This window comes from Anguilla rostrata, chromosome 9 (assembly GCF_018555375.3).
Source record: "Anguilla rostrata isolate EN2019 chromosome 9, ASM1855537v3, whole genome shotgun sequence".
Lineage (NCBI taxonomy): Eukaryota > Metazoa > Chordata > Actinopteri > Anguilliformes > Anguillidae > Anguilla > Anguilla rostrata.
In genome coordinates this window covers 25726489-25784467 of record NC_057941.1, presented here as the reverse complement: position 1 = coordinate 25784467, position 57979 = coordinate 25726489, and the positions used below count along the sequence as shown (strand labels likewise).

The following is a 57979-nucleotide window of genomic DNA, read 5'->3' as shown; positions in this document are numbered from 1 at the left end:
GCAAAATGTTTTTTTCCCCCCAACCCTTTAGGGGTTGTATTTTCATTTGAAATTATATTTTCAAGATGGTTTTGAGGACCGATACCAGGACAGGCAAATGTAAAAGTTTGAAAAGGTAGTTTATGTAAGCAGTCAAAGAACAGTCATTTTATAATATGGATTACCTTTCTATCTCGAACACATTGGGTTTCATTCAGTTTTTAAAAAGACTGGGCTTTCTTACATTCTCACATGTGAGGGTGGATAAGTACTTTAATATTTATCATATTGTATAAAGTGAGCTTGTGAAGTTGGCTCCAGTTGTAATTATGAAGCAAATTTCATGCTGTCACATTAAATGTTCTAATTCTGTTTCACAAGCGGTGAATGTGGTTTCAGTTTGTCCAGTGTCATGAGCCACGCAGTTCATCCCTAATTTACTTAACATAGTGTATAAATTCTGTTCCAGATTTTAAAAATAGGTAAAATTATAATGGGACCATATAATCAGTGCAATTACAATTATGGAGAAATATTAAAATTACAACTGTACATTGCCAACAATGTTGATATTCTCTTTAGTTACGTGGCAAGGTTCAGGCAATCAAAGAAACTTCAGTGTAGACCACAGCTCAGGCTGTTGTCTTTTAATCATTTGGTTGTTAGGCACCCTTTTTCAGGCTGTCTCACAGAGCAATGGACTATATAAGGGAGATATGAAGGACATTGTGGATGCTGGGTGAATTATTTCAGACTGTCATATGATCACCAGCAATCATCACAACAGTGGAGTTGCTTTCATTTGCTGGCTGCCTTGGACCTCCCGTTTCCTTGGATGAAGGTCAGTGACGTTATCACATTGGCTAGAACGTTCTGTGCTTCATTCTCCTAACTAAAAAAGTCACATGAAAGAATTTCTAAATAACTTTTTCCCTCATTTGATATGTATAGGTAGAGCTTTATCAATGTGGTTTCAACCACTACTCATTCAAAATTTCCAGAAAAAAAGACTGCTGGTTAAAACAAATAGGTGATAAATGTGACATATACATCAAAAAGAAGTTCTTCCTTTTGAAATACTTGAACTATTGTATATTAATTTGTATTTGTTTCCATAATATAACAATATATTTGTACTTTATTTTTAATCTTTGTAACTTAACTGCATACAGATGCCTCACAATATTTGCATTTAAATAATCTTACGCAGAATGACTTGTACAGCGTTAATTCTTTTACATAAAGTCCATTTAAGCAGCTGGGTATTTACTGAAACAATTCAGGTTAGGTATCTTGCTGATGGGTACAATGTCAGCATCTGGGAATCAGACCTAAAATCTTGGAGTTACAAGCCCAGTTCCCTAACCATTATGTTCTTCTGCTACCCATTATAATTTAAAACTTTTTCTTGAAACTTCAAACCAAGTTAATCTGGAAGAGGACACCATGTATAAACATTTGCAACCTTTTTCTGATTTGCATCACATAGCATTACTCCTGAGAAACAGTCACATGTGCATACTGATTAACCATTACTCAGGGAAACGCCAAATTACTGACAGAACACACATTCAAAACACATGTTCACAAACACTTTATCACACACACTGTTGGGACTCTGCCAGTATTTAGCGTCGACCCACCTGCAACATTTACACAATACTGACCACTGTCTGCTGACCGAGAGCAGTGCACCCACAGTGTCTGCTCTCTACGCCCCTGGAGCTCCCGAGTTGCCTGCCACACACCCCTTATTTAGCGACTCCGTTTATCAAACCGCCACATCGCCCCCAGAATTTGACCACACTTCTTTTATGCTGACTCGAAAGAAACAGAGTAGCCACGTGTGTATGAATGTGTGATATAGGAATTTATGCCATAATGACCGTGGTAGTTATGTATTTACAGGATTTGACAGGATAGACTGATTTTTTTATTTTTAACACTAGTGAGTGTGTGCGAAAAACCCTGTACACTACTTCACATTGTATTGTATAGTATTTAGTAAATTATCATGGGCACAGAAGGTATCCGAAGTCCAGCTGTTCCTTAACCAAAACACATGACCTCAGACCAGCTATATCTCAATTAAACCTTTATTCATTGCTATAATATTTCTCGAACATTGTATATTGCATTCCTCGTGGTGGGCATGGAAAGCGAAATAGTTAAATAATTACTTACTTAATAAGCTTGTAATGGCAAACGAGCAGACTTAACACAAACACACAGGTCACCGTATGGAGCTTGAAACGGAGATCGTGCGTAAGAGGAAGGACACCTCAAGTCACACTCCTGACCCAGGATGTGGATTTGTGTTTCCATAGCAAAGCCCACTTTCAGTAAAAAAATGGCCGCCGGTGCAGCGTTTTCTCCGGCTGGAAGCCGTGAGGTGCCGCCCGTCCACGGCCCCGAGTTTCTGTCCGTGAACAGTCCTGACGACGCCTTAAATGCAACGCAAATGGCACCGGGCAATGCTGGCGTACAGTTCAGCCGCTGTTATTCTAAGCTTTGTTCGCTCAGACCCTCCGACAATGCCAGTTTTAAAACTGAACTAAACCTTCTGTTCGATCAGTTAATCTCAGAAAACTATAACACCACCTACTCAAACTGCAACATTGGACCGGAGGTAAGTGAAATCTCATGTACGTGGCAAACCCACAGTTTAATTATGATGATGGTTAGTTAGCTGGTTATACTAATTTCTGAAGAGGTCTAAGTGAACCTGGAGGATAATGGGTTGTTGTGATATTGTCATGTAGATAACTTGTTGCCGTTGTATTACTTTAACAACCCATTATTACGTTTACTGTCCTCCTGAAGTGGATAGTTAGCCACAGGAATTCTGTATTCGAGTTATCCAAGTAGCTATCTAGCTAATTTACCAGTCCAACCACCGCATGGCAGTGTATAATTTAGGTGCACGCTACACTGTGACTGATGGAGTACGTGATGTCAACTTGTCAGGATGTGTGCGCACTGCTCGTCCAAGCCAGCAGACTGGTGCACGTCAGTCAAGAGCACCTTGTCATCAAACTTTGCCAACTTGTCCATCACCTCCTTATCCGGCTTCAGGTAACGTTGAATGTGTTGTGCGGGCATTCTTAACAGAATTATTGTGATTAAGTAAAACATACTGCTAGTTTCTGTTCCAGTTGTTAAAATACAAATGACAAATAACTTTAAAAATGTGTAATGTAAATGTGTCATGTAAATTCTATATTTGTACTGCTGAAGGTGCTGATGGTAGATTTTCAGTACAGCGGTCTAGTTTGGCTGGTCTCTGCACTGATTTAGCATATGGGATGGTAGTTTTGGTGGGTTTTAGAGACCTGTGTGTGGGGTGTCTGCAGGTAATCGTAGATGAGCAGAGTCTGGACTTGCTGGTGTCCTACTCCATTCGGGCTCTGCAGGCCTGCAGCTCCTGGACCCACGCTGAGATCTTACAGGCGCTGGCCGCTCTTGTGTATGCCAACGGCCCCAAATGCCAGAGGGTAATAATGCACAGATATCAGCCGTTCACGCCTTTTTCTTGGTTTCCCTATCTTGTTTTGTGCTAAACCTTCCAATGTGACATACATTTAGCCATAGGTGCAGAGTGGACAGTAATAGGACTTTATATGTTTTTAATCAACTTGTTTAATTCCTAAAGTTAAATTGTGTGTCAGCAAATATTGCTGGCATAAATGCACTTTTGGAATCAGAGCTTTTGAAGAATCCCAAGTTGCAGTCGGCGGGTTGTCACATATTCATGTTTTTCTGTGTGCTCGTGTGTGGTATGTTTGCTTACCGCTAATGCACTGTTCCTCTCCTTCAAACTCCTCAGCACCTCCCAGACTTGCTGGGCCATGGAGGACTCCTGCTGCGGAACAGTGGCCCCAGCCAGCTCGACGTGGAGCTCAGACGTGCAGCTGTGCACTGCATGGCTAACCTGTGCCTTGGGTGAGCTTCCCCACACTCTTTGTGTGTGTGAGGTGCCCAGGGGTTATTTCAGAATTTAATACAGGACAGTATGCTTTGAAACTAGACAGTATGCATTGGAATACATGTATTGGTTGTAAACAGCCTGGTATAAATTAACAGCCTGGTACTGTATACCTTATTCAGGGTGGATATAGCTTTGCTGTATAAATAACAAAAGTCTAAATTCAAGGCTTACTTTTAAATTTGTTTTAAATTTAATTTAAATTTACTAATAAATTTGTTTTATGAACTCAAAAGATAATGTGCTCGCTGTAGTCTAAAAACAACATTGTGAGATGAAATATTTTGTCATTTTGAACCTCAATGAGCACTTTATTCACCTTAAACATTTTTTTAAATCAAGTTGTTTATAAAATTGTTTATGAAATTTACTTTGAACTTTTTGGAAGATAGTGTGTTTTGAGAGTATACTTTCCTCCATCCCAATAGTATCTCCATCCACACTGCATGCTGCTCTTTGTATGTTCTTGAAGCAAAGGCATTTCTTTCTTTATTTAATTCATGCACACACATTGTTGGTCTGCAGAGGTCAAGTCCCAGTGAAATGTAGCCCATAATTGTACACAATGAAGGTCAAATGAATGATGCAGGCTCTCAAATTAAAATTTTAGATGTTGACAGGACATTCATTCTTATAATGTTAGGAAAATCTAGTATTCCACACTGTGTCTTTGTATAATATGGTCTTCTGATCTCTTGTCAGGACTCCTGGCCAACCGTGCCTGGACGAGCCCTACAGAACTATCTGCTTCAGAACGTTCCTTGAGATGATACAATCTCCCAAGCCGTCCAACGTAGATGACATCATCTTTTGCACAGTCAGTGACGTGGCCACACATTCTCATCCCTGGCATTGTTATTCCTTTGCGCTGTGTGTCGTGGAGACTTGCTTGCTTAGAGGCTTGCTTGCTTTCATTCTGCAAATCTGCAGTATATGTGAGGATTCTGACTGTCATGTTTCTTTCTCAGCTATTGCAGAATGCCCTAAAGGGGATGCAGTACTTTCTGAATGGAGGGAAGGGGAAACTTGAGGCAGATGAACAGCTTGGTTCCCTACTGGCTGTGCTCAAGGTACCCATAATGCAACTCACAACCTTTGTGGCAGTAGATTTTCATGTAGTTGATTACTTTAACTCATTAATTTATTTTGAAAGGTCATAATACCAGTTTAATAATTGAAATCTACTTTGAAAACCTCAGGTAATGAAGCCTTTGGTCTGTAGTTGGAACTTCTGGTTGTATATATTTGCTTGTAGTTGGTCAAAGGATAGACTCTTTACACTTCTGTTCTCAAACTACAGAAAGTAAAAGTGGTATTACTATATACAGCCCATATCTGATGCTGCAGCCATTCCTGTTTATTTGTGGAAGTTTCTTGTTAATATGTTTCTTGGAAAATGTATGTCTGAAAGTGGCACTCATTAACACCATCATGCCTTCTTGTAGAAGTACATGTTCTTTGGGTTACCGGGGATGAATTTGGAGATGCCTGCAGTTCTGTACCCCGCACCACTCCCCCAGTATGAGGGTGTCGCTACCACCAAGCCGGAGCCATCACGGGACACACAAACCCAGAACAAGCCGTCAGGGGTACGTGTCCACTTCTTAGAGACGGGTGGCTTCTGAGGGTGGGATGTGGGTGTTGAAGCATCTCCTGGCGGAATTGGTTGTCAATCAGAGGGCCTGGGGGCTGTGTCAATGTCTAATGTCAGCTCCTTTCCCCAGAATAAGAAGCGTAAGCCAGGCGGGCGAAGCAAGAAGACCAAGCCAAAGGGGAGGAGGGAGGAGGAAGGAGAGGGGGAGGGGAGAGAGATGGAGACGGGGCCTGGGTTGGGTCTGGCAAAGGCAGGCGGAGGAGACTCTCAAAGCCATTGGTCACAGACCACCACCCCCACCTCCCCTGGACGCTCCCTTCACCCAGGATCCCCTTTCCCCTCCCTGTACCCCTCCTGGAAGAGGAGCAGCTCAGACTCTGAGTTCTCTGATCCTGAAGGGGGGCTGCAGAGCAAGCTTAGGTACTGAGACGACCAAAACGTTGATCATCAAGCCATTTGCTTCCTGTAAACCACCTTTGTTTCGAGACCGCACCAGTTTAATTTGGTGTTACCCAAAGCTTTGCATAGACTTAACCCATTAACCCTAACCTCAGCAGTATGGTGATGTAGTTAAGTCTGATTGCTTGAGATTTCATTGATTGATTGTTCTCCAAGTTTAGCATGTGGTACTCTTGGTCATTGTTGTGGAATAATTGTTGGATTTTTCTGCCGTTTGTAAACAAAAATCAAGAAACCGCATGCTGACTTACTTTATTTAGCTTCAAATAGTCTATGTGAAATAGTTAACATTAAATTCAGAAACTCAACTTGGTAGTGAGCTAATAGATTGAGAACTATTGTCTAGATGTTCTGTGGACATTGATGGCTGTGGGTTAGCATAAGTGTTGTGCGCACATTGATAGCTGTGGGTTAGTGTAAGGGTTAAGCTAGCTGTCCCTGTTTGGCTCCTGTAGGCTGTACCAGGCCCGTGTGAGGCAGGGGGCGCTGCACTGTTTCCTGTCGGTGGTGAAGTGTGTAGAGAAGAGGGTTCTGTACGGATACTGGTCCTCGTTCGTCCCCGACGCCCCTGGGATTGGTGGGCCGCCTCCCCTCACCCTGCTCACCATCGTCCTTAAGGACCCCTCTCCTAAGGTCAGTACTGTAGTCGCATCTTACCATACGGACAGTACTGCTGTAGAATCGTATCATTCGGTCAGTACTGCTGTATCATTCCCTCCTAAGGTCAGTACTGGAGCAGCATTCTCTCCTTGGGTCTGTACTGCTGGGGCTGCTGTAAAACTCATCTCTGCTGTACATATTTATGCTGAATGTTGAGCTAATTAATTAGGGCCCAGCCATGATTTTGTGGGTCCCCATTCACATGACAAGGGCTCCAGAATCAAATAGGATATGGCACTCATTCATTTAAAATGAGCCTGTTGCTGTCTGTGTATAATTTCTTAAGGTCATATCTTAAGGTTAGCCCTGGGCCTGCTGTGTGCCTCATTATTTGCATAAGTGTGTAGCAGTATTGATGTACATGCTAACTTTTTTGGACCTTTGGCCCCGATCTTCTGGCCCCTCAGGTGCGTGCGGGGGCCCTGCAGTCGCTGTCGGCCCTGCTGGAGGGCTCCCGGCAGTTCTTGTCGGCGGCGGAGGACACCGGGGCCCCACGCCAGGCCTTCACGCCCTTCTCTGCCACGCTGGCGGCCAGTCTGAGGGAGCTGCACCGCGGCCTGCTGCTGGCGCTGATGGCCGAGTCCTCCTCTCAGACCCTCACTCAGGTCATCAAGGTATTACTGCATCTCGCATGCGCCCACACATAGTCGTACAGGCACACACGCGCACACACACACACACACACACACACACACACACACACACACGTACACGTACAAGCACACACGCACTCGCACACACAAACACGCATATAGACACCAAGCACACGCACTCACACACTCATACGCATACACACACATGCATGCATATACGCACACTTGCACGTATGCACACGTACATGTTACGACTTCATAAAGTACTGAATTTGGCAGTAAAGGGGAAGTTTCTTTTCATTACTGATGGTTCTCTGATGGTGTCACTGGTACAGTTCCTTCAGTTAAAAAGAATGTAATGGCTCACAAAGAAATGTGCACCCCTCACATTGTGTGGTGTGTCTACAGCCTATTGAAATATTAAAACACGCATTTAAAAATGATCCCTGATTTTGCACCATGAACTTCAGAAGATTCAGTTTTAAGCATAGCTGGGCGATATGGTCATACCCAGTACAGTGTTTGATAACGTCATGGTGATTCACAGTGCGATGCTCTCATTGGCTCTTCCGGTTATGTGCTGCCCTTTCTCCGCAGTGCCTGGCCCATCTGGTGTCCAGCGTGCCGTACGGCCGCCTCCGGCCCGGCCTGCTCAGCCCCCTGTGGAAGCAGATTCGGCCCTACGTTCGGCACAGAGGTGAGGGTTCTGGTCTGGGACGCCCCGCCTCCCCTCCGGCCTCCTCCGTTTCAGTTCCGGCTCGTTTCACAAAAATACATTGCCCCTTTGTGAGCGCGACTCCAATCTCAGCTCTCTGGCTCCAATCAGTGTTTAGTACATCACAGCTGTACGAAACACTGTTTCCCATAGTGCTTTGGGTGCCTGGCTGTACTCTTGCTGAAGGGATGCTGTGAAAGTAGTGCCCCAGTAGAAAGACACTTCCTCTCACATGAGCTAAGTTGGGCCACAAATCTGAAAGATCCTTCATTCAACCTCCTTACCTGGAGCAAGTGGTGGTTTGCCCAGAGATCTGTAGTGATGAAGGGAAGAGGGCATTTGATTGGGCAGGACAGGAGTCAGATTGGGCGGAGTCTGAAATGCGACCCATCGCTTATTAACCTTTCCTCTTCTCTTCCCAAACCCCGCCCTCGAGCAGACGTGAACGTGCGGGTGTCGAGCCTCACCCTGCTGGGGGCCATCCTCTCCACTCAGGCGCCCCTCCCTGAGGTCCAGCTGCTCCTGCGGCAGCCCGGAAACTACAGGGGGGCGGGCGAGGGGGGCGGGAGCGAGGGGGCCACGCCCCAGGAGCCGCTGAGCTGGAGGAACACCCCCAGGAGGGACTGCTGCCCGCCTTCCCCCGGGGCCCTGGCGGAGGGGGACGCCGGGGGCCCACCGGCAGAGCCCTGCTGGCTGCTGCAGCTGTGCGTGTCGTTGGTCACGCTGCCCCGCGAGGACCCCTACTCTGACAGCGACAAGGGCACCGGCTCCTCGGGCTCCCTGGAACCCTCCCCGGTCCGGCTGGAGGCCCTACAGGTGAGAGGAGAAGCAGAGCCTCGATATTGACTAACAGGGGCAGAGAAATAGTTACTGCGTTTGAAAAGAGTTTGAAAACTGAAGACAGTAATAACATGAACCTTTATTCCTTTCACAACTTTGTTTAATGAAAGTGCTCTGCAAGCTTGCTCAGAAAATAAAGGTCAAGGTAAATTTGTGGCAGATAATGGGGTGTATTTTTTTTACACTGAGAGTTTTCGAAGCGTGGAACAGCTTGCGAGGTCATGGAGTAGAGACAGGGACGCTAATGGTGTTCAGACATGCAGTGGTAGATACTCCAGTCTGCAGATAAATGAGGGATATAGATGGGTGGAGTGTCCTGGTCTTACTTTATTATATACAAAAGCCAAGCAATCGCCCTTGGAAGTGGGCAGTACTCTTTTCTGATTGTCACGGTGCGTGTCCGTGGTCAGGTGCTGGCGGTTATATTACATTTATTTGACAGCCGCTTTTATCCAAAGCGACGTACAACAAGTGCATACCAAAGGTCATTGGAACAACTACAAAGCACAGGTTCGATAAGAGGTACAATACTCATTATGTAACAGTTATCCAAAGCCATGAACACATTAAGTCCATTTCACGCAGTAAGCATAGGCTAGGTCAAAAAGTTATGGTAAGTCAAACTAGGAGGCGTGACGAGGAGCTACAACATCAAGATAACGATAAGTGCAATAGAAGTGTTGGATGAAAGTGCTAGAGGAACAAGATGGAAGGATACAAGTCATAAGAGCAATCCTAGATTGAGAGTGCGCTATAGAGTAGTGATAGTCCAGGTACAGTCTGAAGAGATGCGTCTTCAGACCACAGCAGAAAATAGGCAGGGACTGAGTGGTTCATATAGAAATGTGGACTGTCGGTTGTCTGACCGTTGTGGTCTTTAAGTCACACAGTGTGTGTTCGTGCTCAGGTTCTGGAGGTTGTGGTCTCTAAGTCACACAGTGTGTGTTCGTGCTCAGGTTCTGGAGGTTGTGGTCTGTCAGTCACACAGTGTGTCTGTGTGCTCAGGTTCTGGTGGTTGTGGTCTCTAAGTCACACAGTGTGTGTTCGTGCTCAGGTTCTGGCGGTTGTGGTCTGTAAGTCACACAGTGTGTGTTCGTGCTCAGGTTCTGGCGGTTGTGGTCTCTAAGTCACACAGTGTGTGTTCATGCTCAGGTTCTGGCAGTTGTGGTCTGTCAGTCACACAGTGTGTCTGTGTGCTCAGGTGCTGGCTCACCTGGTGAAGGGCTACTTCACGCTGGTGCAGGGGTCCCTGCTGGAGCTGGCCGAGGTTAGCGCCCGCTGCCTCAGAGAGCCTGACCCATCTGTACAGCTGCACGGGGCCAAGGTGAGACTGCTCTGCAGTACACACGTATGCACATGCACACGCACACGAACACGCACGTGCACACACATACACATGTATGCACATGCACGTATACACGCGCGCGCACACACACACACACACATGCACACGCTCTTACACACGCGCACGCACAAACACAGACACCTCTGAGACACACTCACAGGCACACGCTCCTCTCACACACGTATACATGCACACAGACACACTCCTGTCAGGCAGCACAGTTTACAAGCTCGCGTGTGTTCTCAGCTCCTGGAGGAGCTGGGTTCTGGAATCATCCAGCAGCACAGAGCTGACTCCAGCGTGCCGCAGAGCTGCAGGGTGCCCCTGGGACAGGTGAGTCAGAGCTGGGCTCCGCTGCCGCCCGCCCGTCCGTCCGTCCGTCCGTCCGTCTGTCTGTCCATTTGCCCCCGCGCCCGGTGTACAGCTGCAGGCCACGCCCCCGCTCATTCTCTGCTGAAGAGCTGTTTCTCTCACAGTGTGGTGCGTTTTTATTCATTTACAGTGTTTTTGCCCACCAAAGCCTTTATTCTCCTTGTCTTGTTTTTGAAAACGTACCACACAGATCGTACTGTATGTGTGTGACACTGAGTGTGTGGGTCGGTTGTGATGGTACTGCATGTATGACTGTGTGTGGTTCTGAATGCGGGGGTCTGTTCTGATGGTACTGCGTGTATGACTGTGTGTGGTTCTGAATGCGTGGGTCTGTTGTGATGGTACTGTGTATGTGACCGTGTGTGTTTCTGAATGCGTGGGTCTGTTCTGATGGTATTGTGTACTGTGTATTTGACCGTGTGTGTTTCTGAATGTGTGAGTCATTTTTGATGGTACTGTGTGTATGACCGTGTGTGGTTGTGTATGTGTGGGTCTGTTGTGATGGTACTGTGTGTATGACTGTGTGTGGTTGTGTATGTGTGGGTCTGTTGTGATGGTACTGTGTGTGTGACCGTGTGTGGTTCTGTATGTGTGCGTTAGTTTTAATGGTACTGTGTGTATGACCGTGTGTTGGTTCTGTATGTGTGCGTTAGTTGTGATGGTATAGTGTGTATGACCATGTGTGGTTCTGTATGTGTGCGTTAGTTTTAATGGTACTGTGTGTATGACCGTGTATGGTTGTGTATGTGTGCGTTAGTTTTGATGGTTGTGTGTGTATGACCGTGTGTGGTTGTGTATGTGTGACTCAGTGCTGATTGGAGTGCTCTGTGCTGCAGGTGGTTCAGTTCTGGTCAGAGGTGCTGAGTGGGCCGCTGACCGGAGCTCTGCAGAGCGAGAAGCACCCCACCCTGCAGACCAGCGCCTGTGATACCCTGTCCTCCATCCTGCCCCAGGCCTTCAGCCAGCTGCCGGTCAGAGCGCTAGTATACACACACATATACACACTTATACACACACACACACACGTACATACATGCATACACGCACACACATGCACATATACACACATACTCGGACATGAACACACACATACGGGTATACACCCACGCGCATAGACACACATATACATATATACACACACACAGATGACATATAAACATGTGCACATGCACACTTACACACACACACACACACACATACACACGCACGCACACAGAACTGACAGTCCCATTAGAAATGTGCGCTTGTGTGTTGCTGCAGGATAAGAGCCAAATGCTGTGTCTGACCGTACTGCTGGGCCTGACGTACAGTGAGAACTCTCTGGTGAAAGCAGCAGCAGTCAGAGCCTTGGGGGTCTACATCCTGTTCCCCAGCCTCCGGGAGGTACGGCCATTTTACCTGCATTTTACCTGCATTAGCACTGGTACATGTACAACTTCACACCTCACACATAACTGACCTGATCCAGGTAAAAGAAGTGTGAAAAATGTAGTTCTTTGGTCCTTAGATCAGGGGTTTTTAAGTCTCAAATCAGCAATTAATTCCCAGCCACAAAGTCGGGAGTGGTGAGTATACACTGGAGGAAACTGCTGGAATTGAGTCATGAAATGCTGAGTAACAATGAAAACAGTTGGCATTGCGGCCCCCCAGGACCCAGGGAGCAGACACCTGCCCGAAATTTCCTGATCTTCTCTCTCTTTCTGTCTCTCTCCCTCTTGCTGCCTTTCTCTCTCCCCCTGTGCAGGACGTCATGTTTGTGGCTGACACGGCCAATGCCATCCTCACCTGCCTGGATGACCGCTCGCCCAACGTGCGTGCCAAGGCGGCCTGGTCACTAGGAAACCTGACGGACACGCTCACCATCAACATGTTAGTGCCCGTGCGCACGTGCGCTCATCTCCCCGCCTATCATAATCTCCGGACACGCCCCCTGCGTTACAGTACTTTCATGTGTCAGGAGCACTTATAACGCACAGAGCCAGAGGCGTTGCCTGGCCCTGTTCTCACATACAGCCTGATACATACATAATTACCTGCCTGTGTTCTCTGGCTCTTCCCCACACACACACACACACACACACAGCAGAGTACGGGGCTCAGTTCTGATTTTCAAATGGGGAAATGAGTCGACGATTTTGTGTCCTGAACCGACTGAATTGAAAGGGACCTGAGCCCAAACCCTGGGGTGTAGATGGTCCTGGTGCTGACCGGGCCTGCTGACCGTGTCCTCTGCCCCCCTCTTCGCTTAGGGAATCTCCGGGACGGGACTTCCAGGAGGAGTTCTCCGACCTGCTGCTGCTGAAGATGCTGTGTTCGGCCACCCGAGCCTCGGGGGACAAGGACAGGGTGAGTGACGGCGGGAGCCATTCACGAGCTCAAGGAGCTTTTCTCCAGCAAGTTTTTATGCTGCCAATTTTCATATCATTTAGAATTGCCACTCAATCAGTCAATCAGTCAATCTTTATTGTGCCCTTGGAGCAATTTGATTGCAGCCGTGCTAAAACAGGTCTGCAGGAGTACACATATAATAAGACTAGATTCCATTCAGTTATTACCTTTTCAAATGAGAACTGTCAGAACAGTCGTACTTCTCAGCCCATGTCCAAAGGCGCTCTCTGAATGGCTGAGAGTCGTGCTGCGGTCCCGCCCCCTCCTCAGGTGAAGAGCAACGCGGGACGAGCATTGGGGAACCTGCTGCACTTCCTGCAGCCGGCCCACCTGGCCCGGCCCGGGTTCGAGCAGCCGCTGGAGGAGGCCGTGCGGGCGCTCATCGGCACGGTGCGCGGCGACGCCACCATGAAGGTGCGCTGGAATGCCTGCTACGCCCTGGGGAACGCCTTCAGGAACCCCGCCCTCCCTCTCGGTGAGCGTGACAGGCCCCGCCCCCCGGTCCCGCCTCCGCCTCGGCAGCCTTATCAGTTACTCAATCGTTTATTTGATATTGTGTTTTTTGGGAGACTACATGAGCTACGTCTGCCTACTGCACTCTGTATCTTTGATCCAAAAGTTTTACAGTGGTGCAGTATGGGAGGGAAGCTCAACGTTTGTATATATAGCTGTTTATAGCAAGAATTACACAAGAATAATTGGGTGAGAAACCGGCATACAGACCGGCCCTCCAGGAATTCTTCCTGCTTTAATCGGCATTTCTTTAAAGACACTGAACCGGCAAAAGGAATCTTGGCAGGAAGCTTTGCAGAAAAGCCTTTAAATTATTCACACCCCTTAATTTTCATATTTTATCTGGCTTGGCTGAACACAGTTAACCCCCTAATATTGAATTAACTCAAATTAAATGATTTGATTCAGTTTGATCAGTGATTCAGGAAGCTGTATTAGGGGGTGGTATGAGAGAAAAAATAAAGTCACACTCACAGACACACACACAGACACACAAACGCATACATAATTTACATATTTGTCCAATACATTTCACAGCAGACCTGGGACTACATTTACATTACAGGCATTTGGCAGACGCTCTTATCCAGAGCGACGTACAACAAAGTATATAACCATAACCAGGAACAAGTATGACGAAACCCCTAGAGAGAAGTACCGGTCCAACTAAAATCAGACTAAAATCCCCACAAAAAGCATGCAGAATCTCCCCCAGGAGCATGAAGGAAGAAGCCATTGGAGGAAACCGACCGATCCTTCTCTGGCGTTGGCTCTGTAATTAGTGCCCATCACTGTCAATCCCCTGGGGTTACGCCGCCTTTACGTGTTTTCCCGCCTGTTTCCCAGGCTCCGCCCCCTGGACGGCGGACGCGTACTCGGCCCTGTGCAGCGCGGTCACTTCCTGCCGGAACTTCAAGGTGAGGATCAAGTCGGCGGCGGCCCTGTCGGCGCCGGCCGCGCGTGATCGCTACGGCGACGCGGCGCAGTTCCGGGAGGTGTGGCGGGCCCTGTCCCAGGCGCTGGAGCGGAGCGAGGAGGCCGAGGACTTCCTGGAGTACCGCTACTGCGCCAGCCTGCGCGCCCAGCTCTGCCGCGCCCTCATGCACCTGCTGTCCCTCTGCCAGCCGCCCGACCTGCCCGCGCTCGCCGCCTCCCTGGCGGGGGAGCCCGGGGAGGCCGTTCAGGGCCACCTGGTGCGCTACCACACGGGCGGCGGGGAGGGGGAGGAGGCCGGGGACTGTCCCGACCCGGCGGAGAGGCTGAGGGAGCTGGGGGCGACGCTCGACCAGCTTAAAGGCCTGCCTGCGGGCTCGCCCGATGCCCGGGACGCCCGGGACGCCCTCAGCGCCGTGGTGGGCTTCCTGGAGGACGTGCTGAAGAGGTGCGAAGAGCTGAAAGAGCCTTCAGCCTGAGCGCTTGCACAAACCGCACAGCCATGGGGCTCCGCGCAGGCAGGGCACAGCTAACGTGCTAACGTGCTAACATGCCTATGTGCTAACGTGCCCTGGCCAGGAGCCAGTGAGGCTCTGCGGGATGCTGGATTCTGGACAGTAAACAGCAGTCCTGCAGTCCTAATGGAGTGTTTTAATGATAAAATTTTCAATTTAATGAAAAAGTAAAGAATACTCTCAATTAATTAAATTCAGGTAAGACCTGAGGAGTGTCTACCACTAGTTCATACTGATTCCTGTGGACTAGACTCTCACAGTTCTTCCATTCCTATTTGTCATATGTTCCATTCTGGCTGAATGAACTTCCTCCATCTTATGTTAGAGCTGGATGATGATGTGCACACTAGCTTTAATGAACCACACAGAACCAGGATACAGGAAACCCCTTAGGCTCGGAGTGCACAAACAAGGAATAGGTTTTTATCTTCCTGCTGTTATTAAAAAATTTGAACTTTGAAAAATGTTGGTTTGCAGAAATTTGTGATGCACATCTTGACCAGCAGGCGGTGGTAAATGACCAAATATATTGGAACACAAATTATACATCTGTGGGAGTGAGAAACAAACAGTCTGGTGCCATTCCCTTTCTACAAAGACGTTCTGCACAGTGAGCCTAAATATTGAAGTCATAGTGACCCCCTTTTATTTCACAGACCCATCAATGCTAATGCCAGCCCTTCCAGTGTTGGTAGAAATTTTACAGAGGGAGAGGCTGCTAGTCTCTTCTGAGATGGTCTGAGCACAACATGGGTGCATCCTTACAGCACAGATGGTGCTGTAAATGTTTATTGAAGCACAAATATCACATTTAAAAATGTACCTTTAATGTCCATTTTTAGGTTTTGAAGAAATGTAAATTTTGCTCAAAGACTTCATTAAAGAACAAAATAAAATGAAAATGTGAGACAAACAGTAAATAATCAATGAGACTAATACCGTCTCATGTATTGGTAATGCTGTGAAGGTGGACCAGCAATACTTCACCGATGGGTAGCTGCGTACATGAGAAGGAAAATGAGTTATGAAATAAGAGTGCCACTCATAACAAGAAAACAGACCAGCTGGCGAGCAGCGAGCAGGGTGGGAAACCGAGATGGCGATAACCGCGGAGACAAAGCGCGGGGGAGTGAGAGATGAGCAGGCTGCTGACGCCTCGGCGAAGCCTGGCTGTCTGCACCGCCATTGAGAAACACTTGAGAAATGCGGCAGGTTATCTAGGCCAGTGGTAACCGACCCTGTTCCTGGAGATCTGCCATCCTGTTTGTTTTCATTTTAATCCTAATTTGACATACTTGGCTCTACTAATTAGCAGCTCAAAAAGACCTCTAGCTGTCGAGTGGAGTGTGTTAGGGTCAGAGTGAAAACCTAAGGGGAGGGTAGATCTCCAGGAACAGGGTTGGTTACCGCTGATCTAGGCCATTTAAGTTTCAGAAGTTGAAATGATAATAGATTTTTTAGGCCATATTAGAAATGACTGAATAAACTGAATTGTACTGACTAAAACCTGATGTGGAGCTTGATGAACTTGGATTGGAATTGCAATGGTACATTTCATATGTCAAGTGCTTCCTCTGGCCTCTATTACATCATAGGGGTCCTTGGTCTTGTGGGTATTTCACAAAGTGGCATAAAGGAATTCATCTGCCTATTTTTGGAAATATGTGCAATTGGATGAAGTCTGTTTGGAGGAGAGAGCCTAATATCGGCTGGTTTTTGTTTTCAAGGTAACTGTGTAATCAGCTGATTTCATTGATTGATTAAGTCCTGAGTAACAACAAAAATCCATCTCACTATGTGGCTCTCCAGGACCAGGGATAGGGGTTCCTGTTATACCATGAAGTTGTTGATGCATTTATTGTGCAATACTATTCCAGTCACTGGTGCCCATTTTGAAGTTATCTCTGCAAAATGTTCAGTAAATTGAAAGAAATATACCCAATATACCATCAGACGTGGTACCCAAACTACCAATTTCGGTTGAAAGGTACGTAGCATTTCTTCAAATAGGCATGTCCTTGCTAAATTAGCTTGCCTTTTTATGGGTCAGCCACAAGAGGGCAGGCTTGGCTGACACAATCCCAGTTACTCTATTGATAACTTCCTGTAGAGTCTGAAACCAGTGAAGGTAAGAGCTAGTTTCTACATTGGCAAATCCTGCAAGCTTTATGTGTCACAGATCTGAAGTTAGCAGTAAAATGACAAAGCGCTGTCAATATATTTACCCTTGAACATTTCTGTGTACATTTTCATAGAAACCCCAGAACTGTGGTTGAATTAGTTTCTCTCTCCATATCTGCACCAAGGCAGAAAATAAAACAGCATTAGTTTTTAAAAAAAACTGCCCCGTATAAAACAGGCTTGTTTCTGGTCATAAACATGCCAATAGCCGGTTATTGTGCACCATTAAATTATATTGTGGTTCTCGATTCTGTTCTGCCCGGGACACTGTGCGATTCTGGATAAACACCCGAGTGTTACTCATCGCGCGCCTCCCGGAATAATAGCCCCGCTTCAGAACGCGTCTCCGTGCCGGACTCTGTTTTTTAGCTTCCACTGCCCTCACTCTCCGCCCCCATTAGTCCTCTATCTAATCGCCCTGATTCCAATACCCACTGCGCCCCGGCAGCCAGCGGCTTTTGTTCTTTTACAGCCCCCGGCGGTGTGATAAGATGTGCCGTGTTGTGATCGTGTTCTTTTCCCCATCCTCAGGGTTATGTAAGTTGATAATGCCGTGGCGTAAACCTGCTCGGTGTATATGGAGCGTCTCTTTGTGAGTCACCCCCCCTTACCTCCTTTCCTATTGCAGTCATATGGATGCAGGTATTGCTTTGAGCTGATAAGCCCGTCCCCCGTACCATATTTCCATCATTGCGCTTGCACCAAGGACAGCTTTAAACTTAGCACGATACAGAGTGAAATGGTTTTTTTTTTTTTTAATAGCTGTTAGTATACATGTTTATTTGTGATGGAAGTTGTGATGAAATAGCGAGGCCTTCAGGACCGGAGAATGGAAATATTAATTTCAGTCTGCAGGTCGCTTAGATGCTTTGGTTATTTACACTGGGGAACCTGTAATTCATATTGAAAAATAGACACAGGCTGGTCCATCTGCTTGATCTATTTGCTATGTTGAAGTATTCAGGCCTATAATAACTTGCAATCTTATAAATATGAAATATGAGATTAATTGGAAAAAATATCTTGTGCATGTGCAGTCATGGTGGGAATAATGAGTGTGTGCATGCATGCGTAAGTGTGTGTGTGTGTGTGTGTGTGTATATATAAATTCTCACGACAATGAGCCAAGACCTTTGGTTACCTGGAATTGCTTTAATGCGCATCAATACTTCTTGCAAACCTGGAGCAGGTAATTCTGGTAACCAGCGAGTAACCAGTGAGCCGGCAGTCCACTATGAGCAGCTGGAAAGGGATTCCCCCTGGACCCAACTGGAGTTAAAGATTATCCTGCTGCTTGTGTCGATATCGCTGGAGAGGTACTGGTGCCACGGCGGGGGAAAGTGGTGTGAGGACTGGGTGAAGGTGCACACAATCAGATGTAGGGGTTGATTAAGCAACCAGGCATGGAAAGCCAGTTTTATGGCAAATCGGTCCAGACATCCGGATTAATTCTCCTGTTTCTTTTCTCTTTTTACGTCCCATGGGATCTTGAAAAACCAGTGTGAGGGAGGTCATCACAGTGACCCTATTCCTGTGCTTGGAATTTATATTTTAGTCCACATGGAAGAGTGCTCCCTACTGGTCAGCCAGCACCTCTTCAGGCACCGACCTGGTTATCTCAAGAGCTCTCCTATAAAAATACTATTCAAGCCCACATCTGCTTCAGCAGCTTGACACGAGAAGGCTACAGGGCAGTACGATTGTTGTCACGTATCTGCCTTGGTGTTTGTGACCGATGTCACCTGAGCTAACGAACAATTTTGCGTGAGGAGAAGTTGTGCTGTGACGCTTAGCGCCTGCTCACGTGGACCTCTACGCTTCCCATGAGGCCTTGGGGGGTGCTGTGCCCTTGTGCTGAGAACCGCAAGGCCCTGTGACCGTCACGCCTGGGCCGTTTCGGGCAGCCCCGAGAGCCATTTGTTTGAATTGGTTTCCTTGGAATGAAGGGAGGGCAGTGATTCAGTGCGGTTAATTGCCCGGCTTCGTAATGGCGGTGCTGCAGGAAGTCTCGGAGCCTGACCCGTCCCGCGGTCTCATGCTGGAGAGGGGACGCGCCGCAGCGGTCCGGCGGCTCGGCGCGGAGAACGCGGACGCACGTTCGCGATTCGTATCCGCACCAGTCGAACCTTCCCGTGTTGTTTAAGTAGCGCCGTGGGTTTTGTCGACAATGTCGTGGAAAACTTTAACAAGGCGACTGGGTGAGGTAGAATTTGGAATCGTGTGACACTTCACTCTTGTGTAAAAAAAAACACCTACTTGTGACTTGTGAAAAGATGGCAGATATCCTCCTGATAAGGCCTTTATGGCCCAGCAGTGACAATAAAAGAAATGTGTAAAAGAGAAAGCAAATAAAGTTTTGGGAATAAAACCTTAAAGGGGCTGTAAAAATCTGCGATATTGACATATTGCTGCGGATCTCATTTCTCAGTGTGTGGGGGTGGTCAGCAGAGGTTGCACGGAAGGTCAAAGGTTACTGAAGGGGATGTGAAACCCTGACTGCCTCCCACAGTGAGGGAGTGCCTCATTTACTCTTCCTCTTCTGGGAGAAGGTAAACAGGCTCAAAATTTTTGTTAAAGCCATTAGCAAATTTATCCAGGTTGACTTGGTCAGGCCAGCATTCATTGTTTAATATATACAATCCATTTATACAGCAGGAGATTTTTTTTTTTCTTTTGTTTTTGTGGCTGTAGAAATTTGGATGAAGTACCGTACTCAAGGGTCCAATGACACTTCTGATGGAGAAGACCAGTTCCCCATGCATTATAATACACTGTCGGCCCAAAAAATACACTCTACTCTGCATATTACTACAGAGAATTTACCTTCCGCTGAGTGCTAGATGGGTTTGAAGAAAGTGTGTGTGTTTGCACTTATGTCCAAATATTTGTTTGTTTTGTGACATCTCTGGTGTTTGTCTTTAGTGCAGACTTCAAACTTTATTTTTCTGTGGGAACTGTACAGTAGCTTGCGGTGTGCTCTGTTTGCTGAAGGCAATATGGACATTTGGTTCAGAGAGTTTCTTTTAAAGGGGGAAGTGCCTGTGTGCATTGTGTATCGGAGTGGCAGTAGTACAGTATTGATTGGGACCCCTGTAACATGTCCTCCTAAGACCCAGCAATTCATATTTGTCCCCTGCATGGGACAAGAGTCCGTGGTCTCAACAACCATATATTCTATTATGCTGAAACCTACACTACACTAAAGCGAAAATTAAATAAATCATATTGTTGAAAATATTTTCACTGCAACATTTTTTGGCCATCCAAGACACTTATGTAACGTCAACATCAAAATATTTAAACTTTTCTACCAGGTGATGAGGATAGGGCAAGTCACTGTACTATGGGCAATTTTCAATCATGGTATGTGTAGTGGTTAGAAGACTGGACCAGACTGGCCGTGGACTGCAATAACTTTAACAATGAACGTCAGCTGCTTCTTTGTACAGCTACCTGCACTCCCTGTATAAGGCTGTTTGTTACGGAGACTTTTCACCCCAATACACACGCATGCACACACACATGCTCACACACGCTCTCCATTTTGTGGTTCATTTTCCTCTCTGCTGGCCCTTTTTTATGATCTTCTCATGTGCTGCTGTCAAGGATAAGGCAATTAGTTGATTGTAAAGCCATAATCTGTGAACTCTGCATGTGACAAGGGCTCGTTGCGACTGCAGCACCCTCCTTTGATTCCTGCGACATTCCGAACAACAGCCGGGGCGTGTCGGGGTGTGAGGGGAGGGGCTACGGCCGCGGCGGAGGCGCCGTGCTCTTTACCTGGGTGTGGCGAAGACACCTGTACAGCACTGCTACGCGCCAACAACCGGTCCCTTGATCACAGGTTGTTGATCCCTTCTTGTATAGGTAATGATAAAAGCGCTGCCTGGAACTTTTGTATTTGACAGGGTCCCCTTGCTGAATTTTTTATTCTTCCTGTAAAAAGAGCATCCCCTTGTGGATAAGCACCCACCTTTACAAACCTGGGCGGGGAGGTGTCCTGCTTGTGGAGGGAGATGTGGCCTTGCGCAACTGCTCTGTGAGTGCGGAGCTCTGTGGAGTGAAGCAAAGCTCTCCTCAAACCATGAGAGAGGTGGGCTCAGTCTGCACTGTAGCGCAGGGTAACTGTCACCAGTGGCAACAGCGTTCTCACTGTCTCGTTTTTCATTGTTCGGTGTGACCTGTCTTGTATATGATGGCTAGAAAAGTCAGAGACAGCAATGTGTGATAAAGTCTAGCTGTCTGGAGTTGGCTGAGTCGGCTGGAGTCGGCTGGAGTCCAGTACCACGTACTGGATAGCAGGGCTGTTAAATGCATCTTTCATCGATGCAAACTAATGCATCTACGCAAACTTTCCCTATGGTTTGTTTGCTAAAGAAGGTTACACTCAAAGAACCAGAAAATAAATCAATCTCAAATATAGTATAATATTTATACATAAAATCTTATTTATGTTTTTTTTTTTTTGCTAAATAAAACAAAATGTTGCCAGATAGGTCAGACTGTATGACTCATTTCAAGATTTGCCAATCAGGTGAGAATTTCAAGCAAACAATAACTTAAAACAAGCTACTTGAGATAATATCAATAGGGAATTAAATGTGCTCAACTCAAGCATATTTATTAGTAATTGTGTTTTGAATCTCTGTCTTTTCTACTTGAGAGAAAAAAGTTTGAAGTTTGGAAGATTTGAAGTCTCATTACAAGACTAACAAACTTGTTAATACAGACTTTTTTGCAGTGTACTAGTTGCATTACATGATTTCATGCCTTCTGTACCTGCGAATAGAGTTGGAAGATTTCTCTTGAAATAATTAAACTCAAATATTCGTTTATTAGACTATGTATGAACGGAGAGATGGGTTTTTGATTGGAGGTGTTACTCAGGAGACAGCTAGGTAACAAAGGAGGTGGAAGAGGACTATGCGGAGATAACCTCTGGAGGTCAGATTGTTCATTGTAAAATGTTGTAAAAATGATCTTTTATCTCTGTTAGGATGAACCAGGTTTCTTCTCCACTCAAGGTCTGTGAGGCCACAGGGAGCAGGCCGAGGGGAGGGGAAGGGGATTTGGGGTGTGCCCTGAGTTTAGGGGTGCGAGCTCATTCGGAGTAGGTGGTGCAGTACGTAGTATGTTGGTGGTATGTAGTGCACCTACATAGCGGTCCCAGGTGGGTGGTGGGATGTGGGGGGGTGGGAGGGGCGTGGGTTTTCTCCTTCCTCCTTCTGCTGAATACCTGCCTCTCTGGCACGCGGAGGAGAGGGAGTGGGGGTTGCGGGGATGGGGGGTTGGGGGAGTGTTCAGTGGAGCAGAAAGTGAGGAGCATGTGGCTGAATCCGCTTTAGCCCTGTGTTGAAATGCAGGTGGAGGATGGAGCAAGAGTTGAGCAGGGGCGGAGGGGCGGAGGAGCGGAGGGCCAGGTCGCGGACGCGCTGGGGTCGCTCGATGCCGCGCGCTGTGACAGCGGCGAGGGCCCTTTTTCCGTCAGGATGACTCTGGAACCCGGGGTTAATGTGGCGTGCCAGAGACAGAGATGTGCTCATGAATTCATTGAGGAGCGGTGATCAGAGGAGCGTGAAAATGGAGAAGACAGAGGAGGCGCGGAGGGCAGAGTTCGCTCTGCAGGGGGGAGGCAGGGGGAGGGGGCGCGCGATGGGTAACTTGATGATCCGGGCACTTTTTTTGGCACTCGTGCTCATCCCGAAACGCTGATCGAAACCGTGCCAGCCTGACCCCTGGGGAACTCCTTACTGTGAGTTAACCCGGCCCAGTTATGCCTAATCCGGACCGGGGAAAAGAAGCGTCTTGCCACATGGAAAGCATTAAACAACTGCTGACTCATCCAGACCTGGCTTGCAACACTCTTTTGTGTCCCTATTTTCTATTTCTTTAGAAATTCAGAGCATCAGGAAGTTTCAAGTCTTTTCTTTGTACAAAATGTACTGCACTCTCGGTCCACTGACTGCATTGGGGCTCCAAATATGTGTGTTTAAATATCCACGTAATGTATTGTGAAGTACATTAACCAAAACACAGAAATCTACAAAGGTCACATACGGTATATTTTTCTTAATGTTTGTAATATATGAAAACGTTTTATGTTTCATACATGTTGTATGTTTACATGTTGTAATCTGTCTGGCTGTGTGTGTTGATTATTGCTGTGTGAGTCTCGCATGCCCGTTGTTGTGTAACATCCCCTAATATGGCCTTAAGAGAAGTGTACCACCTAGAGACAGAAATGCACATCACCGCATCCTCCCAACCGGGCTGTTCTTCTCTGTTCTCTATGTTTGTTCTCATTAGATACCTACACAGCATAGAACCCTGCCTGTTATGCCCTCCTGATTCAAAATACTGACACCCATATTTAACGTTTCATACAGACATGCCAACAGGTTTGCCACCCAAATAGCTATGCCAATCTCATACAGATGCTCATCTTTGCAACTGGAACACTGGATACACTGGCCGGTGTGACGTATCTTTATTTAATATCTGTGTGACCGCGGCAGAGCACAAGGTAACTACAGGGGCTTAAACTTGTCAGAGTTAGACAGGACAGACACTGTGGTTGATTGAGTGTGAAGCCTTTCTCTTTACTCATGTAATAATAGATAACTCTGGATTTAACATTAGGTGGCACGGGGCCAGGTGCTTGTCCAAGTCTGAAGACCTGTCGAAAAAACGGATGCTGGGGAACGGGAAAAGCTCAGCGGACAAAAAATGGTTGTGTCATTACAGATTACTGACATGTAGTTCTTTTCGTATGCATATTGTAGTTTATAGTTGCTCTGGTTGCTTACTACTTTATTGAGGTGGATAATGTCACTCATATTTCATACAGTATATACACTCACACACACATACGTATATATGAAACAGTAATTGTAAGATCCATATTGATAGAGCTGTACGGTAAACTTGAGGAGGTATTAACTGCAGTCCTTTTGTTGTGATCAATTTAACTGCTGTTCTTTTGTCTCAGTGAATGGCTCTAGATGATTCATGCCCTGTACCATTTCCTTCTTCCACTGCCGCAGTGTTTGTCTTCTGAATGTAACATGAACTGATTTATCAGATAAACTTCCTCCCAGTCATGACTCAAGGAAAGATTGTTCATATGAAATTAACTTGACCCTTTGCTTCGAGTTATTCACAAAGCTCATTATAAAATATTAGCTACTCTATTTTTATTATGCTTTTCTCTATGATGTAACTGCCAGGCTATAATTAGAGAACTGTGTGTACACACTGTCATTTTAAGATGATAATTATGCACTCCTACGCCCATCTGTTCATCAGAGTCAACAGTTCTCATTCTAGAATATTAATAAGCAGATATTTTCTTTAATTATATTTAAAGTGACGGAAGATGCATTTAAGTTCTGTTATAGTGAAACAACTTTATTTAAGGGTCATATGCCTGAAGTGCTGATTGTAGCCTTATTGCATTCAGTACAACACTGGGCACTGGTGTCTTTGGTACAGGGAAATATGCTGACTTCTCTCATTCTCAGTTACTCATTAATGATTTGTAAAAAAAAAAAAATGAATGCATAAAGTTTCATGTCTGGGGTAGATAACCTGCTACTGTTGCTGTCACACCTGAGAAAATAAATCTTCGGAAAAAAAAAAGCTCTCGACACAAAAGGTCATTCTTGCTTGTGCTGCCATCGAATGCTGTACTTCCTGCTGCGTTTATGGGCAGAATAAACGCTCCCTCTGGGCAGGGGGCCGGTTCACTGAGGTAGGGCGATTTGATGATGTCAGACAGGGGCGCAGCCCTGAGGTCTGCATCTTTTTGATGACGACTCCCCATTTTCAGTAGTTGTCGTGTACATCGAGCAGGCGCCAAGAGAAAATGCACTCGGACCCAACAATATCCCCAAAACAGAGCAAATGGAAACATTTTTATCTGGGTTTTGGCCACTAAATTGAATGGCCAGTAAATCTGTGTACAAACACCTGTGTTCATTTTTATTGGAAAAGCATTAGAAGACACAAATACAGTGCAGAGCACAGTACAGGTTCAAAGCAGGCAAGAGTGAGCTCCGTGACACATGCAAAGTATGTTTAAAAATGGTACTCTGTGCAAACATGACGCAGGCAATGTATCATCAAGGACAGGACATGCGGTTAAATGTTGGAACAGTGACACCATTTTTCTTGTTTTGGCTCTGTACTCAAGCACATTCGATTTGAAATAAAACAAAGAATATGAGGTTAAAGTTCAGACTGTCAGCTTTAATTTCAGAGTATTTACATTCATATGATCCGTGTAGGAATTACAGCCTTTTTTATACTTAGTCCCCCCATTTTAGGAGAGCAAAAGTAATTGGACAAATTAGCATAAAGTGAAATAAAGTCATCATATTAAGTACTTGGTTGCAAATCCTTTGCATTCGATAACTGCCTGAAGTCTGTGACCCACAGACACTGGATAACTGCCCTGGTGATGCTCTGCAGGCTTGTACTGCAGCCATCTTCAGTTCCTGTTTTGGGGGCGTTTTGCATTCTTCAGCATGTTCAGTCGGACTCAGGACACGTGATTGACTTTTCATTTTTTGGCTCTGAAAAACCCCTTGGTTGCTTTAGTAGTATGGGGACATTGTCCTGCTGCAAGGTAAAGTGTTGTCCAATGAGTTTTGTGCCATTTGTTTGGATCTTAACTGTTGTTTCTGTACTCTTCAGAATTCATCCTGCTGCTGCCATCAGCAATCACATTGTCAATGAAGACAAATGAGCCAGTTCCATCGGCAGCCATAGAGTGCCCTAGCCATAGCACTACCACCACTATGTTTCAGAAATGAGGGGGGTGCTTTGGGTTGTGAGCAGTTGCTTTCTTTTTCCACACTTACCTCTTTCCATCACTTTGGCACAGGTGAATAGTCATGTCATCTGACTGTTTTAGTCTTTGTTCCGGTACCCTACAGTACTTTTTAGCGAGTCTAACCTGGTCATTCTGTTCATGAGGCTAACCATTGGTTTGCATCTTTCTGTGAACCTTCCGTGGGTTTGCTGGTGTAGTCTTCTCTTTATGGTAGTCTAACACATCTATACTTACATTCTGGAGTATGTATAAAAAAAGACGATAATTCCAAAATGAATCACCAAATACAATGCCCTCAAATTAGAGCTGATAGTCTGCCCTTTAACATTATGTTCATTATTTTATTTCACATGAAAGTGCAGAGCCAAAACAACAAAAATTATGTTTCTGTTACAATACTTTTTCCAGACACATACAATTTGTACATTGTTTCAGTGTCAGAGTTCCTTTTAAATATCAGAATCCATGAAGTGAATGGAAATAATAATTTAAACTAATTTGTGTCCTACTACAGTAACAGTCAAGAAGGTTCAAACCTTCAAGAACACACCGAGGACACAGGAGTCAGAAGTTCCCCGTTCCTGCACCTATCAGGGATTTATGTGCATGAATAATTCATGAGATTTATTTTGCTGACAAAATGGCCGTTTGCGAAATTGAGCCACTCAAAGTTTTGTGTTCTTTTCCACGCTTAATGAAGCCGCGCCGATACGTTGTGCTTGAGGGGGTGACCAGAAGCGGTTTCTGAAGATATTCATGAGCCACTGAGCTCAGTTATGAGGTAAATTTGATGCCATAAACCAATGTACCTTATTCCCTAGTGTCCCGCCCCCAAAGAGGCCTTACAAATTCCTTTCTGGGGTTTGGGTCCAGGGTTCTGCAATTGTTTTGTGCGCCTGTGTTTGTTCACCAGGTTCCCAGTGAAAACACTACGCCTCTCGCCGCTCCTAATGGCCGACCAGCGTGCCCATGCATACATAAGGCCCCTGCATGCCCAGCCCCCAAATCGCAGAGCAAGCCATGCAGGTAATTACCTCTGAATTTATAATCTAGTGAGGGAGAGAGAGGAGAGAGGGAGAGAGGAGAGAGAATGAGAGAGAGAGAGAGAGAGAAAGAGAGAGAGGGAAAGGGGAATAGAAGTAGAGGGAAAGAGAGAGAGAGTGAAATAAGAAAGAGATTTAACTTTTAACATCTCCTTTGCTCAGATATTGAGATAAATTCTTTTGTAAGTTTGTATATGCCTTTAACCATTGCCCTTGTCAAATGTTGAACAGTTATATTTCAAAATAAAAATAAAGATGCAAAAAAAAAAAAGATTTTAAACAACTTATCATACAAACCATAATTGCCTATCAAAGAGAGGGAGAGAGACTACATTAAACATCGCTCTCACTCCGTGATTACTCAGATTACTTATAGTCCTGGCCTCACTCATAAGCATTCTGGCTGTGTTGTCTGTTTACTTGTTTGATCCAATGTGACCCTCTCTGATGTGTTAGGTTCTTCCCGAGGTATCAGAGAGGGAAGTGGGTGTGTGTGTGTGTGTGTGTGTATGTGTGTGTGGGTGTAGTAGTGAGGGGTCGGCGGAGATGTTACCTTTCAGCAACTGCCTCTGCGTTAGACGAGCAGTTCTGGGAGAGTGAACTCCCAATTCGCTGGCACTCCCCCCCCATCCCCCCATCTACCTCCCACTGCACTCTTCCTCTTTTCACCCAATGCAAATTCCTCAACACTGTAAATTTGTTTGAAGACAAACGGCTTCTTCTCATCTTGGGTTTATGCACTGTTTGGCCTTCATTTGACACTTATTGTGTTTTTTTTTTACACCTGTGCCCCTGTATTCTGATGCCGAGCATGCCCTGAGCCATAATGGCCGCTTTCCATGTTTGTTTTTACACGTATGAAGTTGGCTGCATATCGCCTTTGTGAAGTACTTTTCACAATATGTCAACGTAGAGAGGGGTTTAAGCCATGTGCACATTTTCTGACGCCGTCCTTGTTTGGTCTGTGGTTTGCTGAGCTAACAAGTACAAAGGCTAACGGATCGGCCTTTCAATATGATTTTTTTTCTGAAGTATGGTCATACTTTCCAGTTTGTTACAAGCATCTGATCACTGTACAGTTCTTGTAAGTGTGTGTGTATGTGTGTGTGTGTGCATGTGTGTGGGTGTGTGCGAGTGTGTGTGTGTGTGTGTGTGTGGGCATGTATCCTTCATTGCTCCATGTCAGTCTTCTTGAATGGCTCTGAACACACAGATTGCCTCTCAAAGACATTTGATTTTTTAATCTGCTTGAGTTGCTTAACTTGAGAGGTTATAATGTATTTCCAAACAGCATCTGCCAACATCAATCGAATGAGTGGCATGAGATAGTTGTACAGTTTATTGTGATTTGCATGTCCCTGTGAACCACTTTAATTGGTTAATTAAATTTTTTTTATTTTGGCGCGTGTTAAGCAATGGCGCAATGTTTATTTTAACAAAATAAATATTTGCCCTGGATCACTATTGCAAGCATAAATATTTTCAACATAGAAAAAGGTTTGCAAGCATACTTGTAATTTATATTTTTTATCTTAAATTCTGAAATTTATTTATATGAACTGTACTATACATTTTTTGGTTCTTTGGATCCAAATTCAAAATGTGTTTTTAGATTTCCAAAACTATATGGCTCTTATTGCCAGATAGAGATTGAGAGAGATTTTTGTATGATATTATTTGCTTATTTTTCTCTTTCCTGGATTAGTGACCCAGTCAGCACTTTTTGACCAAGAGGTATAAGACCTGATCTTGATTTTGAGGCATTCTTGTGTCATGTATTTAAGGCTGCATGTAAGTACATTTTTGCTCACTAAGAACAAGACTGAAAACATATTCCAAGAAGATGGGAACTGGTGCCCTGACCCTATTGCTGTGTGCTTTGTTCCTCACTAGGTGGCGCCAGTGAAAAGAGATGCAGTGACAACTGTAAATTTGCTAGGTCCACTGGGATTATTCCAGGTGGCTCACAATCATTTAGTGCCTCAACAAAAGCAGCACTGTCCCATGCTACTAGACAGGGACTTGAGATCCACTCATTCATTCCCTGTATACCAATAAAAACAGGTGCACCATCATGCAAATGGCTAGCTGTCTTATAAATGGAGACTGTCTTCAACCATCAGAGAGACCTGGGCCCTTCCTCTTTTTTTGCCTGGTGTTTTTAGGAACAACAAATGATCTCTCTCCACATACACACACACACACACACACACATGCATGCACACGCGCACTCATACATATACACACGGCCCATACCAGTGGTATTTATTTTTGGCTTTTCCCTGTCAACGCCCTTTTGGAAACAGCAAATGTCACAACAACACTCGTTTCTGAACTGCAACTTACAGATTCACTGTATATGCACTAACATTTATCTAATTCTTGGAGGTATCTTTTTTAAATTTTCAATTATTTGATTTTTCACACTGTATCTTAGTCTAAGTATTGTTGACCCCACCTATATAGTACTTTACAAATTATCCATAGTCCTAAGATGGTGGTGATTGACTATAGAAAAAAGAATGGAAGGAGGTGTGAACCCATTATTTATACAATTCCCCTGAATGAGTACTTCACCACTTTCCTCCCAACAGACCTGTGGGGTTAAGCCACCTTCAGCAAAGTACAGAGAGAACCTAACTGCCACATCAATCTAACGGCACCTTTTGCTGTCACGAGCGCACACACACAAACACACGCGCGCGCACTCACACACACACCTTACTGGAGAAATAGCTTGGTTATTCTGCAGACTCGCGGTGTGTACCTTGAAGTTTTTCTTTCATGATGCGTGTAAGTGCTTGCTGGTTAGCTTTCTTTGCGTCACAAGGTCACACACAGTTTGCAGATCCAGCAGCTACAGTAAACCCCCGCTCCGTCTGAAAAGAAATATGTAGCTTCCCTTTTGGCTTGAATACAATATACTTCTAATTATTTTAAGCTGGCTTTAATATTTTATTCTGTTACTTTTTATGCCTTATCAATTCCAATATCCTGTCATTGCTTTAATGTCTCTTGTCACAATTTAATTCCTCCTGTCATGTTTTTAATTTCTCTAACATTGTTTAATTTTGTGAAACATTTTGTGCTGTACAGTAGGAAACATACTAAACAATTTAAAAAAATTTTTTTATTATCAATCTGTGATATGTTTAGCATTTAAAGCCCAGAGTGACATTGTTTCATACTTTTAATAATTTCAACTGAAGAAATAAGAATCTCAGTGTGGTTATATTCATTGAAAAGCTCCCTGAAGATCAACAAAGAACAAAGCTGTTCTTGCTAATCAAGCTAAGGATGAATGGCTCAAATGAACAAAGCTTTTCCTTCACAAAGAGACTGATGAACTGTTGCAACAATGTATGCTGTGTGACTGGCATTGCTCAGCTAGCCGGGTGTATTCAAAACGTGCTGTAATTTGCCTGGCCCTCTCTCTTACCAGAGATAGCCAATGTCGTGGTGATGAAAGGTGTGTGGGAGTGAGATGGGGAGAGTCATGTCAGAGAGTACCTGCAGCAATGGGTGCCGACTTGTAAGCACACATCTTAATGATTCAGTCAAATCTGTGCTAACGGATGCATCAGCACAAATGTGTTTCCACCTCATTAAAAAAACAAGCACAGTAGTGCATCGAATGTTTCATTTAAATCATCGGTTTTAAAGATTGATGCATAATTAGAAAGCTTGCGTCATCAGATGTGTGTTGTCAATGTTTCATGGCTTGGCAACTAATAAAGTTTGTTCAGAACACAATGCGACTAAAGTTGTCTAATATAATATAACACTAAAACTGTTTTCCTCATTTCCTGACAAGTTGCCTTTTTTGGGTATGCAAGGCTATTTTTGATGCGATGCCGATGAATGTTAAATCACACACCCAGTGAGTGTTTGAGATGTGCCCAGGTACAGTATCTGCAAGAAATATTCTCTCAGTATTCTGTTCTGTGTTGGAGAAGGCAGTGCTGCTGGCTGCGTTTCACTGATCGGATCAGTGATAATCTGATAAACGAGCTCAAACCCACGGTGATCTGACACGAGTCTACAATGGGAATAAGGGGAAAAAATGGAATCCATAACCGCAATACACCTCTTGAACTTGTGGAAGCAAACAGGGCTTCAGAGACTTTAAAGACCCGGGCAGGATCCAAGCTGAACCGCAGACCGCAGTGAATGCCCCTGACGTTTCCCAGTGTTTGTTGACAGAGCTAACACTGTCCTGGTCAGGCTGCTCCTCTGGTCTGCAGACTGGCAGCCACAGTCTGCCGTTCCTGGCAAGCGCGGGATCATCTGCAGGTTATGTTTAAGAAAGGGGTGGAGGGGGAGGTTGGGGGGGGGGGGGGGGCTGCCAGATCCAGTGTTTTACATTAAATTTCCCTCCTGCTTCCCCAAAGATCAGTACCAGCAGGAACACTTTCCTCTTTGGCCATCTATTTGACATCCACGGCAGTGTGTACAATGTAAAATGAACTCTGATAGAGTACTTTTCACTCTACTTTAGAGTACACATGACCCTTATTGGACTCATGTACAGTAAATGGCTGGTTCTTTTAAGACTTGTTCATTTAATTTAAGATTTGACTAATTTGCCATGCAACAAAAGTTATGAAGAATGTCCTTTAGCCCATGAAAAAACTGCATGCTTCCTGAGTTGTATGACGCATTTACTTTGGCGTAACAGTGATGACACACAGTAAAAACAATTTTTTTAAATGTGCGTGTCTATGTGCCTGTTCATGTTTGTGCATGTTTATTTCTCTATGTGTGTATGTGTGTGTGTGTGTGTGTGTGCATGTGTGTGTGCTTGTGTGTGCGCGAGTGTGCGTGTGTGTGAGTGTGTGCGTGTGCGAGTGTGTGCGCGAGTGTGTGTGTGTGTGTGTGTGTGTGTGTGTGTGAGTGTGTGTGTGTGTGTGTGCTTGTGTGTGCGCGAGTGTGCGTGTGTGTGAGTGTGTGCGGTGTGCGAGTGTGTGTGTGTGTGTTGTGTGTGTGTGTGAGTGTGTGTGTGTGTGTGTGCTTGTGTGTGTGTGCTTGTGTGTGCGCGAGTGAGTGTGTGAGAGTGTGCATGTGTGTGTGTGTGTACATTTGTGTGTGTGTATGTTGTGTTCAAGTGTGCGTGCTTGTGTGTGTGCTTGTGTGTGAAATGAGAAGGCAAGGTCCAGATTACTCTCTGGAACAGAACCGTCACTGGCTGCTGAGTCTCACACATCTCTGCTGGAAGTTGCTAAATTTTCCACTCTTTGCTCTAGGTGGAAGAGAGGTGGGGGGGGGGGGGAGGGGGCGTCAGAGTCCGTGTATAGCCCATATAGACTTCAAGCTCAGTTTGGGTGACTACCTCTGCTCCCAGTTAACCTTTTAAGAACCCTGAGCTCATTGCATTTTCATAGAATCCAGCAAACCCAGACTAGATTTATCCAGCCCATCGATGGTAACCCCACTCAACCCTCGATTTTTACGTCATTTTCACTGGGTGCTATAAAACAATTTGGCAATTTCTGTGTCACTTGTGCCCGTTTCACAACCTGGAACTTTTATGTGTGTATTTAAGTTTGTAACACCTTACCAACATAAAAGCAACAAGAAAGACATGCCATTTATCACATTGCTTTTAAATGTTTAAATCTAAATAAATGTACCTGTGTGGGCACTGAGGATGAAGTTAATTGGTGCCTATAAGACATTCTTGTTAGCGTGTAAATGTGTACAGGTATGTGGAAATGATTTGAGTGTGTTCTTGGCTTTCCACGTTGAGTGCTGCTGAGTCCTGCTCACTGCAACACAACTTAATTTCATACGATCTGTTTTATCTGAACAAGCATGAGGAAGACTGTCCCGCACACATACGTACACACTCCCTTGTCTATTTAACATGGACACTGAGATGCGTTCATGACCCAAACTGAACGAAAACTGCCAGGAAGCCTGGAGGACCGTAGACCCTGGTCAGTGTAGAATTGAATTGGCATCAGAAGCATGAATTGTGTGATGCGTTTCAGTGACTGTGTCAAATGCTTTCATTCTACTTATCCAGACGGCATACCTGGAGTGGTCATGCAGATCCTGTCTAGAAATCATGTCAATTAACTCATTTCAAGGGCAAGGTTTTTGTTCACTTTAGAGCTACATAAGCTTGAAGTGTTATCATTGAGTATAAGTTATACCTCTCTAAACGCATAAAGCATAACAGTCAGTTGAGTGTGCATTGTGGAGACCAGGTATATCAATAGTACACATAAGTCATAACTGCTTGATGGAAAATATTTGTGCATTTGATGTTGATGCTGCATGCAGGATGCATAAAAGCCTTGTTAGGGTTCACCTAACAGAACTGACCATTGGAAGAAGTGAATGTATTTAAAGGTATACTTTGCAATAGTGCTTATCTGGACCCACAGTAAAATCTTAAGTGTTAATTAAACTCTAAAACTGTTAATATCCCCCACTAGGAATTAGCTCAGTGTAAAATGAACCCTGTGAAGGTTTATTAACATTTAGCATTTTTCTGGTCCTGTTTGGGACAATGTCTTGCGAATGCAATTCATGAATTGGAATTGAAACATAGACCCAGGTAGAGCAGGTTCTTTTTGGGAAAGAAGGTGTTAAAGCATTCCCCTGGCCACCCCGTTGCCCAACTATCCTGTCTTGCTAATTCATGTGAGAATACTTTGGGGTCATCTGTGTTTACTGCTACGCTCTGTCTGCTATCTCAACAAGGCAGAGGGCTCGCATTCTGGAAAAAATACATTTGCAGTTTATTATTAATTATTTGTTAACGGATAACGAGGTGGCACGGAGTATGTGACAAAGACAGGAATGAGGCCAGACCATCAAGATTCAACCCCATTGGCTTCTTCTGGCAAAGGATGTCTTGTACTTGAACAATTTTGGTGTTTATAGCTCAGGGTTGAGGGAGGAAAATATGCTCAGAGAAAATATATTAATTTAGACTGGAATGTATTTTTTTGCTACACCTCCAATCAAGTTCGTCATAGCCATCCTTCATGTTTGAATCAAACAATCAAATCATTTGCAATTTTCAAAGAACATCATTCTTAATCTTCATGATTATCAGGCTAAACAATTGACTCTTATTCACTTGATTGGCAGATCAAATTAAATTAACAAAAATGGACATTTTGATGCCCCTGTAAGTGAGTATTGGAGAACAAAAAGTATTCTGAAAATCTCCAACTCCAGATCAAGATTATTTTGAATTCTGTAGAAACTGGTCAGAAACCATCTTTTTTCAGAATGGTCATTTACACACATGTTCATTTACATTCACTTATTGATTGTATTAGTTGGGAAATAATAAGAATAAAACGCTGTGTAATAAGGAAATGTACAAAGAAAGTTATCTTTATCTTTATGTTTACTTAATAAGCCCCTTTATATTGCATTATTTCACTGTCTAATATGACTAATGACAGATTTGAATATGATTTGCCGCTAACTACAATTATCTGCATATTAGGCAAATAATTGTTCAGTTTTGGTCTTGTGTTTTTTTTAAAGGTGAACTTGAAATTTTTCAATGAATGTTTTATCAAAAAGATGTAGAAAAACAGATGTCGAATCTTTTTTTAAATCATGTATGATCAGCTAGATTAATTCCTTTGGTCTTACTTCCATAAGCCATAAGTTTACTTGTGTAACCTGTTTTAAATTAAAGCAAACCCCTGTTTTATTTTGTTTGTTCGGAACAACACGTTTCTGGGGCCAAGTTAACATATCACACGTTTTTCTAAATGTGTTAGTTTTCCAGTCACCTATTTCTGAGAAATCCACGATTCGGTTTATATCCGTTAATCTTTTATTTCCTTGAAACTGTTGATCACCTGGTGTCCAGGCCGGGGTTTGTACGGGACTGTGCTCATATAACACACACACTCATGCACAAAGACATACATATAATTTACCATAACTGTAGTATTAAGGTGAAATCAGGAGGAAGAGGATTACCACCTATATCGCGTGCACTAGCCTTTTGCCTCAATTCAAAATTAAAGAGACAAGGATCCTTGCGGTCGTAACTTACGCGATGTCGTTCGGTTGCTTGGGTATCTGCACCTCCTCCATCGTTAAATAGAAAATTATATTTGTACAGATCATTTGTGAGATTAATAATAAGAAATCATTTTGGCCATTTCATTTGTGAGCCAACATCTGTTTTTAAGTTACACATGCGCCTATGTAGATTACTTTTTGGAGTAATGGGGGACAAAACTGTAAATTTGTAGATTGGTCAGTATCCTAAACTACGGATCGAATTATTTTACATGAACAATTGGTTAAATGCAACGGGCAAAACATGAAGTCAGTAATTGTTCAAGATATGTTTTCTCGTGCAGAGAATTTGTCTTCTGGTCTTTGGAAGTGACAGGATCGCATCTCTGATCTCAGCTTCGTTTACCTGGCTGAACGAGCACGTTTCATTTATCACATCCTCTCTCAGACACGCCTAAGTAAGGACAAGAACTGAAAGGCCGGTTGATAACGAATAATAGTAAAAAAAGATAAAAACACAAATCCTGGTTAATCACGATCAAAATCGAATCAAGAACCATTCGAGATCAAAGACTGTAATGAGTAGTTTTGCTTTCCCATGTGTGCCCTGGCAAAGAGAGGTTCAATTCAAAGCAAAGCATAAAGCGTATTATACCAGTATAGTTTTATACCAATATTAAATTGAAGGCAGCATTGCTTTTGTTAAATCAAGTGAATATCTTGCCTTCTGGCGAAAACAAACATTGTCCTAAAAAAACCCATCTCAATATAAGAACTTTATACTTTGAGTGAATAAACCCTCACGATTGTCAAAAACTTTTTTTGTTATGCTTTTATATGTTTATTTCTAATGTGTTTTCAGTAACTCATTCTTTCTACAATTTATGAATGCATTTATAAATAAACGATTACATTTTCGTGTTAGCTATACATATATACACCATACACACACAGACGCTATTTGTTTGATAATTAGTTTGAAAAGAAACACGTAGTCTTACTTACTGAAGTGAATTATTTAAAAGTTCTTATTCTAATATTTTCAGTTCTTTTTTGAATGCATGGACATTTCAGTATATGCCATAGGTTTTTCATAAATCTTAATTTAAGCACTGTTTTCCATCCACCAGATACTTTTATCCATATCAGATCGAGCGAAAACGTATCTATATAGGTCTACTTGACTGAATGTTGTGTGTGTGTTTGTATCCTGCTATAAACAAGAAATTCAAATAAAAACTAATGTTTATTATCTTGATGATGACGACGAGGACGATGATGATTATGCAGATGATTATAATGATGACGAGTATTATGATTGTGATATTATTATTTCTAATATTGATAAAGCTATTGAGATTATCATTATTAACAACGGCTATTGTTGTCATCATCATTATTATTATTATTATTATTATTATTATTATTATTATTATTATTATTATTAGCCTATTATTATATGCCTCCCTCTAACAAGGCCTTCATCCAACAGAAGTCCAAAGTTCATCTAAAGTTTAGTCGATAACCACAGCCACAAGTGTCAACACAGGGAACCGTCTACCTGCCCTGCTCCGTCAATAGGCTCAGTTTCTGCGGATTTGCATACAGGCCGCATTAGCCAGCCCACTTATTACCATATCTTATATTGCCTGCCTTCCGCAGGCATCATGGCACATTAAACCATCCCTCCCAGCTGGACAGCTAACCAACGTCTCCTTGCAGGTGCCCATAGGACTAGTTTTACGTACATAGCCTGCCGAAGAGGAGAGGACAGAGAGAGGCATAACTTCATAACAATTTTCTTTGTCTTTTCTGTTGTTTTTTTTATTTTTACATGTTAGATATTTGAGAAAAAAAACGATTTGATGTTTGCGAAAATGGTGTCGAAGTTGACATCTCTGCAGCAGGAACTTCTGAACGCCTTGTTAGATTCTGGAGTTACCAAAGATATCCTTATCCAAGCGCTGGATGACATGGACCCCAGCCCGACTGGCTTTGGAGTAAAGTTGGAAAATTTGCAGATGTCTCCGTCGAGCGCGAAAATGAACGGCGGTGATTCCGATTCAAAGCCAGTTTTTCACACGCTGACCAATGGGCACAGTAAAGGTGGGAAGTTGTCCGGAGACGAGGGATCCGAGGACGGAGACGATTTCGATACTCCGCCGATACTGAAAGAACTCCAGTCTCTCAATACTGAGGAGGCGGCAGAACAGAGGGCAGAAGTGGATCGAATGTTATCGTGGGTTTTATCTAATCTTTCTTTTCTTTGCCTTTATAGTTATCTTGTTTTCAATCTTAAATCACTGCTGTGCGTTTTATTAATAGAAGGCCCATTTTGGCCAAACAATTTGTAAAAGGTCATTCAATAGAAAGAGAGAGAGAGAGAGAGAGAGAGAGAGAAAGAAGTGTAGTTGAAATGAAAATGATTATGGAATTATTTCTGTTACTTCCTCGTGTAATTTGTGTTGCTGGCAAAGCGACCCAACACAACGCCACAGTTTACGATCAAATATCATAGCCGGCATGTCTGATTTAAATGTGATTTCAAGATTTATTTTCACTTGACCTCAAAATTAGTGTGACATTTGCTACGATTTGAGAATTAATATTTACAGTATTTACATTAAGCGTATTTATTATTCGTGTCATAAACATAAATGCGAAACATTAAAAAAATAACGGATGGGCTGCGATATAACTTAAGTCAAACTAGGCCTAACGGCTATACTTCTTCTGTGTGATTGCAGTTCATTTGGGGAGTGTTGGTCAGATTATAAAAGCATAAACCTTTGTCTTCCTTGTTGTCTTTTGGGAACAAGTTTATTCTCTCTAAAGTGAAAACAATTATAAATGGTTCTGGTTATGTGCTTTTTCGCACTAGGATTGTTCACCAAGTTAACGACAGAAATCCAATAAGAAACAGGAATTTAAGCAGTCGGCTTTTCTCAAATAATAGCCTAATTATGGACTATGGTTTTAGTTACCGGTTTAAAACTTATTAATGACCTGTATAGGTAAATACTTGTTGTTTTTTATACATTATTCTTGCCAAATTTAGATAACCATTTTGTCAACTATTCAAGTTCAGTGTAGCTACTCACATAGCCTATGTCATATTGGCACCGGGCGGAGCACCATGGCACCGAATCGATTATAGAATTAAACGATCTGAGCTTCCGGAATTTATTTGGCTTGAAATAATAATTTATTTGGTTTGAAATAATAATAATAATAATAATAATAATAATAATACGGATATTATCTGGCCTAATTGTAATTATTTATTGTAGTGGTTGTAACCAGAGTAGTAGCCTATGAAAATAACTCATTAAAAGCATATTTGAAAGCAATCAAATAATTCCCCTGCTAAATATCAGTATCAATTAATTAATACCTTCCTTGCGGCCAATTAAAAACCTGCGACACGAAAAAGACACGATAGCCTATAGCCTTTTAAAATTTGAACAATAAAGTTAGCAAAATTGACACGCGTTAGTATATTCTATCCATCAGGAAAATTAACGTTTCTTTTTAATAAGGCCTAATTAAACGTATGCGCCTTTCTCGTTGTCATAGCCTGTGTCTGCGATAATTATTTTTATTTGAAGTCTTTTTATCATACCAGTGTTATTCTACAATTTTTGCTATATACTCTGAAAAAAAACAACAACGTGGAGAACCATGAGGATAAATCAAAACTAAAGCACGTGTAGTTGAGTTATTATTAATTTTATTCTATAAATCATCAACTGAAAGATACACAGTGGCGTATGATTAGAGTGAATGGATATCTGGTTATTCATTGTCAAAAGTTATAAACCAACATCTAGACGCACAGTCTTAAATGAAGGCATTTTCCAAAACAAACAATCATGTGTGAGTTTGCAATCATCTATAACCGATGTGAATTCAATGCTTAATCTCAATTTGTCCAGAATGAAGTTCCACGGCAATCCTTTATCACTATAGGCTACGGTGTCTTACAGTTAAGGTGACATCGGACGGGCGATTTCCTGGATGGAATTTTCTATTCTGCGTCAGATGTGTAATTTTTAATTTACAAATCATTAATATGCCTATAATTTATTTGACAATATATGTGTAGTATAACTGCAAAATGTGGACACTACGCTGAAATACTTTATTTGACTTATTGAATTTGCTTAATTTCATTGTCACTTTGAATGATGTAGGCTAAAGGGGCAATATTTTCAAATGGGACAACGTGGCAGTATTTGGTCCTGAAATATTAAAATCTATAAGATATTTATATATGAATTAGTTATTTAGTGGATACTATGCACCTTGTTTTTATGAATCATCCAGATTGAAACTAGGATGTTTGTCTGATTGTGATCTTCGGCCTTGGGCTTTCAAATTCAACAGACTATGTGGTGTATGTTTATATTAATTTGGTTGGGAACGGCTGTAATGCAATTGTTAATTAAATCATGTCCTACTTTGGCTATAGGCCTAATTTTGGAGCAAGACTCCCAATACATTTACAACTAATAAGTCATAAATTTATAAACAAAAACGAGCTCTAATAGGCCATGTAAATCCGATAATTAAGCGGGTTCCACGATTTATTAGTTTAAAATTTCCATTTGTGTAGGCCCTACTCGCTGAAAAATTTAAGTCTACCTTTGAAATGTGTTGCCTGTAAAAAAGCGGATGAATTCAATTAGGTTCTCTTGTATAGCCTAAATATCACAAGTAGCCTGATCACTAAATATAGTTTGTCAACATAAACTTCCACCCACCCATAATAGTCCAAAGTTGTAGTTGTAGCGTAACGTAAGTAGTCGGTTAGACTTGGAAAATACTACCGATTTGTGCGCATTGTAATGCCACCAAATTTAACAATTGCGGCAATTTACAATGTCCATTTTAATACCGATGTATTTATAGTTTATCTTTGTAAACTAACGGTAAACGCATGGCTATTCTTTTTAGGTGGGTGATATAAAATATATGGTTTTCGCTATCGCTATTCGCTATATCGCTATTCCTAAATGTATAGATAATCTAAAGACAAAATAAAATCTAATTTGTAGGGTTAAACTTGTTAGGTAGGCTACTAATGAAAGAAGAAGACAGGCAAACAGTAGCCGAGGCTACAAATGAACATGGACTAAAATTTAAAAAAAATGTTTGTTGAACATGGTACATTCTTATGAAATTCATCCAGTAGATTCGTACAGTCCTTTTGAAAGTATTTAAAGATGAGAATAATAGGCTACTAATGAACTCCTGTTTATTAAGTAAAATTATAGGCTAGTAAAAAAATTCGCAATATAGGCGCCGTATTATTATTATTATTATTATTATTATTATTATTAGGCTATTATTATTATTGAACGCGATATTAACATTAATAATATATATTTTATCAAATGCTATTATTTTTAATGTCATAGGCTAATAACTTAATAAAGAATGATCATCTGTTTTTTTTTATCCAGCGAGGACCCATGGCGCGCCGCCCGCACAATCAAAGGGTACATGCAGCAGCACAACATCCCACAGCGCGAGGTCGTGGATATCACTGGACTGAACCAGTCTCACCTCTCGCAACACCTCAACAAGGGCACGCCCATGAAAACTACCAAGCGCGCTGCGCTCTACACCTGGTACGTCAGGAAACAGCGAGAAATTCTGAGACGTAAGTTGATATTTGAATTGACTATACATCACATATGTAGCTATTTGAGGGAACCATTCCATTCACCATTGGCAAGCTAAGTTTGTACAAACTACCGTTTGTGCAATATCATTTGCCGTTTGAATTTCACAAACAGAACAATGTATTTGAAATACATATTTGTCATATAAACCGAAATACTTAACAAAATAACATACCTGACCTACCTCTTCAGTGTACTTATTGTCACAATATTTTAGCACAAGCTGTTTTTTTCTTATATGAATGACAATAGTTGTTACAGTTACATTTTATAGTTGTTTGGCTTCAGTTATTTGTGATAAATTACAGGTCACTTCAGGGAACACATATAAGCATGATCTGCTGTCTCTCATTAAAGGTAAAATTAAAAGATGCCTAAAAAAAGTAAAATTGAGGAGTCCACAGGTAAAATGTAACCTATAATCTCATTCTCATTACCGACTTTATCTATTAATAGAAGGATATCCATTTATGGATCCCTTTATAACTCATTATATATCCCTTGTGCTCACTAAGATTTTAATTTATTTTTAGTTTTGCATGAATGTGTTATGACACCCCTTTAACAAAAAAAACCTGTTTTCTCTGAATTCCTCGTGTATTCTGTGTCTGGGCTCTGCGAGATTCCCTGAGGTTTCCTTTCTTATTTTTTCAGAGTTCGACCATGTGCAAGGTTCTGGCAGCAATATGACAGACAAAGGCAGTCAGGATCAGGTGCTGTTTTTTTTCCCAGAGTTCAATCATCCTGGGCAAGGTATGGGCCAGCCCGGGGACGACGCGGGCGCTGAACCCGCCAACAAGAAATTGCGTCGCAACCGCTTCAAATGGGGGCCCGCATCCCAGGAGATCCTCTACCAGGCCTACGAGAGGCAGAAAAACCCCAGCAAGGAGGAGCGGGAAGCTCTGGTGGAGGAGTGCAACAGGTGAGGGAAGAGCCGGTTGGGGCTCATTTTATTTTGTCGCTTCATTTCTGCTGTGATGTCATTTTGTATTTGATCCAGTGCTACCGCTGGTACAATCGCATGTGAAGGGATTCATGTTTCATCAGCGGTGTGAATTTCATGAAGTAGTTTGCTGGCGATAGCTTTTGCAAATATTTTCGATATTTTTGGGTGTTCATCCAGTCAGCTTTCATTCAATTTAAAATATTACAAAAATTTAGCAGGCTAGCTCTTAATCCCACTTAATTAAATATCCCGCTAGTTTAGACAACTGGCTTTTGTAATGACTGAAATTCAATGTTTATTTAATTGAATTTTTTTGACTGGTCTATTGGACATGATGATGGCATCAGAGAAGCACTGATTGCATAATGGTGGCTGGAATGCCCTGAAGACAACATGCCTCTATCCCATTAAGCCTTTTTATTCCACTGGCTTTGTGATTTCATCACCACTGCTTCAAATGGTGATTAAACTGAAGTGATAACGTCCACACCCGCCCCCTAATCTTCTCAGAGCCGAGTGCGTGCAAAGAGGGGTCTCCCCGTCCAAAGCGCAAGGGCTGGGAACCAACCTGGTCACCGAGGTACGCGTGTACAACTGGTTCGCCAACCGGCGCAAGGAGGAGGCCTTCAGGCAGAAGCTGGCCATGGACGCCTACAGCGGGCCCATCCACAGCATGAACCCCCTGCTCTCCCACAGCTCCCCACACCAGCACCACACCAGCGGCTCCCCACCCAGCAAAATGCCAGGTAGGCCTGGTCTTTACGCCTGGAGAAAAGACACACACACACACACACACACAGACACACACACGCACATGCACACGCACACACACACGTACACACACACATGCACACACACGCACACCTACACACACACACACGCACACAAACGGATGCACGTACACATGCACGCAAGCACACACATAAACATAGGCACGCTCATGCACACACATACACAACTATATCCAATTTTTCTTTTTTCTTTCTTGTACCTTTTTTTGAGGCTGTAATATACCAATTGATTATACAAATAACTTTTGTTAAGAACTAAATTTGCTTGTTGGAAATAAAAAGGAACCAAAGGTCTGCAAGGTGTGCCACCAGCCAAACGAAATGAGTGTTTGTTGCAAATATGAATGAGGAATGGTATTAAAACCGCTACCCCTGAAGCTCATAAGAGCCTGTGTTTTCAGCATCTGAATCTATATAGATTAGATATGCCATACTGTAAGGACTGAGAAAGAGCAAATGATTTGATAGATTTAGTCATTTTCATATTACGGAAATGAAAAAGTGTCTATGCTTTAGTTTCTCTTCTATGCTGGAGATTGGAGTTTAGTGACCTGCTGGATTTTTGGTTGGGTGTCAGTTGGATACAGTAGTGACACATCTGCAAAGCCTTTCTTCCAAGCAATGGCGAAAGCCAAAAAAGGAAAGGTCAGTTAAAAGAGAGAGAGAGAGAGAGAGGGAAAGAGAGAGAGAGAGTAAAAAAGAGTGATCAATAACAGTGAGTGAGTGAGCTTGGTAAATGGCACATTGTTATTCAGATCTCTGAACACACGCTGAGAACAATCCACATTGTAACTGCAACCTACAGTCCAAAGTCAGCCAACAGGAACGCTTCAAAGAGAGGGGCAGTCCTGCAGCATGCCCGGGTCAGCCAAGGGTCGATCGCAGGGTCACTGAAGAGAGAGAGAGGGAGAGAGGGAGAGAGGGAAAGAGGGAGAACTGTCTCTGTCACTACACAGTACAGTCCCAGGGCCAATACCCAGGCATATCCCTTTAAGGAGCTCTATTGAATTTTAACCTGTATAATTCAGTGACCAAACAAGCAACAATATTTCTCCAGCTCTGATATAGTTGTGTTTTTTTTAACCTGATACTTATGCTAATGTGGATGTGTCTAAAGCGTCAGTGTCTAAACATTAGCACTAGAACGCCAATACAGTGTACCAACCATTTGTGCACACATTGTTTCTTTTCAGTGACAGATTTCTACATGCATTCAATTAAAAAATGAAGTGTTCTGATGTTAAAGAATCAGGATATCTTGTTGCAGTTATTGCTGAGCTATGTGCTTTTCATTCTGATTTAAGCATTATTTTCCACCGTGGTGTTAGATGTCTGGATTAGACAATTCAACACCATGCCTTGTGTCATCTTGAGTACCATTCAAGTAAGATAATTGCAGCAGCTTGAGCAATTAATCACATAATCACAGCGAGTAAACAGATTTCTCCTGGGTTTGATTATGTCACCTAAAGCACAAGCACAACAATAGGTTGTTTATTTGCATATTCCATTACATTACACCCGATCACCTTACGTTCGTGGGTTTGTGAAGGGGGCCGGGGGGGGGGGGGTGAAGGGTTCGCGCTGGAGTCAGGGGCGGTAGATACCGCACTCTCCTGCTCTCTCTCTTTCAGCTGAAAGCTGCTGACCGTGTGCCTGGGGTGTCCAGCCAGCACCCCGCTGACACCATCAGCTGTTTTCAGTGTCGGACCTGGGCGGGACAATGGGGGCCCGGCAGGTTTCCTCATTGCGTTGCCATGGCGTGCTCTGCATTATGCATGCTTAATTGACAATTAAAATCACCGACTACCTCATCTCCCTCAAGTCTCCTTGTGCCCCCCTCCCTCCTCACATTGTTTTAGAAGACGACAGGGCCTGTAAACTAGGCTCATTTATCTCTGCTGGGCCTATAGACGGCACATTTTAAAACCCCCCTCCGCTGACTTTACGGCCCGCACTACGATGGCTAAGGCACAAACCAGCGCAGTGGAACCCCGACTCTGTGGTATCTGACCTGTTTTGGACATGGGACAGGGCTTTAAGCCGCTCTATTCTGACAGAAAATGAAATGTTTGGAGCAACACATGCCTTCAATGGCACCGGAAGATCAGTTTATCCAATGTGGTCATGACCAGGTTAGAGAAACTCTGTCAGATGATTTTTCATTGGCACTGAAGTCAGCAAATAGTGCCCACTGGCACATTATTACTGTGTCGTTCAATTATTTGTTCATGTGGGAAACTTCCATGTGCTGAGAATTCATACAGTACATGCAAGTACTGTGCACATGCAACTTGCAAATTACAATTTCCATTTTAAATACAGATGAGTGCAGATACAAAAATGTTTAACAATTGGCTAAAAAAGGCCTTCGAAGGCTTTTATATAGCTAAGTAAAATTAATCAGGAACATGTAATCTGTGGTGCCATTGTCACTGTACATTGGCCATGTAATACGGCAGACCGTACAATAGCCTTTACTGTGCGCTAAAACAAGCGGGCCTTTGGGAGGGGAAGTGAAACAGAGGCAGACTGGCAGTTCTCACTGCCGGTCAAACGCAGACAGAGAGAAGACAGGTAAACAGCCATTCCGCTCGGGCGGGGCGGGGCGGGGAGAGGAGGTCAGGGCCGGCGGTAACGCGCGGCTGCCAGCTTTCGTTTACAGAGCTCGCCGCTCTTATCGCCGCGGAGATATGCGCGCACAGGCGCGTAGCAAACCGGGTCAGAGCAAACGGGCGAGGAGAGAGAGAACGAGGGCCCCCGTCCCTGCCGACCCGCGAGGGGCCCCCGCGAGAACCGCCGCCGAGGGGGCTTTGTCCTCGCCGTTCCCTCCCCCTGGGCCGGGCCGGGGCGACCGAGCGGAGGACGCGGGGAGAGAGGGGCACAAAGCCCGGCTTACGGCCTGCTGAGACGCGGGGGGGCCTCTGATATTCAGAGGGGCCTAATGGACTCTGCCTGGGGATGCAGGCTGTGCCCTTTGATATTACGCCGGCCCTGCGGAGAGAGGGACGCTCGGGGATCCTGAGGCAAGAACCGTGCCTCGCTCTCCCCCTCCTCCTCCCTCTTTCTCTCACCATTCCGCTGATGCGGGAGCTCTCTTCCCCATTCGGGCCTTTCTGATTGGCAAATTTCACCACTCTCAAAAAAAACACTGGATGAGCACTCTTATTCTGAAATGCTTTGCGTTGTTTTAAGTATACTGGGTTGGAGTGTGTTTTGGCCTGATGTCTCTTTTGGCCTGACGTTCCTAAATGCCGCCCAAAGGGTCCTCCTTTGGCCTGACGTTCCCAAGCGTCATCCAAAAGGTCCTCCAGGAGCGGGGTGGGTGGGGGGTGGGACTTTGTCTGAGGGGCGGAGATGTATTTTTACCATCACGCAAAATGACAGCGCAGGAGATGGTTACTGCCAGGTGCTGTGTCTTTGGACGTCCCCTGCAGTGCTACTGCTGTTTATTATGTGTCATAAAAGCAGCAGAAATGCGAGAGGCCACAATGCACTGCAGCAGCGTCTGTGGAGTGCGCTCAGTTCTGACAGCCCTCTGGAATTATCGCTGTTACCACGGGGACCCGTTTCTGTTGGGCTGGGCCTCCTGGCAACTGGCAGACTTACCCTTACCTCGCTCTCTGTATTCCCACAATAGTGGGCAACCCGGCCCAAAATGGGGTCTGAAGGGTTGAGTCACAGCGGGACAGAACCTGCATTTGCCCGGGTCACTCTTTCAGAGGGAGACGGCTGTAAAATGGAAAGTCCGTTAATTGGGCCTGGGTCATAGCCGGAGGCTTGTACAGCACTAGACTGCTGTTTACAAGGCACTGGGTTGCGCAGTCTGGGTGATTGAGCCATTTCGGGACACTGTGACATATGTTGGAGGGAGGATATACAAACTTATTCACCCACACACACATGCGTACTCACATGCACACACACACACACAGACACACACAAACACGCACACACACAACTATTTATTAAATTATGTATAACAAATCTAGCTGTTTAATAAAAGCACATTTCTATATTTAGGTATCTAAATGGTAACTGTACTGGATGTACTATTATTAGAAAACAGTCATAAACAACATGCAGCCTTTAATAAACAACTAATACCGCATGTTGAATAATATAACTATTCATCAAAAAATTTCATTAATTGAATTTTTATAATTTTATATTTGAACACATTTGGCTTTCTTGTCAGTGTTGTGTGTGCATGACAAACAAATATTTTGAATATTTCTTACATGACTTTGTTTTACCTGTGTGTATACAGTGCTGTGTGTATATGGTTTGGTTGTTATTCCCTGAAGAGTGTTTTTCAGCGATGATTACTTTGTTGCAAACAAGGCAAACAAGCTGAATCTATGTGTGGCGACTATTGTCCTTGCCTTTCGTATCAACCATCTGTTTCCATATGCGGAGGCTGGAATGACAGTTGCGCCCTATCAGTTAGCGAGGTATATGTTGTCTCAGCAGACCTAATGTCCCTTTCTGCTGTAGCCGTGTGTGAGAGCTGTTGTGATTGACATGGTCCTGTAGGTGAGGCACAGGGTTTTAGGAGGGGAAAGGTGTTGGCCTTGTCTGCTCTGGTACTGCGTTGGTGTTGCTTTGTCTCTCTATTCTGAGCCCGTGAGCAGTGTCTGTGTCTGACAGGCTGTAATCTCAGTGGTGAAACCCTCTCTGTGAGAAGTTACTGAAGGAGGTTTCTGTCAAAAAGGGTTTAGTTTGCCTGTCAAAATTATGAGAAAGTACAAAGTGGCAAACAAGTAGGAATCCAAGGCTCTCTTAATGGTAAAGTTAAAAGCCTGGCAACATGGCAAGAAAAATTTATATACGCTGGATCTACATATTTAGGCCTTGCACGGCCTTCATCAGGGTGAACCTTAATTTTTACTGGCAAATGAAACCCTTTTTAATGCGTTGATATTTCCCCCTCCTTCCAAAGAGCACTATTTTGGCGATTATCTTTGTCCGAGTAGTGCTCCTTCTCTAACTTTTTGCAATCAAAACTGGCATGTTGGAGAACTGTGTGGAGGTTTGATACCTGCAGTACTTGTGTGAGGAGAGGGAGGAGCAGGAAGTATCCAGACTTACCAAAAAACTATCTGACAAATAAATAAATCTAAAGAATTGTCCATGCATTCCTCTCACTATCTTTGCAGTTCGATACAGTCAGCCGGGAGCTAGCGAGGTCACTTCCTCCACCACCATTAGTCACCACAGCAACAACGGCATGGCGACCAGTCAGTCGGTCCTCCAGCAGGTGTCTCCGGGAGGCCTGGACCCCAGCCACAGCCTGCTGTCACCTGACGCCAAGATGGTAAGCACACCTGGGCCCACCTGGCGAAATGGCGATAAGGCGGGAGGCGGGAGGCGGGCCCCCCCCTCTCTTCCCGCACGCGAGCGCAGAGCGGTTTCCCGATCGAACCGCCGCACAATCGGCTCTTTGTGCGCCGCGGCGAGGCTCCGAGGGTGGACTGAGAGCGCGGGCCTGGAGCCCGGCGCACCGGGGGCACGTCCAGCGCCCAGCCAATAAACCTGACAGAGAAACATTCTGCCTTTATTGATTGAATGCCTTGTAAAGAGAGCCGGGCGGGTGGAGCGCTGTTTGTTTTCTCCGCGGTAATGGCGGTTGAGTTAATGATAATGTCAGGATTCTTTTTTTTTTCTACTTTAGAGAGAAGGGGGCCAAAAATTTATTTGATAAAGTCTTTCACTTGGCCTGCTTTATTAACAGTCCGTCTCACAGCAGTGCAGCGTATGGCATTTCATTGAAGCCGGTGTGAAATCTGTTTGCTGTCTGTGAACTTAATTATACTTTCTTCTGAACGACAAGTCACTTGAAATTATAATGGAGGTTCATCGTCAAAATTGTTGCCATATCAATTGACCCTGTTTGACTGAAAGCTGGGGCAATTTCTTTGTCTATATTAGTCTTTATTAGTGTATTAACATTTATTAAGATTTATTGTCCCGCTACACCTAATGTACACCTAAGTTTATCTGCGTCTGTGAGTGCAGACGCTATGCTGACTGTTCCCTTTCGGTCAAACAGTCCCTTCTTCTCTTTGTGCTGCTCTCTGAAAACAGTCTCTGATAACCTGGAGAGTCCTCTCAAATACCCTCCCCACATGCACAAACCACAAGCATGCATACACACACACACACACACACACACACACACACACACACACACGTGCACGTGTGCGCAAGTGCATACTCACCCAGAAGGAAATCTTGCCATGCACAAACATTCCAAGCAGCTAAATGTATTTCTTGATTAAATCACTTGGAGTGCAGAGGCTCTGGGCTGTGGAATGTGTGCGCTGGTGGTAGTGCAGTGTGCTTTCCCCTGGTCCCCGCTCTTGTTTTTCCCCTTATCTGCGAGCCGCCGTGGCTAAAGTACAGCAGGGGAGGTGGGCCAGGCAACGCGCAGAACGGCAGAGAGGTCATGTTCTGACGCAGACTCCGCGCCAGCGTGAGCGCTGTGCGTTCTTTCAATGAAAATCTCCTCTGCTGTCTGCAGACGGCTCGAAAGACACGCCCTTTCATTCGTCACCCATTCAAAGTAAACCCTGACGCAACCGTGACTCTGAACCTTAAGCGCAAACACCTGATTGATCGCGGAGTTCATTCGGTGGGATTGGTCCGATCTGTTCATGTCTGGCTGTACTGAATCACCGTGATGCGTTTTGCTGACCCCCGCCCCGCGTCGTCCACGCGGCTCTCCCTCCAGATCTCGGTTTCGGGCGGAGTCCTGCCCCCTGTCAGCACCCTGACCAACATCCACAGCCTGCCCCAGAGTTCCCATCACCACCAGCAGCAAACGCAGAATCTCATCATGACCATCGCTGCGCAGAGTGAGCACCCCTTCATTCATTCATCCACCTTTCCCTCTCTCTCTTTGTCCTTTCCTTCTCTCTTCCCTCTCTGCTTCTCTCTTCCCTCTCTCCCTTTCTCTTTTCCCTCTTTCCCTTTCTCTCTTCCCTCTCTGTTTCTATCTTCCCTCTTTTTCTCTTCCCTCTATATCTTCCCGCTCTCTCTTTCTTTCTTTACTCTCTCCCTCTCTTCCTCCACTAACCTAGAACCATGGTGCAATCAGCAAAAGGTTCAGTGTAAAATCAACTCTGATTCATATACTATTAACTCTAACAGTGTACACATTGTCCCAATTGGCCTCTCCTGGAGTAGATTTAACACTGAGGATTTCGGCCTGTGTGCCATGGCAGTGGCTGAGTTTGAGCGCCCCCTCTTGCCCTGGCTCTGCAGGTCTGAACTCGTCGCAGGCGCAGAGCGTGCCGGTCATTAACAGTGTGGCAGGAGGCCTGACCACGCTGCAGCCGGTGCAGTTCTCCCAGCAGCTGCAGAGTCCCCTGCAGCAGGGCCTCACGCCCCAGACGCCCTCCCACATGTCCCAGCAGCCCTTTATGGCCACCGTCACGCACTCTCACAGTGAGTACCTCACAGTACACCGTCACGCACTCTCACAGTGAGTACCTCACAGTACAGCGTCACGCACTCTCACAGTGAGTACCTCACAGTACACCGTCACGCACTCTCACAGTGAGTACCTCACAGTACAGCGTCACGCACTCTCACAGTGAGTACATCATCACACACTCTCACAGTGAGTACCTCACAGTACAGCGTCACGCACTCTCACAGTGAGTACATCATCACACACTCTCACAGTGAGTACCTCACAGTACAGCGTCACGCACTCTCACAGTCAGTACCTCACAGTACAGCGTCACGCACTCTCACAGTGAGTACATCATCACACACTCTCACAGTGAGTACCTCACAGTACAGCGTCACGCACTCTCACAGTGAGTACATCATCACACACTCTCACAGTGAGTACCTCACAGTACACCGTCACGCACTCTCACAGTGAGTACATCATCACACACTCTCACAGTGAGTACCTCACAGTACAGCGTCACGTACTCTCACAGTGAGTACCTCACAGTACAGCGTCACACACTCTCACAGTGAGTACCTCACAGTACAGCGTCACACACTCTCACAGTGAGTACATCATCACACACTCTCACAGTGAGTACCTCACAGTACAGCGTCACACACTCTCACAGTGAGTACATCATCACACACTCTCACAGTGAGTACCTCACAGTACAGCGTCACACACTCTCACAGTGAGTACCTCACAGTACAGCGTCACACACTCTCACAGTGAGTACCTCACAGTACAGCGTCACGCACTCTCACAGTGAGTACCTCACAGTACATCATCACACACTCTCACAGTGAGTACCTCAGAGTACACCGTCACGCACTCTCACAGTGAGTACATCATCACACACTCTCACAGTGGGTACCTCCCAGTGCACCATCACACACATTCACATCATGGATGCATCACATACACTCTCAGGCAGTATATCACACCATGACAAATTCTCACAGTCATTTGTTCATAGTACAGGCCCTTTCAGTTTATCATAGATCAGTGTAAGTTTAGCGTAACATCCATTTACACAGCTGGATATTTATCAATGTATTTACACAGTCACGCTTGATTCAAGGTGCTAAACCATTCAGTGCTTTAAAAACTGAAAGAACCTTATGGTCAGTTTTCAAAGACTCAGGTAGTCTGTGCAGAGTAGCAGGAACAGGAGTGATGTGGGCTCTAAGTTTGTTTCGATATACGTGTGATGTAAGAAGAAAGGAGGGTGACTGACAGGTGTGTGTGTGTGTGTGTGTGTGTCCACAGTGTACCCACACAAGCAGGAGCCTCCTCAGTACTCCCACCCTTCACGTTTCCCCTCCGCCATGGTGGTGACAGACGGCAGCAGCATCAGCCATCTCAGCTCCATGTCCTCCAGCAAACAGGTCAGTCCCCCTGCCCAGCTTAAACCCCCAAATACTGTGCCCAAGTCTCCCCAGTCCCCCTGCCAAGCTTAAACCCCCAAATACTGTGCCCAAGTCTCCCCAGTCTCGCTGCCCAGCTTAAACCCCCAAATACTGTGCCCAAGTCTCCCCAGTCCCCCTGCCCAGCTTAAACCCCCAAATACTGTGCCCAAGTCTCCCCAGTCCCCCTGCCCAGCTTAAACCCCCAAATACTGTGCCCAAGTCTCCCCAGTCCCCCTGCCCAGCTTAAACCCCCAAATACTGTGCCCAAGTCTCCCCAGTCCCCTGCCCAGCTTAAACCCCCAAATACTGTGCCCAGTCTCCCCAGTCCCCTGCCCAGCTTAAACCCCCAAATACTGTGCCCAAGTCTCCCCAGTCCCCTGCCCAGCTTAAACCCCAAATACTGTGCCCAAGTCTCCCCAGTCCCCCTGCCAGCTTAAACCCCTAAATACTGTGCCCAAGTTCTCCCAGTCCCCTGCCCAGCTTAAACCCCCAAATACTGTGCCCAAGTCTCCCCAGGTCCCCTGCCCAGCTTAAACCCCCAAATACTGTGCCCAAGTCTCCCCAGTCCCCCTGCCCAGCTTAAACCCCCAAATACTCTACTTCATCTCCCGCAGTCCTCTGCCCTTCTTAAACCCCCAAATACTCTACTTCAATCTGCCGCAGTTCCTCTGCCCTGCTTAAGCACCAAATAGTGTTCCCCAGTCTCCCCTAGTCCCACTGTCCTGATGATACCCCCAAATACTGTACCAAAACCTCCCCCAGTACCACAGCCCTGATTATACCGCGAAGCACTGTACCCCAATCTCCCCCAGTCCCATTGTCCTGATGATACTCCCAAATACTGTACCCCAGTATCCTCCAGTCCCACAGCCCAGATTATACTCCCAAATATTGTGCCCCAATCATCCCCTGTGTTGCTGTCCTACTTATATAAGGGTACTACAAAAGTACCCTGCATGGGAATTGAACCAGCAACCTTCCCCATTCCCTAACAAGTGTAGTACACTGTCCCCCACCCTCCACCCCCACATGCAGTACCCTCCACCCTCTGTGCTCCTTCGGTTACACCCCCACATACTCCCCCACACCCTCCAGTTCCCCAGTTCCTCCCCTCACTGCCCCCCTCCAGTCTTCCTATTATTCCACCTACACACCCACCCCCCCCACCCCCATGTCCCACGGCCTAGCCCTGCTCACCACCACCCCCCTCCCCCAAATCGCTTTTCTCGTGGCTGCCTGTCCACTGTGCCCTCTGTGCTTAGATCTAGTCACAGCCCTGCTTCTCTCCACAGCACACTAAAACACACCCACTCTCACAAAATGAACCCCCACAAAGTGGCTATGCCCGGAATCTCTCTCGATCTTGTGCATGTTTCATTTTTTTGGGTTAAATGCCTCGATCATCAAATGTTTAGTGGTCCAAGTACTAATGCACCAGAATAGGCTTGACTTTTGCACGTGTGAACCACCATTGTAAGCTTCCACCAAATTGTAGAATGACACTAACTAACCTTAGAAGGTGTTTAGAGGGTATGGCAGTGTGTTTGTATGTATGTGTGTGTGCGTGTGTGTGTGTGATATGCTGTGTTCTGACTTGTTCAATCCTTGTTATGTTAGGATTCCCCTGTAAACAAGATGGTGCAACTCGGGGGTCTCTCTTGGGTAAATACGGTATTTATATATCTCTATTTAAACTGCATAAGCCTTAATGCTAGCCTAAGACCTGTTTCATATATGTATGTGGTTTTCCTGTTCTTTTACTGCACTTTATTATATTGGAGAATACGTTTGCTGTGATTTTTGAATGGGTATTCTTGTGTGCCCTTGAAAAGCCTTAGCTATTACTGTAGAACTACTTTATTCAACAATTACTCTGAAGTTGTCAAAACCTAAATTCAAATAAGGACAAAAATACAAGGTAGATTCATTTTGATTGTTTTTCAGTTTTGATGGAAAAATGTACTTTGTAGACGGTCCCTAGAGGCTTACTGAAAAGGGCAAGGTCCAGCATTGCATCTCCACTGTTTCGCTTTCATGTTTCTGCTTTCGACAATAACGCAATAAAACTCAAACACGGAAGGAATGATCTGGGTAAACAGGGCCCTGGCAAAATAAAACCTTTCGGCCAATTCCTCTATACTCAAATTAAAAGGCAAGGGTCCGGCCATGCTGCCTCAGAGGCCTACTGAAGTGCGTCAGTTACTTGATAAAAGCTCTCAGGTCCTAAGCCTTTCCCTGCGTTCTCAGTGCTGACGCTTGACTGGATTCCTTTTTCCTCTTATTTTTTTTTTTTGTTCGTCTTTAAAGTCACAATCAGTGGCCCGATGGGGCGTGCCGACACTCCTCAGGATTCCTATTTCCTCATGGAATCCCCGCTAATCAATCCGCCGTGCTCGTGTCACAAACGCCACCTGATTAATGACGCCCGCGATTGCTATCCTCTCCCTGCTTCCTCCGGCAGAGGGAGAGACTGGGAAGCAGGGAGACCCTGCTCGTCCAGGAAGTGTTTTTTCCCCCCCATGTTGCTCTAGCCACTGAGGCCCAACATTGGCATCAAATGGCTGCACACACGTAGCCTGGGAAGCAGGGAGGAGGGTGGTGGGGCGGGGGGAGGGGTTTGGGCGGTGAGAGGGGCAATTATGGCTCTTCCTCTTTCCCACTTCTTCCTCCTCTCAGTGATCGCTCTACCTTGAAACGCTGTTCCTGTCGCTTTCACACGCTCCATTTCCCACGCAGCAGCAGGGCTGAAACGGTCAGCCTCTGCTTTCAGCCATCAGTGTTTCGCTCGCCTGCTGACCCCCCCCCCCCCCCACCCCACCCCCTTACCGGCCTCCGGGCCTGATCTCTCACACACTCTGTTTGCTGTGCTGATATGCTTTGGCTAACCTTAATTTGTCGCTCAATCTTCTCATGACTGAATTGCAATTTCCTGGCCGCCATTTTTGAGGAATTAACTACCCCCTCAGGCTTTAAAATCTGAACTGAGAATAGAGAAATATCACTCACAGCAGTTACTGGGTTACAACCAGAGGGTGCAAAAAATAGTGCCAAACATTCCCCAGCCAAGCTGTTGTACATATGAATCGATTTGTGCTCAGGAACCAGGGCAATTACATGTAAAAAGAATCTGTAATCACCTCATTTTGCAGTTTAGTTAAAAAAAAAAATTATTTACCCATGCAAGGATTGTTTTTATACCGTTGGATTTTGGAAGTTTTTTTTTTTGCTTTGTGTGCAATTCTCTTTGCCCTGTGGGTGTTCTGAATGGTATGCCTGCAAATTCTCCCAGGCTCTTATCAGGGCCTATATTTGGATTGGGCTGTGTGTGTGTGTGTGTGTGTGTGTGTGTGTTTGGACTTGTAATGGTGGGGCCATGAAAGACTCCAATCATTACAGGTGGGCTCAGACTTCAATACTTTTTTGTTTACCGAGACAACCCCTCCTCCCCCTGCCCTGACCTCACTAAAACCCACCCTCAGTCCAAGCCCTACATCTAATGACTGGTCAGGGATGCTGGCCTCAACCTTATCAGGTGGGGCTGTTTGTTGGTCAGCAGGTCACCTCAGGTTCAACGCTCTGCCATGCCCACAGAGAGAGAAAGAATTAACACTCACAAACACACAAAATAAAAGGGCATTTCATTGAAGAACAAGAATGGACAAGGAATGTATTTGGTCAGGTGTGTCATTGATAAATCTGCTGTAGCCTCTTTGCACTGGACAGAAGAACCAAACCGCTTTTCATACTCCAAACGTGCAATGGAACATTTCTACCTATCTACTTTCTGAATTCTTTCGGTTTTCGCGGCGTTCTCCAGATAGCAATTTAGATGGTAGACTTTAGGAAATGTAAGCGTTCCGGCCTAAACAGATGTGTGTATTTGGAATATAAGTGCTGATTTGTGTATCCGAGTGTGTGCATGTGTGTGTTAATTATCGCTGTCTGTCTCTCCTTCTGTTATCGCAGTGCCCTCTGCAAGCTTGGTGAGCGTGCTCAGCTGAATCCCCCGGTGCCTGGCAACAGGAGCATTGCTTTTCCACCCTCTTACTGTGGTAACCGTGGCAACCAGGCTGGAAGACGAGTGGGTCAACAGCTTGGGAGTTGGTTAGCAGCCGACCCAGCGAGAGCAGCGCTGACGGGGAAACAAAACAGCATCTTTTTTAACGAAACAAACAAAAAATGAACACTTGGTTTGTATTCTTTAAAAACCAAATAAAAGGAGGCAATGAAGGACGATGGACTCCCACAGGCACTGATTATGGTCAGCAAGGACACAACACAGTATTTTCACTTTTTGCTATATCTCAGTTTCATTTAACAAAAGATTTTTGGACACAAATGAACACGAATGAAAACAGCCATTTATATCCCATTTGAAATTATGAAGGAATGGAGCAAAATATACAAGGGAGAAGTTTCCCCTTTCCTTGTCTTTTCATCTTTTTTGGAAGGGGGTGGGAGGTCTTGAGGAAATTCCTCCCGACAGTCAGCACCGGTTTAGAGAGGCAGTGACCCTGTCTCTCAGCTCCTGGACTCTAACACTAGGGAAGCCCCAAAGGCTCCACTGCAGAGACAGACAGACAGACAGACATGGACAGACAGACAGACATGGACAGATCATCGCTGGGGTAGGGGAGGACCCGCTGAGCGCTCTGTTGGACTCTGTGAGTGGGCCTGGTGAGAGTTCTTCTGGCAGTTAGGCCGGCTTCCCTTACTCAACTGTGCAGCGCTGGCTCTCTCCCTCTCTCTCTATGGATAACAAGTGACTGCAGCTATGCTGGAGAGACTCTGGAGTGACTTGCCCTCCACCTACAATTACCCTATAAGCCCTCCCTTGGTCGAGTTACTAGTGTATTCGTTGTTATTATGGTGCAAGGGGTCTTCCACATGAACTCTGCTTAGATGCTGTTTTCTTTACAGTCAAACTTATTCATAATTTCCCCTGCTTTCTTTTGCCATTTTAATAGACTGAAATGGAAATTGCAAACATGATGTTATTGTAATGATGATGAAGATTGTGTTGATTCTATTTTTTTCACCTTTTAGTGGCAAACTGTGATTTAAAAGCGGGAAAAAGCTGTGTTTTTGGAAGAACTGTACAATTAATAGAGGGTGCGCTTGTACTCTGCCACACTATAAGAAACAAAGGGAAGGAGGACAGACAGACACTTTGTAACCATGTGCAGTTATGATTTCTCGGTGATGTCACAGAGACAAAATAATGCTACGGTCCATATTTAGGGCAATTTGTAGTTTTGCCATTTTTACCAGTTTATAGCTTATATTTTTTTTCATTTTCACCTGGGTTTAATATAAAGAGAGACCAACCTTTCAGATGCCTGGGAGGAGTTCTGTCAAGAACATCTTCAATGGGTAGCTTTGGCCTGAAATTAAACACAGGAAAATGAAATTAACCAATCAAAAGGCTTCTAGAATCCAGGCTTTTAGGCCAAGAGCGGATGGTCTCTGGCCAAGTCACCCCTAATTGGTGTATTTTAATAGTGACACAGCTGTGACACCAGGTGACTGATCTCACAGCGATTTAAAAAGGGGCATCATCTTAGCTATTAGAGATATTTGTCTCTTCATAAAGAGGCAGATAGTCGGGCAGGTATCAATGAGGAAATGGTCTCTCTTGAATTTCTTCAACATTACTCATACTTTGCACTTTTCCCCCTCCAGAAACACTAAATGCTGAAAGAGAAAATCATTTCTATATTTGTATCTTGCTGTAGCAGTGGTCTCTGCAAACCTGGAAACATGTGACACACATCCAGCGATAAACAGTATTACTTCTTCAAGCATAAACCACTAAGAAACACTACAACAGCTTGTAAGAAAAGAGAAGGGAACAATGACTGGTTCAGAATTATGTTTTAAGACAGCATTATGTCACCTATAAGCTGCTGATTATTATGCAGAATATGTCAAAGAATAGCATTCCATACCAATGAGTTAATTTGTCTGGCATGCATTGAAAATGAAGGTCCCACCATTTTATCTCTTTGCCCCACTGTTGATTTTTTCGGATACTCTTCAAAGGTCACAATGCTGTTGCTATTTTGTCAAGCAATTTGTTTATCTGTATATATGTGAGACATACCCACTGCCAGCCGATCAGAGGGGAAACCAGTTTATACCAGTTTATGTGATTTTCTTTAGGATGTATTATTTTTGTATAAAGACGGAAATCAATCTTTTAAAATCATATTTATACTCTGTTGTAAAGTTGATATTTCAAGTAAACATTTTTTTTTTCAAAATGGAATCGATGGAAGTCTGTGATATCATTTGTTTCTGAATTTCAGTGTGAATTTAAATCCTTCCCAGAGATTATAGTGCCATTGTACTTTAGACCATACTTTCAGATTCTTTCAAAACATGTTTACAGATTAGATAAGTTCTCCATAACCTCACCCCTCTGAGCCTGTGTGGTGTTCAACTCCCTGGGTTAACAGTGTGCTGACCCAGACCTGAGCCACGTTTTGAAACAAGTGTAAAGCAAAGACGGGTCCTGAGGAAGGTCCAGCCAAGAGACAGGTCCTGAGCGGTCCAGGTTCTGTATAGAGGCTGCTCAGGCCCAGAAACGGGTTCTGTATGGACACAGGCTTCATATAGAGACAGGCTGTAAGTATTGCATGAAGTAAAATGAATGAGGACAAACCAGAGACAAGCCTCAAAGACAATTAATCTAAGGCTGTAGTCCTCAGTATCTTTTTTCTGTTTTAGCTA

The 57979-nt window shown here is 44.5% G+C and overlaps 2 protein-coding genes across 5 annotated transcripts; both read left to right on the top strand.

Annotated features, from left to right (window-relative positions):
- The first annotated feature begins 1919 nt into the window (after nt 1-1919).
- On the top strand, nt 1920-15355 carry heatr6 (HEAT repeat containing 6). The gene is made up of 20 exons (XM_064351357.1): nt 1920-2608; nt 2947-3054; nt 3333-3473; nt 3806-3921; nt 4667-4781; nt 4933-5034; nt 5410-5553; nt 5689-5978; nt 6473-6650; nt 7085-7291; nt 7868-7967; nt 8425-8801; nt 10027-10149; nt 10417-10503; nt 11379-11513; nt 11803-11925; nt 12287-12411; nt 12792-12888; nt 13201-13405; nt 14290-15355. Exons 1-20 carry the CDS (start codon nt 2285-2287, stop codon nt 14853-14855), a joined length of 3663 nt encoding a protein of 1220 aa, XP_064207427.1. The 5' UTR covers nt 1920-2284; the 3' UTR covers nt 14856-15355.
- A 21259-nt stretch (nt 15356-36614) lies between these two features.
- LOC135263394 (hepatocyte nuclear factor 1-beta-A-like) lies at nt 36615-57515 on the top strand. 4 transcript variants are annotated; one of them, XM_064351355.1, is made up of 10 exons: nt 36615-37188; nt 40415-40614; nt 41369-41558; nt 42093-42328; nt 47533-47690; nt 49107-49230; nt 49640-49822; nt 51108-51226; nt 52865-52909; nt 55214-57515. In XM_064351355.1, exons 1-10 carry the CDS (start codon nt 36815-36817, stop codon nt 55232-55234), a joined length of 1650 nt encoding a protein of 549 aa, XP_064207425.1. In that variant the 5' UTR covers nt 36615-36814; the 3' UTR covers nt 55235-57515. The 4 variants fall into 4 exon arrangements, with proteins under 4 accessions (XP_064207425.1, XP_064207423.1, XP_064207426.1 ...); XM_064351353.1 differs by having other exon boundaries at nt 41291-41558; XM_064351356.1 differs by lacking the exon at nt 52865-52909.
- The last annotated feature ends 464 nt before the right edge of the window (nt 57516-57979 follow it).

Excerpts from the sequence above, each read along its gene's own strand:
- heatr6 (XM_064351357.1), top strand. The coding sequence starts at position 2,285 with ATGTGGATTTGTGTTTCCATAGCAAAGCCCACTTTCAGTAAAAAAATG. Across the intron at positions 12,412-12,791 it reads GACACGCTCACCATCAACAT|GGAATCTCCGGGACGGGACT; the intron begins GTTAGTGCCCGT and ends CTCTTCGCTTAG. Across the intron at positions 13,406-14,289 it reads GAACCCCGCCCTCCCTCTCG|GCTCCGCCCCCTGGACGGCG; the intron begins GTGAGCGTGACA and ends CCTGTTTCCCAG.
- LOC135263394 (XM_064351353.1), top strand. The coding sequence starts at position 36,815 with ATGTTTGCGAAAATGGTGTCGAAGTTGACATCTCTGCAGCAGGAACTT. Across the intron at positions 37,189-40,414 it reads GAAGTGGATCGAATGTTATC|CGAGGACCCATGGCGCGCCG; the intron begins GTGGGTTTTATC and ends TTTTTTATCCAG. Across the intron at positions 42,329-47,532 it reads CCCACCCAGCAAAATGCCAG|TTCGATACAGTCAGCCGGGA; the intron begins GTAGGCCTGGTC and ends CTATCTTTGCAG.